Source organism: Sorex fumeus, unplaced genomic scaffold, assembly GCF_029834395.1.
Source record: "Sorex fumeus unplaced genomic scaffold, SorFum_2.1 ptg000021l, whole genome shotgun sequence".
NCBI lineage: Eukaryota > Metazoa > Chordata > Mammalia > Eulipotyphla > Soricidae > Sorex > Sorex fumeus.
In genome coordinates, this window is record NW_026606078.1 from 10,790,063 (window position 1) to 10,862,151 (window position 72,089).

The 72,089-nt window shown below is 40.2% G+C and overlaps 2 protein-coding genes across 3 annotated transcripts; both read left to right on the plus strand.

Moving 5' to 3' along the window:
* The first annotated feature begins 15,192 nt into the window (after window positions 1-15,192).
* On the plus strand, window positions 15,193-28,101 carry LOC130022929 (zinc finger protein 25-like). Its single transcript, XM_056113624.1, has 6 exons — window positions 15,193-15,247; window positions 18,842-18,958; window positions 21,785-21,911; window positions 22,407-22,502; window positions 26,214-26,277; window positions 27,051-28,101. Exons 2-6 carry the CDS (start codon window positions 18,944-18,946, stop codon window positions 28,099-28,101), a joined length of 1,353 nt encoding a protein of 450 aa, XP_055969599.1. The 5' UTR covers window positions 15,193-15,247; window positions 18,842-18,943.
* A 19,308-nt stretch (window positions 28,102-47,409) lies between these two features.
* Window positions 47,410-70,677, plus strand: ZNF248 (zinc finger protein 248). Of its 2 annotated transcripts, none has more exons than XM_056113585.1 (4): window positions 47,410-47,436; window positions 66,692-66,818; window positions 67,068-67,163; window positions 67,739-70,677. In XM_056113585.1, exons 1-4 carry the CDS (start codon window positions 47,422-47,424, stop codon window positions 69,232-69,234), a joined length of 1,734 nt encoding a protein of 577 aa, XP_055969560.1. In that variant the 5' UTR covers window positions 47,410-47,421; the 3' UTR covers window positions 69,235-70,677. The 2 variants fall into 2 exon arrangements, with proteins under 2 accessions (XP_055969560.1, XP_055969561.1); XM_056113586.1 differs by having other exon boundaries at window positions 67,742-70,677.
* The last annotated feature ends 1,412 nt before the right edge of the window (window positions 70,678-72,089 follow it).

Here is a 72,089-nt window from a genome sequence, read left to right on the forward strand (position 1 = left end):
GTAAAAGTAAGAATGATTTGGTAATTAATTTGGAGGTAGTTTTTCAGAAATCAGAAATATCTCACAGAACTAAGAAACTAAAAGGAAAAAATAATCAAAAACAGAAGCAAAAACGAGGAAAAATGTTTTTAACAAATGCCAATTGCAAAGAAACATTTATGGTTAAAGATACAAATTATAATAAAAGGGAGTGATTTTAGATACAAGACCAACTGAAATAAAATGAAACAGAATAAACAAACCAGTATGAGTCCATATACCATATGGACCCAGTTTAGACAGGTTTTGCTATTAATATAGAGGGCTAGAAAAACTGAAGGAATGAAGGAAAGAAAACTGGACCTCTGTTTTATGCCACTCACAAAATTAAGTCAAGAGGAATTTAAAACTTTAAGGTGGCATTCTATGAAATCAATGCACAGAAACCCAGGGCATTTTTATATGCAAAGAATGAAACAGAAGAGAAATTTAAATTAAAAACTTTAAATCCCATTTACAATCATGCCTCAAAAATATTTCGCTGCCAAAATTTTGTATTACACTTTAATTTGACAAAGAAGAATGCTGTTAATAAAGCTGCCACACGGTGAGAAACACAAACGGCATTGCTGGTGTCACTGTGTTAAATATTGGACACGAAGGTGCAAGACAAAGATATGTGATCCCACTGCTTTTGACACATTTCATGCATAATCATCACACATTTTTGTTTGTTTTGGGGGTCTCTCTGGTAGTGATCAGGACTTCCTCCTGACTCTATGCTTGAGGGGTCCAATATACGTGTTGGGGATCAAATGGGTATCAGGCAAATGCTTTAATCCATGAACGACCTCTCTGGCTGTCATCACAGATTTAACGGACTTTGTTTTGTTTTTGTTTTTATTTTCTTTTTGAAAAAAATGTGAGGTGTGGCCATTTTGTTCAGATTTTAAAATTGTGATGCTATTAAAAATATGGTGTGATGATTACACACTATGGTTACACTAGCACGCGACAGGGACAAATGGAGACGTTACTGGCGCCCACTCGAGCAAATCGCCGATTAACGTGAAGTCAAGTGATCAAGTGATGATTACACAGTGGAAATAATTATGTATAAAATATGGTATTCAACGTAGTATGGGAAGTTCTACACACATCTGATGGTAACAGATTAATTTAGTCTCATATTGAACTTTAATTTCACATTTTCTGTTAAGTTTTTAAAATCGATAACTAATTTTCCATATAAACATGTGGTCTTTTTCAAATCTTACAAAGACCATTAAAAATTAAAATAGGGAACAAACAACACCTGGCACTTGTTCATTTTGGGCATTCTTAGGAAAACGTAGGTAACACCGAAAATTTGCTGGATAAGAAGAGAAACAGAATGATGAAAGATTGGCTTGCCTGGCAGCTCCTGAATCCTCCAGCTCCATAAAGCTACACATACCCACCAAACAAGAATGACAATAATAGCTCTTTGACCTATGGATGGTGAATGACCATTAACCAACCAAACTCTAATATCATCATTAATTTCTTGGTATAAAAACTTTAACTAGGTAAATGTACGTATTCTTCCAAAGTATTTTTAAACATTTGATTATCTCAAGTGTTCAATTTTACTTTCAATAAAACAATCAGTAAAACAGAACTACTCAGGGCTATTATTAATTTTCCTACTGTTCCTTAACCTTTGGTTAATGAATCCACAGAAAACTATAAGAAGCAGTGCTTTAAGAGAAAGTCTATGTTTTACCCAAGAATAGCTGCGATTAGTACCAGGAGGTTCACTCCATGGCTTGAAGGCCAGCCACACATGCTGGGGGAGAAGGCAGCTCAGATAGAGAGGGGAACACCAAGTAAAGGGTGTTGGGCGGATCCTCCCAGGATGAGAGATGCATGCTGAAAGTAGACTATAGACTGAACATGATTGCCACTCAATGCCTCTTTTGCAAATCACAGCACCCAAAAGGAGGGAGAGAACAAAAAGGAATGCCCTGCCCACAGGGGTGTGGTGGAATTGGGGGTGGGTGGGTGGGAGGGATGCTGGGAGCACTGGAGGTGGGGAATGGACACTGGTGGAGGGATAGGTACTCAATCATTATATAACTGAAACCCAAGCACAAAAATTTATAAGTCTACAACTGTACCTCATGGTGTCTCACTAATAAAAATAAAAAACAAAAACAATAGCAAAATTTTTTAAATTGCAAACAAACAAAATAATAATAGTATAAACAAAATGATAATTAAAAAAGAGAAGGTCTATGTTTTAATTTCTTTCTTCATTGTCGTTTCTCACAAGGCTCTTTAAAACATGGTTTTGGGGAGGGAAGGGAAGAAGGAGGGGAAAGACTTTTTTCTTTTGAGGATAAGTAGACAGTACTGGCTTAGGAGTTTGAAGATTTTTACTTTACGCCGTTTACAAACTGCTCTTGAACAAGTCATTAATCTTTGGGGGTGGGAAATGTTTGTTATTTTTCCTAGCAAAAGTGACAAAAAAAAAAAAAGAGAAGAAAAAGAAGAAGAAAAAGATCATTCTTGATCCTTTCCTAAAGCCCTGGCAAGTCAAGCGTAGAGTAGCAGCATTTTCTCAGATGCAAAGGTGAGTATGACTGCAGGGAAGTTTAGATGTCAGAAAGAATGAAAGGCCCCCAAGAGCACTTGGTCCCCACAGCGCCACTTTCCTACGGGCTCCGGGTACCAGTCCGGCAAGCACGCACGCCCTCCCGTGGCGCCACGCTCCACCCAGCCCACACACGGTGGTACAGTAGGTGTAGCCGGCACCGCACAGGACCTGGGGATAAGGCGATTACGGCCTCAGGACAGCGGTGCCACGGTGCCACGGGTCGCAGAGCTTCACCCCATCTCCGGGTACCAACCACAACTCTCCACTCCCTCCTTTGGCCCTCCGAGGCTCCCCCTCTGCTCCCTCGCACAGTTGCACGAGCCCCAGAAAAATCGCTCAGACTCGCTGCAGCGGAACCGGCTCCCACTCTAGACGGTGGAAAACTGAGGCAAACGCCGGACGTGCAAAAGGAGAAACTACGCATGCGCAGGAGATCCGCACGCTGAGACGGGTACAACTGTGCAAAGTAGCTGGACTCCTTTGGGTTCAATTCCTGCGATCTGCCTTTTCGGATTGTCATAGAGGTGAAGGCTATTTTTAGCACCTGTTGGGCTTTTAGAGGGGGGCCTCGAGATGTTCCCCCAAGCAGTTTTGAGACGTGGCTGTGGCAGGGGCTTGCAAAAATTAGAGATTACGTGCAACAAATATGTAATTTCCACAGGTGTCAGTGAAGGAAACTTGCATATCAAATCCACATTTTGAAAATTTCTGTATTAGAAAATAGAGAACTCATCAATACAATAAATGAGTACTATTTCACGTGGTCAGCAATTTTCTTAAAATGAAACGTGAGGGCGGTATGGTAAGCACGGGGGAGGAGAAACTGAACAAAATTTTGAAAGCTATAAATTGTAGATACATTAGTAATGGGATATAATTCAAAAGATGAGATCGAGCAGACTTATTTAAACATATTTCCTTTAATTTAGTGAATAAATGCAGTCTTACTCTTTCCTGGATTTAATATTCTTGAAACAGAATTCCAAAAAGCTCAACAAAATTTTGTATAGACTTTTATTCTCTTTTTAAAAAATTTATTCTGTACTTTACACACACACATGCTTATCTTCATATGAAATGAAACCCTAAATTATTAGTCAGGAAGTAGTTCAAAAAGAAAAAAATGACTGTAAGAAGTTACCAACATGTCCAATATTGCTCCATTATTCAAAGCAGTTTGGCATCAGCTTCATGGAAACACAATGTCCACGGTCAGAAGTTTGGCTATAATTTTACCTTCAAAATCATACTGAATATTGAAAAAATATTCTGCAGATATAATGATTGCATCCGTGTTGAACATGTGCAAACTTAATTTTTTCTTTACGTTTTATAAACAATGCAATATAGCAGATATTTACATGGCATTTACATTGTCTTAAGTGTTGTGTATGTGATGTTGAGATGATGTGAAGTATGTGGGAGGGTATACGTAGGTTATCTGTAATTTTTTTTTTTTTTGCTTTTTGGGTCACACCCGGTGTTGCACAGGGGTTACTCCTGGCTCTACACTCAGAAATCACTCCTGGCGGTGCTCAGGGAACCATATGGGATACTGGGAATCGAACCCGGGTTGGCCGCGTGCATGGCAAACACCCTACCCGCTGTGATATTGCTCCAGCCCCGTTATCTGTATTTTTGATGCCATTTTACATGAGAGTTGTGCTTTTATGAGCATTGATATTTGAGTAGGTCCTTAAATCAGTTCTACAAAGTACCAGATAACAACCCTATTCTTTTCTTTATATTTTATTTATTTATTTATTTATTTTTTATTAGTGCAACATCATGAGGTACAGTTGTAGACTTACAAATTTTTCTTAAAATGTAGTTAAAAGGATGTAGCTCAGTGGTAGAGAGTGTGCTTCACGTATAAGTGATCCTGGGTTCAATTCCCAGCCTCTCCCCTCCCACCAAAAATGTGATAAATATGGTAACATTTCAAAATAAGGGAAAGAATTCCCTATAAGATAGTATACCAGATACATCCATAAGTCACATGTTACACAATTTGCATGGATTAAAAAATTGAAATGTTTAAAATAAACTACTAAATTAATAAAAATTTAAAAGTAAATATAGGGAATTTTTGACACCAAAGACATAAACCATAAATTTAATATCTGATACATTTTACTATAGAAATAACTGAGTTCTAACAAAAATGTTAAAGGAAATAAATAGAAAATTATTTTTATTATTTCAAGTAAATAAGTAATATTGAAACCACTAGAAAGAAAAAATTTAAAAGATTAAAGAAATTAGGCATAACAGTTTTTTAAAGATGCAAATGTAGGACTGGAAAGATATACAGATGGTAAGGTGCTTGCTTGGCACTCAACAGATTTGGGTTTGGCCCCTGGCATCCTGCCTGGTCTCCTGAGCTCTGCCAGGAGTGACTCCTGAGTGCAGAGCCAGAAATAAGCACTGAGCACAGTTGGATGTGGCCTGAAAGACAAAAAGAAAAAAAAGAGGAAAAGATGCAACTGAATAATAGAAAATCCTTTGTAGTAATAGAAAGAAATATAAATGCTTAAGTAAATACATGTAAGATATTACATTAAGATTTAATTTTTTAAATTTGTATGTACCCAGGTTCAATTTATTTGTTTCAGTTTTAGGAGTTGAGATAAATGCATGGGCTATTTAACTCCTCATAGTCAAAACAGAATTATCCATCATTTCAACACAATTCTTTCATGCTTTGCTTTTGAAAGGCCCTGAGAGTTGAATTGCTAGAATATCAGACTTTTAATTTGAAGGGCAAAAGAAAAAAAACAAGAAAGGGAGGGAGAGAGGGAAGGAGAAAAAAAAGAAAGAAGGACAGAAGAACAGAAAGACAGAAGGATGGAAGAACAGAAAGATGAAAGGACGGAGGGATGGAAGGATGGAAGTATGGAAGGATGCAAGAAAGGAAGGAAGGACTGCATTTTCTACTTTCAAAGGAGTGAATTCAATTTTTTTTGCTGTTTTTTTTCTATTTTTTTTTTTATTGAATCACTGGATTCTTTCTCTCATTTGAGTGAAATGTGATATTCCAAGAATAGCTCTTTCAATTCCTCTTTGGGAGACCGAATAACACTCTCATCCTATTTTTGTAGGGCCCAGGTCTCTGAGGCATATGTTAATGTAGGAAGAACAGTGGAATCAAAGAGATGTGCCTGGAGCCTGAGGTTCTTCGTCCTCTTAGCTATTTCTTCGACGTTCTTGAAGGCGTTCCAAGCCGCTCTCTTCCTCCTGCGCAGCTCGGGTGCCAGGTCATTTGTCATGTTGACTTCTCGACTTTGGTACACATAACTGTTGCATTCGGAGCTGGTCGTTCCGTTGAGAGCGAATGGGGCGTCAGGAACGAGGCTGTTTCTCATAAACATAGTCTTCGTAAGATTCAGCTGTAGTCCTACCTTTCCACACTCACGGTCAAAGTCAGCCAGCATTTGTGCCGCTTGGCTGATGTTTGGTTTTATTAAAACAATATCATCAGCAAAGCGGAGGTGGTGTAGTTGCATACCATCTATCTTCACTCCCATTCCTTCCCATTCCAGTCGTCGCATGATGTTCTCAAGGGTGGCACTGAAGAGTTTTGGTGAAATGGTATCACCCTGCCGCACCCCTCTCTTGACATCAATGATTACTTCTTTGTAGAATGGTGAGATCCTGGTAGTGAATCTGCAATACAGCTCACGGAGGATCTTGATGTATTGAGCTTGAATGCCCTGATTGGCTAGGGCTTCAATGACCGCTTCCGTCTCAACAGAATCAAAGGCCTTCTTTAAATCAATGAACGTTAGACAAAGCAGCACCTTGAACTCCCGAGAAATCTCAATGAGCTTGGTTATCATGTGGATATGGTCGATGGTGCTGAATCCTTTGTGGAACCTGGCTTGCTCTCATGGTTGTCCTTCATCTAGTGTTCTGCCAATCCTATTTAGGATGACTCGAGTGAACAACTTGTAGATGACAGACAATAGGCAGATCGGGCCATAGTTGCCAATGTCATGGATGTCTCCCTTCTTGTACAGTAGTATGGTCCTGCTGGTTTTCCATTGGGACGGAACCTTGCATGGCACATTACATGGTTTTCCATGGTTTTCCTTACATTGCATGGTTTTCCATTGGGATGGAACCTTGCACAGGTAGCCTGTGAAGTGCCGAGCCAGCGTATTGATGAGTACTGACAGCAGGTTCTTCAGGTGTTTGGGTCTGACCTTGTCTGGGCCGGGTGCTGTTCGTTTCTTTACTGACAAAATGGCATGTCGGATTTCAGAAGGGAGAATATTGGGAATGACATATCCATCCTGTGGAATTTGGTATGTTGGCAAGTGGACATGACTATCGAAGAGATCTGAATAGAAGTCATGGATAATCTTCTCCATTGCCCTTCTGGAAGATGTGATAGATCCATCAGGACGTCGGAGGGCAGTCATCTTGGTCTTGTAGTTGGCGAAGGACAGGCGGGCATTATGAATGCTCTTTCCCAGCTTCTGCCACATCTACCAGCACTTCTGCTCTTCTCTCTTTGAGGTCTTTCTTGATCGCATCTCTGCACTGCTTCGTGAGCTTGGACATTAGCTTGCAGTTGCCTAAGGCATGCGCCAAACCACGTTACCGAATAAGCTCAAGAGTTTTCGAAGACAGGCATTTTTTTTTGTGGCTATCTCTTTCTTGATGTTCCTCGCACAGTATTCTTTGTCAATGCTGTCAACAATGGCATCTTCCCGTGTTGCCACAATAGTGCCAAAGAGCTCCCAGTTGGTGGTTGTTCTGGGAGTTCTCTTTTTAAACTTTGCAGCCCTTTCTCCCTGCTCTGTGAAGTAGAATTTTGCATGAAGGAGACGGTGGTCCAATCCCATTTGGAATTTTGGGACAACAGCAACATTGGTTAGGCAAAATCATCGCTTGAATATGATGTGGTCAATTTCGTTGTGGAACCGTCCACTGGGAGACTCCCATGTCCAATGTTTAGCCTTCTGGAACTGTGAGTTACCATGGATGGTCTTGGTCGACATGATGAACTCAGACATTCTTGTTCATTTCATTCTAGGCCATCGTCCTGATGTGGAATTCTTTGGCTGATTTTCTCAGTCCTATCTTGGCATTAAAATCACCGACAATGATCTTGTAGAAGGCGTGGTCTTCTTTATAGAACTTCTCCAGCTCCATGTATAACTTCTCAATTTCTCCTTCATCATAATTGGATGTTGGTGCGTAGACAACAAAGATAGAAACTGCCGGCAGTGAGCCACATCTATTCAAGTGTAATCATCCAATTCGGGTTGTTAGGCATTCAAATGAATCAATGCCCATGGCCAAGTTTGTGATGACAAGGACACCAACACCACCGATGCCTCTTTTGTCACATGTTCCGAGGAACAGTTGTTCTCCAGTGTCAAAAACGGCATGATGTGATTGATGCCTTCTTGTCTCGGTCAGACCAGTGATGTCGTACTTGATCTTTTGCGCTTGTACCATCAGGTCCTCGATGAGATGCATCTGATGCCAGTGTACATGCATTGAAAGTACAGACAATCATTTTTGTCTTTGTTTTGGCAGCCTACTTCGGCCTTGAGATTTTATCGGCCTCTCCTTTCTCATCCTTCTCAATGCTGCCATATTGGTGATGCCTTCAGGGTCAGGGGAATAAGACCCATTGTAGTTACTGGTTTTGGCATATAGAATACACAATAGATAGCTTGCGAGGCTCTACTGTGCGGGGCAGAATACTCTTGGTAGCTTGCCAGGCTCTCCGAGAGGGATAGAGGCTTTTGGGGCGGCCTCTAATTGCCCTTGTAGGTGTTACCGTGGTTCAAACCCTATCAAATATGGTATGGCAATTCTGGAAGATGGGTATTTAGTGTCTTATAATGTGTCGCGCAGCCAACAGGTGGGTCTTCTGTGCCCAATCCAATCCCTGGGTCTCTGGTGGTTGGTGGAAGCAGACAGGGCAGGGTAGGGTGGGGCTCCTGATTTTAGGCCCTTTGTCACCTGTGGTTGGTGGGATCAAGTAGAGAATCTCTGTCCCCAGGTCCATTGAGCCTGGAATCCAAGGTCTCAGAGTTCCGCTTATCTTGTTCTGTGGGGCTTCAGTCGTGTGTGAGTCTCGGCCGGAGCGTCCGGAAAGCGTCCTGGAGCGTGGCGGTGGCTGGCTAGTGGAGGTAGTTCCGACCTCTGTCAACGATCAAGAATCAGGGATGCTGTCTCGTTTGCCAAGGAATCAAAATTCAGATGGGCTGGTCACGTAATGAGATTTTGAGATGACCGCTGGACTAGAGCCGTTACCAACTGGATTCCATGGGATGTCAAAAGACCGCATGGCTGCCCACCTACCAGATGGTCAGACTTCTTCATCAAGACCATAAACAATCGGTTTGAGGCTCTTCATGTTCCTAGAACGAACAGACGCCACTGGGCTGCACTAGCACACGACAGGGACAAATGGAGACGTTACTGGTGCCCACTTGAGCAAATCGACGATTAACAGGAAGTCAAGTGATCAAGTGATTGAATCACCATGAGATACAGTTACAAAGCTTTCATGTTTGAGTTTCAGTCATATAATGATCGAACACACATCCCTCCACCAGTACATATTTTCCACCACCAATGTTTTCAGCATCTCTTCCCTCCTTGCCCCCGCCCACTTCCCGACACTCCCCCTGCCTCTCTGCCAGACAATTTTCCCCATACTCTCTCTCTACTATTGGGCATTGTCACTGTCACTGTCCTCCCACAGTTCGATTTGCTTGAGTGGGCCCAGTAACATTGTGAGACTTGTTACTGTGTTTGGCATATCAAATATATCATGGGTAGCTTGCCAGGCTTTGCCGTGAGGGCAAGATACTCTTGGTAGCTTGCCGGGATCTCTGAGAGGGGCAGAGGAATCAAACTCGGGTCGGCTGGGTCGGCTTCGTGGGTTTCGTGCAAGGCAAATGCCCTACCCCTGTGCTATCGCTCCAGCCCTGTTGGGCATTATGGTTTTCAATACAGATACTGAGAGGCTATCACGTTTGGTCCTTTATCTACTTTCAGCACACATCTCCCATGCTGAATGATTGCTCCAACTATTATTGACCTAGTGATCCCTTCTCGATTCCAGCTGCCTTCTCCCCCAGCTCATGAGGCAGGCTTCCAATTATGGAGCAATATTCCTGGCCCTTGTGTCTACTGACTTTGGGTTTCAGTCTTAAATTATGTTACTTTATAAGGAGTGAATTCATTAGTGTTTACCAAAAAGCATCCTAAAAATAGGAAGGTGAAAATTCCTGTTCTCTAATCCTGCCTTTCAAACCTCCTATAACCTCACTGATGGGATATGGTATAAAGAGAAAATAGCTAAATATGCAGTATTCCTTACAATTTAATTTATGAAAATAAATATTGGAGACAAAATATATTTTAAGTATATACAAGTAAAATAACTTGGGGCAGTCCAGGAATTGGAATGCTAGAATGAAAGAATACATCTTTTCTTTCGTGTTGATGTAATCAATAAGAATGATGATGTATAGATGCACTGACTTACATAGATTTGAAATAAAGTATTTCAAATCTAAAAATTAGGCTTATTTATGAATAAGGCAAAGTAACATTTAAAATGCTTCAGGGAATGACATCAGCATCTTAGTGATCAAGATGTCACCCCTTCTTTCTGATATAGGCAGTAGATAGGAAAGGACTTCCATGACCATGGAATTCCTTCATTTTATTACATGAAGTAATAAAACCAATAGCCCAAGCCTGAAAAAAGCCCATCTTGCAGACATAAGAACTAAAGTCTGATAAGGTTGACACCAACAAACCCAGAGAATTCTGGACCCCACTCCGCTCCCAGAGAAACTTCAGCAGGAACAATGGCCAAGAAATTTCAAAGAAGACCATCAACCATTCCCAAGAATACCCCTTCGCAACCACTCCAACAATGGATTCTTCCTACCTGCGTAGAAAGCTTCATATGGGGCATCTTGGGAGAAACCCTATAAAAGCCACCTGAACAAAGGAAACGCAAGAACTTTGCCCAAGCCCATGTGCTGCTTGTATCCATGTGGTCCAAGCACATGTGTCACCCATATCTCCCCCTTTGTGTGTGTACGGGAGCTCTTTCTGTCTTCAGAGAAGACTGCCTTCTCTCTTGAGCTTGCTACTCTCTCTCCCTTTCTCTTCCTCCTTTCCTTTCTCAAAACCTCCAAATAAAATCTGTTTTAACTTCACTGCTTGTCTCTTCCTGAAATTCTGGGAAGGACAAGGATCTGTAAGGCCTGCGTAAGGCCTAGGACTGACTTTCCTTTCCTGCGAAGAGCAATTCCTCGCTCTACCCTGAGTCCACGGCTTCCTGAGAATACAGGTGGTGGGGGATTAACTCCCATGCTGAGAAGTCAAACGGGCATCAGGTGTGACTTGACGGCCACCTAAAGAGGCTGGCGAGGCTCTGTGCTGCACAGGATTTTATCAGTCCTTGCTTTCCCAGCCGGTCTTTGGATGACAGAGGTGGATCTGGAGAAAGTGGCTGTTTCTCTCCTTTTTGCCTCACCTAAGTAAGCTATCTGTGGGGGCCCACCGGTTTCATCTCTTAAAAAAATATATATTTAAACATTCATCCATGAGCAAAAATGCCTCAGTGGGAATTCTGGAATCCAAGATACCATACTGAGGGACACATAATGAGACTCACACAGCTGTTACTAATAGACAGAACTTGGGTATTTGCCAAGGAACCTTCCCCTAACCATCTGATCCAGAGTGCTTTAGAGAGTGTCTACTTGGGCAAATACCCACAGATGAGATCTAGAAGTTCAACTTTCCCACAGAAACATTAAGCATTCTGTTGAAGAAAAGGAAAAGAGCAGTTGAGATAATAAGAGGAAGTTGATCAATGCTTTTTTCCTAAGGCAACACACACATAACTAACAGCGACAGTGACCTCTCCTATGATAGCAGTGAATGCTGCATAACACAACTGGAAACAAACAAAAAACAAACAAACAAAAACCCTTTCATTCCATTAGTTCCCAGACTAGACAGGAATTCCACAAATTGAGATAAAGTAGGAGACCAAGAAAAAGACAGCATAGAGTATCAAAGAATATTAAAGAGAAGTTGTTTCAGTTCTGAGAACACTGGCAGAAAGTCTACCCATGATCCTCAATAAAGATCTCCACATGGGGTCCGGGGATAAGACCCCACTGCTCTGGCCAGTTCTTGTGCACAGTTCCAAGTGAAAAGGCAATGTCAAGTTTAGTAAAGGGAGTACTGTCACCGGAAAAGAAAAAAAGAGGAGAGAGAGAGAGAGAGACTAGAATCTGTGAATGAGAGAAACATATTACAAACTTTCAGAAAACAAGAAATTTCCAGTAGCCAGCATAGAGAACGGTTAACACAAAAATTTGATTGTGCCACACGAGGGAGTAAAAGGAATTTAGATTAAGGGAAACCTTGTGAAATTTTGGGAAATATAAATTCCCAAAATGAATCAGAAAAATAAATTGGTACAGCTGCTGTGGAAAAACACAGTGGAGGCTGCTCAAAACATTAGAAATAAAGCTACCTTATGATCCAGTGATACCACTTTTAAGTAAACATCCAAAGGAATTGAAAAGAGGATATTAAAGAGAATATCTGCACTTTCACGGTCATTGTAGCATTATTCAGAGTAACCTAATATGGAAATAGCTTAAGTGTTAATCAAAAAATAATTGGATAAAGAAGTTTTAGTGTGTAGTATTGTAAACCTCAGAGATGGAGGAAGAGAGAAAGGAGGGGAGGAGGAACAGGAAGAGGAGGAGGAGGAAGAGGAGAAGGGGGAGAAAGGAGGAGGAAGAGGAGGAGGAGGAAGAGGAGGAGGAGGAAGAGGAGGAGGAGGAGGAGGAGGAGAAGGAGGAGGAGGAGGAGAAGAGGGAGAAAGGAGGAGGAGGAGGAAGAGGAGGAGGAGGAGGAGGAGGAGGAGGAGGAGGAAGAGAAGGGGAGAAGGAGGAGGAGGAGGAAGAGGAGGAGGAGGAAGAGGAGGTTTAATTAACACCATTTTGGGGCTAGGGAGATAATATCTAGTGGGTAGGGCATTTATGTCGCACACTGCTTAATCCCTGAGTTCAATCCCTGATACTTGTATAGTCCCTAAGCAAACTTGGAAATTTGTTAGCCATATTAAAAATATTTTTCTCCGCTTCTTTCTGTCTCTCTTGCTGATGCTCCTATTGAGGCTATATTAAGGCTTCTGTTGATGTTCTTGATGTTGTCTGGTCTTTCACCAAAACAAAATTTTTCTTCATTCTTTTGATTTTTCACTCAGAGGATCTAGTGTCTGGAATTGTTTTACTAGTGCTGGACTGCAGAAATTTCCTGGAAGCCTGCCAAAAATTTCCCTCGATCAGCAGCTTCATGATCTGGGTATTACATTCTTTCTGGAGGAGCAGTTTGCTGCATATGCCACAGCTGAACGTTCAGGTCTACAAAAATGTCTCTTATTTTCCCAGTCTCAGGTGTAAAAATATTGAAGAAGGATGATCTAATCTATTTCAAACTACCTTCAAATTTTCTTCTTTTATTTTTTTTAATTTATTTCTTTATTGAATCACTGTGGGAAAAGTTACAGAGCTTTCCGGTTTAGGTCTCAGTCACGTAAATATCAAACACATTTCCCTTTACCAATACTTATTTTTAACCACGAACCCCAAGAGAACCCCACCTCCCACCCCTCCCAATTCCTGTGAGGCAGATGAGTTCTAGTTAATACTCTATCTACTTTGACTCGATACATTGTTTCGATAGAAGATGCACAATTATTGTTTAGAGTTTACCACCCCCCTCCCCCCCATCAGACATGCTGAAACAGCTTGTGAAATGATTTGCTTTCTACAACTTGGTTTAAGAATAAAACGATGTCGCGTGGCCGCTATAGCGGCCCTAACCCTAACCCCCCCCCTTCCCCCCCCCTTCCCCCCCCTTCCCCCCCCCCCCTCAAACCTGCTGTCCACAAGGCTCCCGTGCGGCTGCCATCTTTCTCTTCAAATTTTCTTGTTCTTTTAACAGGAAAAAAAAAATTACTATTGAGCTCTTCATTGGATTTTCTATTCCAAATAAACATAATTTATGGTTCATTTTTCACTAGCTTTCTCTTTATAGATATTCTATATTTTATGAGCATTGTAATTTCTTCCTTGATTTCATTATATGTATTCTCTTTTTAGTTGTTCATAAAACACATTTTTAAAAAGATGCTTTCCATTCTTACCTAAAGTGATATTTGGACGTTTTCTTGTGCTTGAAATTTGTGTGTGTGTGTGTGTGTGTGTGTGTGTTAGTTCAAATTGTCTTGGTGTTAATATTCTGCTCTCTGATTCTATTTAACCTGATACTAAATGTTGTGTATTTGTTGTGACAATGTTTTAATAGGAAATCTTAGGAAAGAATCTACATTCAATGAAAAACAAACAAAACATAACAAAATGCTGAAGAGATAAATGTTTATGACCATGTTCATGACATGGGCAGAAATAAACAAGGTCTACCTTTCTGTGACCATAACTCTCTCAAGCCTGTTTTCTTCCTGTGATTTCCCTGTTGACTCTCTAGTTTCTGGTGATGCCCCCTCACCCACTCATTTATGTATGCAGTTTAATTTGTGCCTGCTTTGGAACATCGTGAGAAATACTGCTCTAAAGCAATAAAGAACAGAAGTGGTGTGAGTGGACATTCTTGACACTTTCTGTTTTAGGAAGAAAGCTTTCAGTGCTTTACCAATAAGAAAGATACGAGAGCAAACAGTCAGAGGCAACAGAAGCTGAGAACCATGTACAGAATTGAGTTTACTAAAGCAGGGAGACTATGGGGGAGTCCACAGGGAGTTTTCCGAGAGGGAGGACCCTAGGACAATGACAGAGGGAAGCGATCACCCTGATGAAGGCTATGGGGGTGGGAACGCTGTATACAAGGAAAGTTATCACTAATAGCATTATAAATCGAGACTTCTGTTTAAATGATGCTGCAAAGTTGCTAACCAGAAAATCCGTAGCAAAATAGTCCTTAGTACAATGTTAGTCAGATATTCTATACCATTAGAATAAAGTTCGAATAAAACTTTCAGAAGAAATACACATTTGCTGAATCAACCTTTTCTATTTTTCTCATAGGAATTGCTAACGGTGGTACTCCATCGGTTTTAGTTTATTCATATTTCTCGTTACACGTTTCACGTATTACTTGCGTGCTTTCTGTCCGCGGTTACGGAAAACTCTAAGATTTTCAATGTACGACTGGATTGGGTTCCAAGCATTTTATTTAAATTGCTCATCGATATTCACGGCACCACCCTCGCCGTGGTTTTCAGTTTTCAAGCAACCAGATTGCAGCGATCATTTCTCAGCTCGAATCTCTGAGAGTCAGGGATAAAAAAACCTTGAGGCATTTGAGGACGCGTGCAGGACCACCTCAAAATAGAGTGGTGGCCGAGGCTTCTGGGAAGCGTAGTTCGGGTGGGACGCGGTGCCTTGTGCGCATGAGCACGCGCATCCGCTACAGTGTAGCCATTTTCAGTCTCACGCCTCAGGGGGTCCGCGGACTCGGTGCCCGCGGGTTCTATTGTGGGCGGAGGGCGGGGCCTGGGAGCGCCGCGGGCGAGGAGCGGCGGCCGGATCCCTGCGGGTAGGTCAAAGGCCTCGCTGCGGGCGGCGGCTCGCGGCTGCTGCGCTGAGTCTGGGAACTTGCAAAGCCGCTACCCGGGGCTGAAAGCGCCTCCAGCCCTCGAGAATTGAGAAGAGGGCTGGCCAGGGGCCTGAGCCCGGAGGCCGATTGTTACTACTTGGGCTCCGTCTCTCCAGAAAGTTGGGTCCTCGACCGGCCAGAGTTGGTCTGGGTCAAGGGAGGGACAAAGCTGCAGGGAACGGCTATGTGTGACTCGGACCCTAGAACTGTCAGGTACTGTACGTGTGCTGGCGGGGCGGACTTGCTGCTGCAGACGTGGCATTTAAAAAGCTGGAGGGACCTGAGTTCAGCAGCGCTAGACAATTATATGGGCCGATTAATATTAGCTGGAAGTCCTATTCATCTTTGAAATGATAATAAGCTTTAGGGTCGTTTTTGTACTGAATTGTTGAATACGTTATAAAGCATAAAGGCTAGAAAAGCAAAGTGCTTTTATTACTACAGAATATGTTGTTCTTTACTTAATGGCCCATTTAACCATTCGAATCATAATCCTTTGAATTGGTATTAACCACCTTCATTTTAATGAGAGCACTAAAGATGTGGAGGAGGGATTTAAATGTTCTCTTTATTCTGAAGTTCATTTAATTTCCCACACCCAAGCCATCATATGGGGTTGTCACGGTCACGGTCACGGTCATGGTTCTCCAGTTGTTCATCGATTTGCTCGAGCAGCCCAGTAACGTCTCCATCGTGAGACTTGTTACTGTGTTTGGCATATCAGATAGCATAGCGGTAGGGCGTTTGCCTTGCACGCAGCCAACATGGGGTTGTATTTAGTACATTAAAATCCATAATGAACTTGTATTTAGTACGTTAATTGTCCCTAAGCACTGCCTGAGCAAAACTGTGGGTTGGCCAGACCTAATCTTACTATGTGGTCTTCTATTTCCAAAATTTCTAGAGGCTTCCTCAAAATTTTCTGGTCAAAGGTTAATTAGGGTCCTTTCTAAATTCTTCAGCCCATTTTCCTAACAAGGAGATGTTAAACATGTAAACTGACACCTTATATTGAGCTCAGTATATTTTAAATTTTACTGGAGAAACTGGGAATGCTATCTAGATTATAAAATAGTTTCTAGAGAGAGAAAAAATTTAAGATGAAACCTGCAATTTCATCCATGATCTGTATTATGGAAGTAATATCACAATACTTCTGATTGACTTGTGTATGTGGGCTTACCAAGCATTTTTGTAAGCAGGAGGTCTGCATGAAGTTTTTTGTTACATATGAGAAGGACCTCCACCATAAGGCATCTGCTGAAGAGTCTGCTGGAGGATTATGGTGGCAGATTGTTATTTAGAAGCTAGATTTGTGTCACTGGTAGCAGATGAGACAGCTTTGTCAAAATGTGCTAAGTTTTGCCCTGGATACAGCCCATGATTGGAAGAAATGGTCAGTTGTTGGGTACTAGATTTGTGATGTTGAGTGAATCAGCGTGGTACATGAAAGGTTATTCAGAATTATCTAATGCTTTATTATGTTAAAGATAATAGCCTTGTTCGGGCCAGACAGTGCAGGTGCATGGAGCTTTGCATGAATCTGACCCAGGTTAGATCCCGGCAGGAGCACTGGCTAGGGGGAGCCTTGAGCACTACAGGGTGCTCCCCCTACATGCCCAACCTTCTTGCCTGCCTGGCCCCCAAATTAAAAGAAGATAATAGCATTGAAACTGAGCTAGTAGCTTAGATTGTTAATTGCAGGACCTAACATAGAACTAAAGTCTCCAGGTCTACTATGTTGTATTTGTTTCAAAAAATGATAAGTGATTCAAAAAATGATAACTGTAATTTAAGAAGAAATATTTTTAAAAATTTATGTTTGTTTGGGAGCAACACTTGGCTGTGCTCAGGGCATACACCTAGCTTTGAGTTCAGGGATCATTCCTAGGAGCCTGGGGGACCATATGGGGTGCCATGGATTGAACCTGGTTGGTCGTTTGCAAGGCAAGCATCTTACCCACTGTACTGTTTCTCTAGCCCCACAGATTTTTTTTTTGAGGGGGGTCACATCTAGTGGTGCTCAGGGCTTACTCTTGGCTCTCTGCTTAGGGATCACTTCTGGCTCAGGGAACCACACATGGTACTAGGGATGGAAGCCAGTTCAGCCACAGGTCAATTTGCTGTACTATTGCTCTTGCCCCAGAAACATCTTATCTTTGAGAGCTCTGAAGTCTTTTAAATCCTTATGATAATAATAGAAAAACTTGTTATACTTTTCCATATCAATAGATATCTTTTCAACATCATTTGAAAGGCTTCTATATTCATATATATACAGATATAAGTGTATATCTGTAGATATATATATATACTTGTGCATATATAATATATATATATATATACTTGCTTAACAAACCTGCTTTTTTAAAAATTTTTATTAGTGAGACACCATGAGGTACAGCTGTAGACTTACAAATTTTTGTGCTTGGGTTCCAATTATACAATGATCAAATACCCATCCCTCCTCCAGTGCCCATTTCCACCACCACAGATCCCAGTGTCCCTCCCACCCCCCATCCCCCCATCCCACCCTGCTTCTGTTCCAGAGATTTTGTTCTCTCTCTCCTATTGGGTGTTGTGGTTTGCAAAAGAGGCAATGGGTGGCAATCATGTTTGGTCTATAGTCTACTTTCAGCATGCTTCTTCCATCCTGGGAGGATCCTCTCAACACCTTTTATCTGGTGCTCCCTTCTCTATCTGAGCTCCCTTTTCCCCTAGCATGTGTGGCTGGCCTCCAAACCAGGGAGTAAAATTTCTGGTACTAATCTTGGCCATTCTTGGGTGTTAGTCTCCTATTTTGTTACTTTATGTTCCCCAGATGAATGCAATCTTTCTATGTCTATCCCTCTCTTTCTGACTCATTTCGCTTAACATGATACTTTCCATGTAGTACCACTTGTATATAAATTTCATGACTTCGTCTTTTCTAACAGCTACATAGTACTCCATTGTGTAAATGTACCAAAGTTTCTTTAACCAGTCATCTGTTCTCGGGCACTCCAAGCCTGCTTTTTGGATATTTACATTTTCATTTTTATACAGATAGATGGCACATAATTAAAAAACATACCCAATAGGAGATAAATCTTTTGAGTTACTAAAAAATGATCCATGTGTGAGACAGAGAGATAGTAGCATGATTAGGGCGCATGCCTTACATGCATCTGACCTTAGTTTGATTTCTGGCACCACATGCTCTGGGAGCATGGCCAGGTATAGGCCTAGGGGTTCTACCCAGTGTCCCATGTATCTCTAGGTTGATTAGCATCATATCCTTGGGCTCCTGCACTCATCTGCATCGTGGTTGGCAGAGAATTGCCTTTGGCTCTCCAAATTCCTTGAGCACTATTGGGAGTTATGTGCCCCCATGCTAAAAATATTCTTAATATTCTTAATAAGCTCATTAAGATTATATTAGAATCATAATGGACATTTGGGTATTCTTTTGTCATTTTTTCCCTATTTCTCTTCATGGGTCATATCCCTAGAGGTTTATCTTTTACTAAAATGTTATATGGAAATTTCTCATAGGTAGTTCCTGGAGCTGTAGGATAAATTCTCTGATGACATCTGTCTTCCAACATTCCCTATTCTGGTTCCAGAGATTCAATATTTTCCCAAGTGCAGCAAAAAATGAACAAATTCCCGGTGAGTCATTTACTTAGCCCTTTCTTTCTTTCACTGTGTGTGTGTTTCTAGTAAATTTTATGAAGGAGGGCCCATATTGTAAATGAGTTAAAAATAAATTTAGTGCTTAATCTGTAACAACATCTTAGTAATTTCTTACACAAGTGCTTGATGGGTCCATCATGAGATACAACAATCTTCAATAGCTTTATTCTAAGGAAACATTTTTTGTTCATCCTTTTAGCAAATCACTTATAACAAATAATATAAATTATTGAGGGCCTACTATGGGGGCCAGCTTAAGGGGTGGTTGGGAAAATTGAAAATAATGGTGTTGGGATGGTATGGTGGTGGGATTGGTGTTGGGATATTGAATGTCTGTAACTAAATCGATGACTTTAAAAAGTTACACAATAAAAATAAGTCACCTTTAGAGAACATATCTTAAAATTATAGCAGTTCACAAAGTGTGGTCTTCGGTTTCCTGAGACCCAAGACCTTTTCAAGGGATCTGAGGTAAAAGCATTAATACAGTGGTTGGCACAATAGTACAGTGGGTAGGACACTTTGCCTTGCATGCAGCTGATTCAGGTTCAATTGTTGGTACAAAATATGGTTGTTCAAGCCCACCAGGAGTTATTCCTGAGCACAGAGTCAGTAGTAAGCCCTGAGCACTGCCAAGTGTGGCCCCAAAACCAAAATCCAGAAAGCAAAACATTAATACTAAAATGAAGATTGTACTGTAGGTGCAATAAAGACAGTGGTGAATAGGCTGCTGCCAATCTGGTGTGAATAAAAAGGCACCTAGAACATTGTATTCCCTTTGTAAGTTATTTATAATAAGGAATTACAGAGGCCAGGGATATAAATCAAAGGGTTGGAGCATTCATGCATAACAGGGTGCCTTGCAAGCAGCTAACCCAGGTTCTGTCCCCAGCATCCCATAGTGTCTCCTGAGTACTGCCAAATTGATTCCTGAGGACAGAGCCAGGAATAAGCCCTGAGCACCTTCAGGTGTGGCCTGAAAACCTGTCACTGTCCTCCCGTTGTTCATTGATTTGCTCGAGCGGGCCCAGTAACATTGTGAGACTTGTTACTGTGTTTGGCATATCAAATATGCCAGGGGTAGTTTGCCAGGCTTTGCTGTGCGGGCGAGATACTCTCAGTAGCTTGTTGGGCTCTCTGAGAGGGGTGGAGGAATCGAACTCGGGTCGGCCATGTTGGCCGCAAATGCCCTACTGCTGTGCTATTGCTCCAGCCCGAAAACCTAAATAAATAAATATTGATCCTTGGATACATGTTTTTTATAGTATTCAGGGTGACAGAATGGGAAGTTTATGCTTTTGTTATAAACTTAAATATGACAGTTCTCAAGGAAAATTACTTATTATTGCCAATGTTAAAACTTGAGCTTTCATGTCATCACCTGGCCTTCTGCTTCCCTTGTTTTTTGTTGAGAGATCTTCTTTAATTTTCTTGAGAATTGTACTGCTATAAAGATCAAATATCTCTGGCTTTAGAAAATTTGACTATAAATGTTGGGTATAGACTTATTTTGAGTTTATTTTGTTTTGCGTTGCACCTGGTATTGGGACATTTCTTAGCCAAGTGCTCAGGGGTTACTCTTAATGGTGATTGTCTTTTGTTTTGGGGCCATACTCAGAGAGTTCAGGTCTTATTTCTGGCTCTGCACTCAGGGACTATTCCTGGTAGGTTCAGGGAACCATAGAGGGTGCCAGGAATTGAATCTGGGTCAGCCAGGTGCAAAGCAAATGTCCTTCCTGATCTGCTATCACTCCTCCCCCGTTCCCCCCACAGGAGGTGTTTGGGAACATCATGAGGCATAAGGGATAAAACATGGTGTACCCCACACACAAAGTATATAACCCTTAGAGCTATTTTTCTGGCTTCAGTGTATGGAACTCTTGAGTTTCTCTGATTGGAGTTTATTGTACTACCTGTTTGTATAGCTTAACATTTGCGACATTTCATTTTGGGATAAGTTGGGACATTTCAGTTTGGTAAATTCGGGTGGTTTTGCCATTGCTTTTGAACAGTTATATTTGTCCTTTTTCCTGTCCTGTCTCTTCTGGTTTGGAAATGACTGTTTTGCTTCTATTGGTATACATAATGGGGTATGCATAGTGGTCTCTCTTAGTCTCCCTAGATCTGTTATGCTCTATTCATCTTTCTAATTTTTTTCCTTCTCCTGCATCATTTCAATGATCTTATATTCAATCTTTCTGATTCTTTCTTTTGCCTGCTCAAATCTTCCCCTGATTCTTTGTAGTGAAATTTTGATTTCACTTGCTCTACCTTTGAGTACAGTACTCTATAATATCTTTATGGTTACTTTAAAAAATTACAGGTGACACCAGGTAGTATTTGGTGGGGAGCCCGGCAAGCTACCGAGAGTATTCGATATGCCAGACACAGTAACAACAAAGTCTCCAATGGAGACGTTACTGGGCCCGCTCGAGCAAATCGAAGATCAACGGGAGGGCCTTTACCTTTACCTTTACACTTGATGTAGTGCTTGGGGACAATGAAGTCTGTCATTCAAATCTGAGACTTCCACCTGCAAAGTGTGTGCCCAAGCCCTGTGAGTCACTTCACTGATGATCCCTTTTGGTTACTTTGTGAAACTTCTATATTTCTAACACTATTATCTGTTTAAACATTCTTCTAGCTGTCTTTACTTCTTTTTTTCCTTTAGATTTTGGGGGAACATAATGAAAATAATTGATTTATTTGTATAATATATTCAATGTTTGGACTATGTACACATTTTCAATGGTATTCTATTATTGTGACTTTGGTTTGAACTGAAATAAACATGCATTACAGGGACCAGTAACCTTCAAGGACATTATTGTGGAATTCACTCCAGAGGAGTGGAAGTTGCTAGATGCTTCTCAGAAGACCTTGTACAAAGAAGTGATGCAGGAGAACTATAGTCTTCTAGTCTCCGTGGGTGAGAAAACCTTTCCCATACATAACTACCAGAAGGTTGCATTTTTATTTCCCAGTTACTTGCATAGGTAATACATTTGTGGGGTTAGGTGATACTTGTTTTGTTTTAGGAATCAAAGTTGGTTAATCAGTTTTGGATAGTTCCAGAAACTATATTTGTGTCTCCACCCTTCCCATTGAAATAATGTAAATTTGCTAAGTTTAAGTGCGACCTTCATTGCCTTGCTCTTAAAATCAAAGCCCTCTTATCCCTAAGAAACTATGAATTCTAAACAATATGTATTATGGGGCTGGAGAGATAGCACAGCGGGTAAGGCGTTTGCCTTGCATGCTGCCGACCCGGGTTTGATTCCCAGCATCCCATATGGTCCCCTGAGCACCGCCAGGAGTAAGTCCTGGGTCCAGAGGCAGGAGTAACCCCTGTGCATCACCAGGTGTGACACAAAAAGAAAAAAAATAATATGTATTATTTTCATAATCTCATCTTCATTATTAGGTTGTCATGTGAATAATCCAAATGCAGTCTTCAAACTGAAGCAAGGAAAAAAGCCATGGATATTAGAAGTAGAATTTCCGCATCAGAACTACCCAGGTAAGTGAGAAATTATAATTCATGTTATTATGACATAATTGGTGACTTTTGAGATTTTTAAAAATATATTTCTGGAAATGATACAAGCATCCTTTATCTGCATATGAAAGCAACACAAATCCACACTTCCATATTCATCCTCTCCATTTCTCAGTATTTTGGGAGAGGGACCCTGGGACTAGAACCTAGGGTTTCATTTATGCAAAGATGAACTCACTCTGTCGTTGATCTATATCCCTGGCCACCTGTCCTGTGGACATTTTATTTTAGATTTACATCTCTTTTCTAAATCCAAACCTAATCCCTGTCTAACCTAATATTGAGACTATTATTTTGTCTTTTTTCTAGAATTCTAGAAAATTTAAGATTATATCTGCAAACTTCAGTAGCAAGTACTACTGAAGTTTGCAGATATAATCTTAAATTTTATAAATATGATATATTATGTTTTTCAAATGCCATTTTCCTTTTGGGGGGCCACATCTGGCAGTTCTTAGGGATTGCTTCTGGCTGGGTGCTCAGGGGTTGCTTATGACTTGATACGCAGGGGACCATGTGATGCTGGGGATCCAACCTGGGCCTGCAGTATACACAGCATGCATATACCCCTACTTTTTGATCTATCTCTCTGGCCTATTCTCCTTTTTACAATGAAAAGTCATAGCTATCTTTAGTGCAAGTGTTAATGTGCTATTCTCTCCATAAACTTTGAAATCACATTATAAATTATTGTGACTATAATCAATTCTATTATTCAGACTTGATACTTCTAAAAGATGCTTGTCATATAAATTACTAACTATCCTTTCTAAAATGTTCTGTACCTTATTGAGAATGTCATAGCACTAAGATTTAAAAAAAAATTAATGAGGCCAGAGAGATAAACAGCTGAATCCATTGGTATTTCAAGTACTGCCAAGAGCATTCCCAAACACAAAGATCCTCCCAGGATGGGAGATGCATGCTGAAAGTAGACTATAGACCAAACATGATTGCCGCCTAATGCCTCTTTTTCAAACCACAGCACCCAAAAGAAGAGAGAGAACAAAAGGGAGTGTCCCGCCACAATGGCAGTGTGGGATGGGGGGATGGGGGTGGGAGGGATACTGGGATTGGTGGGGGTGGAGAATGGGCACTGGTGGAGGGATGGGTACTTGATCATTGTATAACTAAGACCCAGGCACAAAAATTTGTAAGTCTACAACTGTACCTCATGGTGTTTCACTATTAAATTTTTTTTTTTTATAAAAGAGCATTCTCAAACACAGAGCCCAAAGTAGCCCCTCAGCTCTATGGGTAGGGCATCCCTGAGCACAGAGCCGGGAGAAAGCCTATTTCTGAGTGTAGCCCAGAAACAGAAATCAAAAACCAAACAGAACCAAAGTTTCCTGTTTGCCAAAACCTTGACTACAATTTTACTCCTTCTTCGAATACTTTTCAGTTATTGTTCTACTTATGGGCTATTTGGATCAACTGCACTGTAGCACTGCATTGTCCTCCCGTTGTTCATCGTTTTGCTCGAGTGGGCCCAGTAATGTCTCCATTGCGAGACTTGTTGTTACTGTGCTTGGCATATCAAATGCATCACAAGTAGCTTGCCAGGCTTTGCTGTGCGGGTGAGATACTCTCAGGATCAATAGCATATTTAAATATTTATAGAATTATTAAATTTCAACCAATATGGTTCAGATACTATTTTCTTTTCTGAGCCCTTAATAGTGACCTCCAGAGGGGTCTGAAAGCCAAGTTATTAATTAGCTTTTGGGTTGAGAACTCTTAAAATTGACATTTCTAGGATTTTTGTCTATTTGTATTCTGGTCCTGTATTTTCCCATTTTACAGAATAGTTCTACTAATCCAACTCCTTTTATCTTAAGAACAAAAGCTGATTCTTAATGAAAATTCTTAAAGTTACATTTGTATATTGATGCAAATTTATATTGCTAATAGTCCATCATGATAAACTGATATTAACTCACTATTACAAAATGCATTAACTTGCTTTCAATAACTAGTCAGGTCTTTTCTTGCCTGCTATATTTATTTTTCCTTGTGGCCCCTAAGCATATGCTAATCTTTATATTTGCACTACTAAATGTTTTATTATATATATTTTATAACTTTGTATCCAAGTTAGCCCTGCCTAAATTCCAATTAAATAACTTTTCTCATGTTTTCCCTTTAAGTAATATGAAATTATAGTCGTAAATATCTGCCAAAAATCTTTTCTGTCAAGCATTCACAGATGAATAAAGAAATCAGCCTAGCATGATTTCATTAGTCTTAACTTTTAAAGATCCTATAGTGAATTGAAGCATAAATGTGGTAACTAAGATATGAAAACAGAATTAGATTTAGTATTGGGGTATGAGTAAAACTGCTTTGAAGATGAAGTATTTGGTGGTCAGTATTGAAAACCTCTGGTAATATAACTGAAAATTCATCTTGTTATATGAATGGCTTGTACTCTGCTTTTTGTTTTGTTTTGTTGATGGGGCACACCTGGAAGTCCTCAGGGTTTAATCCTGGCTCTAAACTCAGGAATCACTTCTGGTGGTTTTGGGGAACCATATAGGGTGTTGGGGATCAGACCCAGACTGGCGATGTGTAAGGCAAATGCCCTACCCACTATACTATCACTCTGGCCCTCTATCTTCATTTTAATTTTAGACGTTCATCTTCTTGGTCTTCTGTCATGTGAATATTAAGATGGCTAGATGATGAATGAAAAGCCCAAATTATAGGACTATCCTTTTGATTAAGAGGAAATTGATGTTTAAAGACAGTCACTTTAGTGTTGACATTTAGATTGCATGTGGTAAAGAAGAAATTAAATGGAATATTTTAGTCTGGTAACCACTAGAAATCCTAACATAATAAACTAGTTTTGTGTATATAAAAACCTATACTTAAGCACTTTCAATAAATTCCCTCCTGATACTGTGGTTTACCAGTTTTTCTTATCACCTCACTTCATTGTCCTTAATGGATTCGTACCCTGTGTATAAATCCTGTATTCTTAATTCGTCACACTTCAAACATCTTTTGTTATTTGCAGAGTGTGTGTAAGTTTTCATTAAATTCCCCAGGCTTTCTTCCGCGGGGAGGAATCTTCCCTAGCAATACTTTGGGACCCAGGTGACACTCCTGGGAAGTTAACCCAATGTTACAGGCCTGAAGGTTCAGTGCTAGTGTATAGATAATGTGGTGCTGCTGAGGGATAGTAATTGTGGGAACAATAAGAGTCACCCTGATATTGCTCAGGGTTACACCAAGACGTACAGTTGAGGTCATGTGGTCCAGGGCTCAAACTTGGAGCCTGCACTTCGACCCTTTGAGCTATGTTCTACGATCTGTCTTCTCCAGTTTGTTTTTGTTTGAAGGTGACACTCAGTGAATCTCAGGGCTTACTCCTTGCTCTGCACTCAAGGATCATGCCTGGCAGGCTTGGAAGACCGTATGGGTGCCAGGGAATAAACATTGTTGACCACGTGCAAGGCAAATGCTCTGCCTGCTTATACTCTCTTTGGCCCCTCTTCTCCAATTTTTAGAGATAGTCTTTGTAAAGTATTAGAGGTACTTCTTTCCTTTCTGCAATTTTTATTTGAAAATTCTTTCATTTGGGGGAAATTTGCCTGGAACCTAAGAATGAACACTATGGCCCAAATGTGTTAAGATTAACATACTATTAAATTTTGGGTTTCTCTGTAGAAGTCCTATGGAATATTCATGACCAAGGAACAAGACATCAGAAAAATCATCCTGAAAAGTCAAGGCAAGTTTGATAATTTTGTTTAAGATTAGCATCTTTGTAAGAAATTATCTTGAAACTAGGTACTGAAAGGAGGTAAAATGATATGCATGACAACCCTTCAGTAACAGTATTGTGAAAGAGGGGGGAATTGATGGAGGTTGGGAAAGTAGATGGGAGGGAGGGAGGGAAAGAGAGAGAGCGAAGAAGAGAGAGAGAGAAGAAAAGTGTCTGCTATAGAGCTATAGAGGCAGATTGTGAGGGCAGGAGGGAAACTGAGGACATTGGTGGGAAAAGTACAATGGTGAAGGAGATGAGTATTGAAATATTGTATGACTGAAGCTCAATCATAAATACGTTTATAACTGTGTATCTCATGGTGATTCAAGTTTTAAAAAAGAAAGTATCTTGGTGGGGGTACTGGAATTAAGGGAGAAAAGGTTAATCCTAATATAGAATTAAGGAGAGAATTCCAAAGAACTAAGAAAGCCATTTCTCATAATATAAACTTTATTTAAGATCAAGAAATTTAAAATTTTAAGAGCCTCTTGACTCCTCTGAATTATACAACAAGAATTTATTTCATAATGTAGAGTTTTAGAGATTAGTATACAACAAATAAGTGTTTCTTTTTCTAAATGTTAAAATATAAGTCTCTCAGAGAATAGTTGCAGTGGAGAAACCTGGAATCTAATAAATATGGGAAAATAGAAATAGGTTCTCCAATTTATTTGGGAAATCACACTGTGGATTTGAAAAAATAACAGACATTAATGATTTTGGATCTTTATTTCTAGGAATGGAGAATTCACAAAACATCAGAAAACACATAATACAGAGAAAATCTATAAATGTGATGAATGTGGAAAGACCTTCTGCCAGAAGACTGCCCTCATAGTACATCGACACACGCATCCAAAGGAAAAGCCCAGTGAACATGGGAAATCTGTACCCAGGAATGGAGACGTTGCGGCACTTCAGAAAACTAACACTAGAGAGAAAAACTATGCGTGCAAAGAATGTCAGAAAACTTTCTACCACCTGTCATCTCTCAGTAGACATTTAAGAACTCACGCAGGAGAGAAACCCTATGAATGTAATCAGTGTGAAAAGTCCTTCTATCAGAAACCACACCTCATGGAACATCAAAAAACACACACGGGAGAGAAACCATTTGAATGTACTGAGTGTGGGAAGTTTTTCTATGTTAAGGCATACCTCATGGTGCATCAGAAAACACACACAGGAGAGAAACCATATCAGTGTAAAGAATGTGGGAAATTCTTTTCTCAGAAATCACATCTCACAGTACATCAGAGAACACATACAGGAGAAAAACCCTATAAATGCAAGGAATGTGGAAAATTCTTCTCTAGAAATTCACACCTCAAAACCCATCAGAGAACTCATACAGGAGAGAAACCTTATGAATGTAAAGAATGTGGGAAATGCTTCTACCAGAAGTCAGCCCTCACAGTACACCAGCGGACTCACACAGGGGAGAAACCCTTTGAATGTAACAAATGCGGAAAAAACTTTTACTATAAATCAGATCTCACCAAACACCAGAGAAAGCATACAGGGGAGAAGCCCTATGAGTGTAATGAATGTGGTAAATCTTTCTCTGTGAATTCAGTCTTGAAATTACATCAAAGGACTCACACAGGAGAAAAACCCTATGAATGTAAGGAATGTGGGAAATCCTTCTCACAAAAGTCTCATTTTATTATACATGAGAGAAAACACACAGGGGTAAAACCCTATGAATGTCAGGAGTGTAAAAAAACTTTTATTCAGAAATCTAAACTCACTGCACATCAGAAGACACATATAGAGGAAAAAAAATGATGAGCAGTATGCATTGGAAAATTCTCTCTGAATTCATACTTCAGAATATCATAATTTACAAAAGACAAAATATTTATGAATATTATTGATGAATATTATCAATATGGAAAAATTTCAGCCACAATCTCTCCTTATGGAGGGGAAGTAGAGAAAGATTTCATGAATCTATAAGAAATTTTAACCATATGTTGTACAGTAAAACCTACATGGTGGAAGCCCTTAAATTATATAACATGAGGGAAACCTTTCCAATTTCTATGTTTGATAACATAGAAATCAAATACGAGAGAAATCCCACAAAAAGTGATTGTTAGGAGATTTCTTTTTAGTAACTGTATCACTAAACACTCAAAAGCTTGCATTAGAGAGAAATTCTTAAGAACTCAGTATCCTGAAATTTTTTTCATTCAGAAATATTTTTACATCATTTGCTCTCATACTAGAAAAAAATCTTTACAAATGTTTTAAATATAAGGAAGCTTTATAAGAAAAATTCAAGATAATTTGTACTTGAGAAAACAGTTCTCCTAGAAATCATGTTGATTACACTAAGGATTTGTTTTTTCTTTTCTAAGGAAACCTGCAAATGTCTATATATTTAAATCTTTTTAAAAAACACAAATACATTGGAAAATAAGGCAACATGATAAAACACATGTAAAACATCCCTTAGGACCTAATGTGTGTATATATACATATATGTTAGTGTATTGCTACAAAGCACAGACTGTGAATGTTCAATGTGTATGTGGAACCAATCTACAATTGTACTTAGATATGTAACCTTAGTCCAATGCTCTATGAATACCATATGAATATATTTCACATTAAGTCTTAGTACTATTGTTTAAAAATGTATATTCTTTTAAAATTGAAATACTTTCTCCTATCTCCTGACATTTTCAAGTGGACATAAACACTGTTAAAGAAAGAGCCTTTCAGAAAGAAGCTAGAAATGTTTTGTAAAATTTCTGGTTTCTTGTATCCAAACTTTACACTAGGGACATGTTTGTTTATAGCAAAAGCCCAAGTTTATTTTTCAGAGCAGCTGAAAGTAGTGATTCGACATTCTAACTATAATGCTATATAAGTAACTAAATATGTATCTTACTGCTGAAGTTATAGCAGGTTGCAGAGCATTTGTATTTTGATTGGGAGCCCTGAATATTCTTCACCACCTTGTCTTCCTGGACAAAGAAACACTGTGAACTCCAGCTGTTAGATTCAAATTCCAGCTTAGGGCATGTCACTTAACTGACCTGAAATCTTTTCCCCTGGTAAATAAGGAGTGATAATATTTAGTATTGCTCTGAGGTATAAGTAAATAGTTTTAAAATACTTAAGTGTGTGATATAAGAAAACTGTGTTAGATGTTTGTATATTTTCACTCTATATTTTTTGAAATATGCTGCAAAAAGTGGATGAATACCAACATGCATTTCTCACTTTATTGATAGAGTGCCTTGATTTGTTTTGATAACTCATATTGCCACAAATGATTCATATCTATCTGGTCCACTGCACATTTTTTGTAGTCTAAGGAAGGGTTTACATTTGTCAATGATTGGGAAATAATTAAGAAATATTTATTCCATATTAATATGATAGCACTGTAGCACTGTCCTCCTGTTGTTCATCGATTTGCTCGAGTGGGCCCAGTAATGTCTCCATTAATATGATATTCAGTTTTTAATAATCATACATTTTTATTAGAACACCCCTATGAAAAAGAAATTCTGTTTTGCCTATCACTACTTTCATACTACAAGAGCAGCATGAAGTAATTCTGACAGAGGTCATATGATTCACAGAGATATTTACTATCTGGTGCTTTGCAAAATTAAGTTTTCTATTATTTTGAGTTGAAAACATCACAGCTAACATAGAGATATACTTTTATATGCTATATTTTCAGAAATGATGCATACAGTAATTTGTGGACAGGTGTATATTTTGTAATTTATATCTTAAAAACCTAGGGTTGTAATCTTTTCAAAGAAAAATGGTTTTTAGTTGATTAATTGTTCCAATACTGAAAATAGAAATATGCTTATGGAATGTAGCAGTTTATATATAAAATAAACATTTTTAATTAAGATGAATTTATAATTTTCTTACTATGATAAAATAATATCTTCAGAGCCATGGAGTTCAGGCATTAGGAATGCATATTTTGCATGCACAAAGCCCCTAGTTTTGTTTTTTTGGGATGAGGCTTTTGGGCCATACCTGGCTGTGCTTAGACCTTATTCCTGGATCTCCGCTCAGGAATCATTTCTTGTGGGGCTCAGAGGACCATATGATCTGCTGGGGCTCCAACTTGAATTGACCTTGTGAGAAAAGTTCCTTACTTGCTGTATTCTCACTGGCCTAAGTCACCAAGTTTGATCCTTGGCTCTGTACTATTCCTGGAGCACTGCTGGATATGGCTCTAGAAGCCCCTGAGCATCACTTGGTCCCCAGCCCTGCTAGGCGTGAGTAGTGCTCCATCATTGGATTTTAACATTAAACCATCTTGGGGTTGGAGTAATAGGACGGGTAGGGCACTTTCCTTGCATGCTCTGATCCAGGTTTGATCTCTGGCATTCCATATGGTCTCCTGACCACTGCCAGTAGTAATTCCTGAGTTCAGTAGTAAGCCCTGAGTATCGCAGGGTGTGACCCCAAAAAGCAAAAAACAAAAAACAAAAAAAAACCCCAAGAAACCATTAAACCATCTGGCACAGTTGTCTGAGTATTCCTCAGTATCACTGGACCTTCTGAACAGTATGTTGGGTCTTCTCAAAAAATTAAATACTGTGACTAGAACACTGGAACATACAGCGGGTAAAGCATTGCACATGGCTGACCCGGTCTATTGCCTGGCATCCCATATGGTCCCTTAAGCACTGTCAGGAGCAATTCCCAAATGCAGAGCCAGGAGTAACACCTGAGTATTGCCAGGTGTGACCCCAAAACAAACAACAACAACAAAAGATTAATATTAAAAATACAAAATTTTTTTACAATACCTAGCTCTGCCTGCTATATTGTAACATTACTAGTAGCCCCTCTCGGAGAGCCCGGCAAGCTTCCGAGAGTTTTCGATATGCCAGACACAGTAACAACAAAGCACATTTATAATGCTAGTTAATTTATTTTACTTCCTGCACTTAATATAATTGTAAAATGCTACTCCAATCTAAATTCTACAACCTTAGTTCTTATGAAGAGATGTTCGTGATTTTCAATTTCTTAAGCATACTCACTCTAATTTGTCTGATACTTAACAGTTACAATTATCTCATACGACATATTGATTGACTATCTTCAAAATATAATTTGAAATATTGTAATTTATGTTTATTCTATGAAAAAATATTGAAAATTGTTAATACCTTAGCAATAAATAGTGTTAACATTTTATCAATAAATATTTAGCAATAAATAATTAGCAATAAAATATTCCTAATATTTACTAAGCTCTTATGTGAATGTGCCATTTTGATGGAGATTTAAGAAATATTGATCTGTAGATGCACCTTTAGAGTGCTATTTTTTTAATTTCAATTTCTGCAGCCGCAAATATAATCTCTAACTTCCTTAAGGTTCTCCATAAACAAAATTGGTGTTTGGAATGTAGTTCAGTGGTAGAGCACATTCCTCACAGATATGAGGTCCTGGGTTTGATCCTCAGCATTGATAAATTCTGGGTCATATCCAGTGTCTGGCAAATCTGTTTCTAGGAATAAACCTGCACAAATGAAAATGTAGTACTGTAGCACTGTCCTCCCATTGTTCATCGATTTGCTCGAGTTTGCACCAGTAACGTCTCCATTGTGAGACTTGTTACTGTGTTTGGCATATCAAATATGCCATGGGAGCTTGCCAGGCTCTGCCATGTGGGCAAGATACTATCTGTAGATTGCTGGGCTCTCAGAGAGGGGTGGAGGAATCGAACGCGGGTCAGCCGCGTGCAAGGCAAACGCCCTACCTGCTGTGCCATCGCTCCAGCACAAATGAAAACAAAAACAAAAACAAAACCCTTTTATTACAATAAAATTGTTACAGTCTCCAAATTTAGGAAAACTTAAGAATGACAGTTTATTGGCACTAGCCTCAAACCATAAATTAATTCACTCCCAGAATTGATAGCTAAAGTGATTAGGCATTGACAGCCATTATGTGAGAACAAATCTCAGAGCATATGCTTATGAAGCCAGTCAATCTGTGATTATTCCACAGTTCTGAAAGCCACTGAACAACAGTTTTCACTATGAACATGTTCTGGAAATTCAATAAGTAAACCACAGCCTCATTCCAGTCACTATAGTTTTATGGCCAAAAGTCATGCAATCAAGCCTTCAATGTTTCTCTTTTCAAGAGTTCACCAATACCTGAAATCCTGAATCCTTCCTTTCTGAAAATTTTGTATCATTTATTAATTTCTTTGCTTTTAAGATATGACTTGTGGGGCTGGAGCAATAGCACAGCGAGTAGGGCATTTGCCTTGCATGCAGTCGACCCGGGTTCGATTCCCAGCATTCCATATGGTCCCCCAAGCACCACCAGGAGTGATCCCTGAGTGCAGAGCCAGGAGTAACCCCTGAGCAACAGCTGGGTGTGACCCAAAAAGCAAAAAAAAAAAAATTCATGACTTGTTTGAGTTAGAAAATAGTCAGACTGACATTATCAGATCCTTCGCTAATATTATTCTATTCATAAGACATAGATTATTTCCTCATCATCCTGGAAGGAGACAGGTCAGATGACTTGTGTTGGCCTGGTAGAATGTGGCAGAAGTTTTAGACCACTCTTAAGGAAGCGTGGCAGCTTCTGTTATTGGGGAAATGTTAATAATTGGTGGGTTATTGTGTTGATGCAAGAAGAATACATGCCAAAAAAAAATGCAAGAGTTGAGCTTATAAAAAACCAGTTCAGTTCTATAAACCAAAAAGAATACAAATGCCTCAGTGGGAGATAACCGAGGCTGTCTGAGAAGGCAGTGAAGTGTCTCAGAATGGTGCTTCTACAGTGGACTTTTATAACATTTTGTCTCTTAGCAGATCCAGGACGAGACCTTGGGTCGGGGTTTGGTGACATGGCTTCTAAGGTAATCCTGGGAGCTTTCAGTTTTCCACCATTCTAACAGAGAAAGGCCAGGGTTTGAAGAGCCAAGACTTGAAAAGCTGCTTGTTGGGCGTCCAATCTGATTAACGCAACCCAGAAGCTGGGGACAGCAGAAACCACACCCATGCCGGAAAAGGAGCTTTAGTCCAGATTATTGACAGATGACAAGGGGCAACAAAAGATAGTAGCAGTTATAATAATAAAACAAATAACACTTCCTCTTTTTTCTTTATCATAATTTAGGTAGTTATAATAAGTGTTAAAGCTTATGGCTTTGATGTACAAAATGACTCTACCCCTCTTTACTATAAGCAAAGTTCTCATGACCTTCTGTCACCTCCCATCTGATTCCCTCCCCACCCCACCCCACCCCTTTGCAAGGTAATAGCTTTAATAAGATTTGTATTCCAAGGTCAAAGCTATGTCATTGTTGAGTACTGACTATTTCCTTGTTTTGTTTCTCTAATCCACAGATGAGTGAGATCATGTGTATGCCACTCCTCTGTGTTAATTTGCTTAATGATAACTTTCAATTCCATTCATATTGCAGTGAACTGCATTTCATCTTATCAGTATTATACAGTTGCAAAATATTCCATTATATGTATATTTATGATACATGTGAATATATATCACAATTTTTTATCCATCCATCTCTAACTAGACAGTTACCTCATCTCTACATCTTCAGTTTCCAAGGTCTCTGAATAACCCTATATTACCACCTCTTTGCTTCCTCCTTTGCTCCCATTCCCTTATCAACTATTTCCCTGCATTCTGTGGCATTTTTATTTCTGTAATCCAGGGCCAAGGGTTCGCCCACATTGACACTTCCCCTTTCCTTGTCATACTACTCTATATACCACATATAAATGAGAATACCTGGCATTTTTTTCTCTGACTTAATTTGCTTAACATGACATCCTCAGTCTAAGGGTTCGAACATGCATTATGCTAAAAATAAGTTGTCAAAATATTCCAATTAAAAAGTAGATGTTTTCATGTTAGATTAAAAAAATGATACATAACCATGCGCTATAAGAAACACAGCAAGATACTTTCCACCTAATCCCAGAGCACAAATCTACTCCAACAAGTCACCTCATGGCACGGTCCCTGCTCCTTTTTCTCAGGCTTCTGACTTTCCACCTAGCAGGTACTGAGACATAACTTGAACAGGGTAAAAGAAGGGGAGGGGAAATGTGAGGACTGAGATCCATAACCAACTTCTCAGATTGCCACAATTCAGTGCTTCTGTGTGGGGAGAAGCTGTATCTGGACCCCACGTCTGCCTAGAGATGGATAAAAATCCAGGAACAGAGGAAAATGTAAAAGCAAAGAACAAAGTAATGATTACACTTTCTCTGAAAGTCACCTAGTGCTTTCCCCTGAGTTCTCTGCTACTCCAATTGCTTGACCAAGTTCTAGGGTCCAGGTTGGATTTGCTCTAGCAGGGGGAGCTGCTGCTCTGGGAGTTTGGAGAATTCTACTCCCCACCCCTGAAAATTCAATAGAGTTTCTAGGCAGTAGCAAAGGAAATTATCAGAAAAAAAAATTTTTAATTCCATTTCCTATGGCAAAAAGGAGAAAAAAATGCCTCGGACTACTTCTAGGAAGATGAAGAACTTGCACATTGAAATCTGTATAACACCACTGAAATAAATTAAAATGAACTAAAATAAATAAAAAACATTTCACACTGGTGATATAAGACAATTAAGATAGCAATATTACCTAAAGTCATTTACAAAGTTAATGCAATCCCTATCAAAATTTCAATAGTCACTTTTCTAAAATAAAAATGCTAAACCTTAAATTCATAAGAAAACACAAGGTGTCTCAATAGACAAAGCAATGTTGACACAGAAGATAAAAGTCACGTGACTCACTTTATGATTGCTTCACTTCACTTATCACTTAACTTCCCGTTAGTCGTCGATTTGCTCGAGCAGGCGCCAGTAATGTCTCCATTTGTCCCTGTCGCGTGCTAGTGTAGCCCAATGGCATCTGTTCGCTCCGGGAACATGAAGGGCCTCAAACCGATCGTTCATGATCTTGACGAAGAAGTCTGACCATCTGGTAGGTGGGCGGCCACGCGGTCTTTTGACATCCCGTGGAATCCAGTCAGTAACAGCTCTAGTCCAGCGGTCATCTTTAAATCTCATTATGTGACCAGTCCATCTGATTTTTGACACCTTGGCAAACGAGACAGCATCCCTGATTCTTGATGTCGACGGATGTCGGAACTCCGGATTCTTTCTCTCATTTGAGTGAAACATGATATTCCAAACATAGCTCTTTCTATTCTTCTTTGGGAGACCTGAATAGCGTTCTCATCTTGTTTGCGTAGGGCCCAGGTCTCTGAGGCATATGTTAATGCAGGAAGAACAGTGGAATCGAAGAGATGTGCCCAGAGCCGGAGGTTCTTCGTCCTCTTAGCTATTTCTTTGACGTTCTTGAAGGCGTTCCAAGCCACTCTACTTATTTAACAGGTACGTTAATGAGATTAATGTGATGTTGTTGATAAGGAATGATATGTAGAATAAAAAATAGAATAGAATCTAGAAATAAAATCATCCATTCATGGTGAATTGATTTTTGATAACATAAACTAACAATTAAACACACATAGACACATAGGTCAGGCTCATAAAAATGCAGTTTATTCATCAGACCAGAAACCATAATGTACATTGAAGATAAAGTTGGCAAAACCCTCCATGACATTGAAGCTAATGGTATCTTCAAAGATGCCACGCCACTGGCCGAGCAAGTGAAAACAGAGATAGATAAATGGGACTATCTTAAACTAAGAAGCTTCTGCACCTCCAAAGAAACAGTGACCAAAATACAAAGACAGTCTACAGAATGGGAAAGGATATTCACCGAATACACATCTGACAAGGGGTTGATATCCAGGATATACAAAATACTGGTTAAACTCCACAAGAAGAAAACATCCAACCCCATCCAAAAATGGGGCCATGAAATGAACAGAAACTTTCTCAAAGAAGAAATCCGAATGGCAAAAAAGCACATGAGAAAATGCTCTACATCATTAATCATCAGGGAGATGCAGATCAAAACCACAATGAGATACCATCTCACACCTCAGAGACTGGCCCACATTCAAAAGAGCAAAAGCAACCGATGCTGGCGTGGATGTGGCGAGAAAGGGACACTCCTTCACTGCTGGTGGGAATGTCGACTGGTTCAGCCCTTCTGGAAAACAGTATGGACGATTCTCAAAAAATTAGAAATTGAGCTCCCATTTGACCCAGCAATACCACTCCTGGGAATATATCCCAGAGAGGCAAAAATGTATAGTCGAAGTGACATCTGCACTTGTTTGTTCATTGCAGCACTCTTTACAATAGCCAGAAATTGGAAGAAACCTGAATGCCCAAGAACAGATGACTGGTTAAAGAAACTTTGGTACATCTACACAATGGAGTACTATGTAGCTGTTAGAAAAGATGAAGCCATGAAATTTACATACAAGTGGTACAATATGGAAAGTATCATGCTAAGCAAAATAAGTCAGAAAGAGAGGGATAGACATAGAAAGATTGCATTCATCTGGGGGATATAAAGTAACAAAGTATGAGATTAATACCCAAGAATAGCTGAGATCAGCACCAGAAGGATTACTCCATAACTTAGAGGCCAGCCGGGTATCCTAGAGGAAAGGGCAGTTCAGATAGAGAAGGGAACACCAAATAAAGGGTGTTTGCAGGATCCTACCAGGAGGGGAGATGCATGTCGAAAGTAGACTATGGACTGAACATGTTTGCCACTCAATGCCTCTTTTGCAGACCACAACACCCAAAAGGAGAGAGAGAACACAGGGGATTGCCCTGCCACAGAGGCAGGGGGGGATGGGGGGATGGGGGTGGGGGGATATTATCCATGGTGGTGGAAAATAGGCACTGGTGGAGGGATGGGTATCTGATCATTGTATAATCGAAACCCAAGCACAAAAGATTGTAAATCTACAACTGTAAAAAAAAAAAAAAGAAAGAAACAAAAAAAATAAAAAAATAAAAAAATTTTTAAAATTTTTAAAAAAACTGAAAAAAATGTAGTTTATTACTTTTAGACAACAGGGTAAAAACATTTTAGTTGAAATTTTTTTCCCAAAATAATGCTGATACAACAGAACAAATATATTAAAAATGAGTTGTTCTTGCACAAAACTTACATACATTTTACAAAAACTAATTAAAAGTGGATCATAAACCTAAATCTAAAAACCCAAATAAAAAACTTCTATAAAATTTAATAGGGGAAAATAAACATGAACTTAGCTTTGGCGATGGATTTTTAGATATAAAACCAAAGTATAATGCATAAGAAAAATTATAAGTTGGTTTTTACTAATGTTCAAAACAACCACCTTATGGAAGAAAACACTAAGAGAATAAAAAGATAAACCAAGGATGAGGAGATTATATTTGTGATACAGATATTTGATAAAGAGCTTGTATCCAAAACAACAAAAACTTCTAAACGCCTAAAACTCAACAAAAATATAACAACACAGTTGAAAGATACTGTGAAGAATAGATAAATATTTAAAATATTTAATATCTAATAATTATAGGTAAAATAGGAAAAGTTTTAAAAGGTAATATACATAGTTTTATTACATTACTAGGTGATATTTATAGTTGATAACTTGGATTTTGGTAAATATTCACTTCCACTAACTTTATTTTGGGCCACACCCAGCGATGTTCAGGGCTACTCCTGGCTCTGCACTCAGGACTTACTCTTGGCAATATGTGTGTGTGTGTTGGGGGGGGGGGGGATGGACCAAATGGGATGCCAGAGATGGAATTGGGGTTGGCTGTGTGCAAGGGAAACACACTAGCTACTGTACTATTGCTCCGGCCCCTCCACTAACTTTTTTGTTTTGTTTTGTTTTTTGCTTTTGGGTCACACCTGGTGATGCTCAGGGGTTACTCCTGGCTCTACACTCAGGAATTACTCCTGGCAGTGCTCAGGGTACCATATGGGATGCTGGGAATCGAATCTGGGTTGGTCACGTGCAAGGCAAATGCCCTACTCATTGTGCTATAAAAATTATAGTTCACACAAGAATGCTGGAAAAGGAGCTTTAACTTTTTTTTTAAACTTTGGTGTTATGCTGCCCTGGGGAGGGGAGGGTGTCTGTATCTCTTCCTATCCCCCCCTGCCCCCCCTTGCAGCAGCGGCATGGTGGCCTCCATCTTTTAGAGCCTAATGAACAGCCAGGTCTGGAGACTGTATTGACGAGGCACTTGGGGTCTTGTGAGATGGTGGGGGTGGAATAGGCTCTGCTCCCTGCCACTACAATTCCCCGGGTTGCCACCCTCAAACGCCTCCTACGGCTCCTGAACAACCGTGATCCCAGAGGCATGCAAACCAATCTCAGGACCCAGGGGCTTTGGGCTGTAATCCCTCTAGGCTTATTACTAAAATGTCAGAAATCCAAATTCGCATGGCTGCTATTGCAGCCACATGACTTCATATGTTCTTCATAATCAGCAATAGAAAACAAATTATCTAATGTCATTTTGGCAAGTCTGAATGTTGGGGAAAATTCCAAATAATAATGTTGGGTCTTTTGTCGTAATATTGAATGTGATCAACGGAGAGAGAGAGAGAGAGAGAGAGAGAGAGAGAGAGGGGGGGGGTAGGTGTGAGGAGGGTATATTGGGGTTCTTGGTGGTGGAAAATGTGCACTGGTGAAGGGACGGGTGTTTGATCATTGTATGACCAACCAAGACTTAACTGAAAGGCTTTGTGACTGTTCTCACGGTGATTCAATAAATAAAAAAAAAAGAAAAGTATATAAAAAATAATGAACAAAATGGTACTAGCAACTATTTGTCTGTTTCTACTGGTAACATGTCAATGGATCAAACTTCCCAATCAAAAGACATATATTGGCTGGACAAATTAAAAACAGGATCCAGTTATGTGCTTAGAAAAGATCAACTTAAGTTCTAAGACTTCACATAGCCTGTCAATCAAAGAGAAAAGATTTTGTTATAATGGCAACCCAAAGTGAGCAGGGGTAGCTCTAATATCAGTCAAAATAAGCTTTATGGGAGCCGGAGCAATAGCACAGCGGGTAGGGCGTTTGCCTTGCACATGACCAACCCAGGTTTGAATCCCAGCATCTCATATGGTCTGAGCATCACCAGGAGTAATTCCTGAGTGCAGAGCCAGGAGTAACCCCTGAGCATAGCTGGGTGTGACCCAAAAAGCAAAAAAAAAAAAAAAGCTTTACACAGAAGGTGTCATAAGGAATATAAAAAGACTTTATATAAAGGTTATAGTTGGAAACGATTCTCAAAAAATTAGAATTTGATCTCCCAATTGACCCAGAGGCAAAAAAGTATAGTCAAAAGTATAGACCAAACAGGATTGCCACTCAGTGGCTTTCTTGCAAAACACAGGACCCAAAAGAAGAGAGAGAGAACAAGGGGGAATGCCCTGCCACAGAGGCAGGGTGGGGTGGGGGGATGGGGGGTGGGAGGGATGCTGGGACCCATGGTGGTGGAGGATGGGCGCCGATGGAGGGATGGGTACTTGATCATTGTATAACTGAAACCCAAGCACAAAAGTTTGTAAGTCTATAACTGTACTTCATGGTGTTTCACTAATAAAAAAATTAAAAAATAAAAAGATTTAAAAAAAGGTTATAGTTGGAAACACCTCATCTCTAACACAGAATTGAGAATATCAAGGAGGGCGGGGAAGTGAGCTAAAAAGATCAAATGAATACTCTCATGCACTTTTGTTTTATGGAAGTCATGTGAACAGACAAAATACAATAAAAACCAATTCTTAAATTTTCACCTCAGAACTGAGGTTATAAAAGGAATGGGCAAGTGTATTAAAAGGGTGGAGGGGATCCAATGAATGGTGATAGAGAATATTCTCAGGTTAGTGATGGGCATGGTATGGTAACATTGCTCTTCTAAATAATATTATTATATAGTCTTTAAGCAAGCAGTTGACAAATGTATTAAAACAATGATCTCATGTCAATATAAGCATAACAATATCCTACAGTACAATAGAAATCTGAATCTTCCAACAGAAAAATAATCACAAACTTACCCCTACAAACTATAACACTGATTAAAGAAACTAAAAATTGAATTAAATGAAATGGTTCATTGTTTAAGAACAAAGTACTTAAAATTGTTAAGATGGCAATAATCCTACAAAGTGATGCTTAGAATAGATGTAACCCCTATCACAATATCTAATTGCTTCTTCATAGTAATTGATAAACTGGTTCTAAATTATCAGGGGACTCAGAATGGTCAAAATATTATTGAAAAAAATGTAGGACCCATACTTATCAATTTAAAATGCATTATTAAGCAACATATCTAGACAGTGTAGTGTGGACATAAAGATTGATAGAGGTAAATAGAATGCTTGTGAATGCAGAAATACATAAACACTGACATCTAGTCAGTAAATTCACATAGGAGCTAGCAATTCTAAAACTACGTATATTCAAGGGATAACATAGTAAGTTAATTTATTGAAGGTTGTCAGGATTTCAGTATCTAAGTATGAAAGTGAAAATAAGTAAGGGATGGGTGGAAGGTTAGAATGAACTTGAGTTAGAGTAGGAGATATCAGTGTCATATCCTGCCATTTTTTGTTGTAATGTGCATACGTGTATGTGTGTGTGTGTGTGTGTGTGTAGGAGTGTGTGTGTGTTCACAGGTAGATAGAGAAATATAGACTCTAACATTGAGTAGGCATACATTTACTTCTTAGCTCTGAGAGAGTCCAGAAAGTTACATAAGATTTCAATAAGCATCTAGAGCTCAGATCTTTATTTCTCTGCCCCAAATAACCATGTTTTTTTTTTTTAAGTGTCTGGATTTTAGAGTGATTAAAAGGGAAAATAGAGGAGGAGGCCAATGCCTTTTGTAGTGTTTAAAGGAAAGGAAGTGCTTTAAGTGATATGGTTGAGAGGATCCAAAAGCTGACCTATCAGTGCTCAGAGCTGGAACAATATGAACAACATGGTAACTTAATAGTACTGGATGAAATGCAGAGTGGGCTGGAGTGATAGCACAGTGGGTAGGGCATTTGCCTTGCACGCAGCCAACATGGCCAACCCGAGTTCAATTCCTCCGCCCCTCTTGGAGAGCCTGGCACAGCCTGGCAAGCTACCTGTGATGTATTCGATATGCCAAACACAGTAACAAGTGTCACAATGGAGACGTTACTGGGCCCACTCGAGCAAATTGATGAACAATGGAAGGACAGTGACAATGAAATGCAGAGTGGTATAAAAATAGCTGACCTTTCACTTCACTTAATCACTTAACTTCCCGTTAGTCGTCGATTTGCTCGAGCGGGCGCCAGTAACGTCTCCATTTGTCCCTGTCGCGTGCTAGTGTAGCCCAATGGCATCTCTTCGCTCCGGGAACATGGAGGGCCTCAAACCGATCGTTCATGATCTTGACAAAGAAGTCTGACCATCTGGTAGGTGGGCGGCCACGCGGTCTCTTGACATCCCGTGGAATCCAATCAGTAACAGCTCTAGTCCAACGGTCGTCTTTAAATCTTATTACGTGACCAGCCCATCTGATTTTCGACACCTTGGCATATGAGACAGCGTCCCTGATCCTTGATCGTCGACGGATGTCAGAACTCCGGATTCGTTCTCTCATTTGAGTGAAACGTGTTATTCCAAGCATAGCTCTTTCTATTCTTCTTTGGGAGACCTGAATGGTGTTCCCATCTTGTTTGCGTAGGGCCCAGGTCTCTGAGGCATATGTTAATGCAGGAAGAACAGTGGAATCAAAGAGATGTGCCCGGAGCCGGAGGTTCTTCGTCCTCTTAGCTATTTCTTCGACGTTCTTGAAGGCGTTCCAAGACGCTCTCTTCCTCCTGCGCAGCTCGGGTGCCAGGTCATTTCTCATGTTGACCTCTCGACCTAGGTACACATAGCTGTTGCATTCGGAGATGGTCGTTCCATTGAGAGCGAATGGGGCGTCAGGAACAAGGCTGTTTCTCATAAACATTGTCTTCGTAAGATTCAGCTGTAGTCCTACCTTTCCACACTCACGGTCAAAGTCGGCCAGCATTTGTGCCGCTTGGCTGATGTTTGGTGTTATTAAAACAATGTCATCAGCAAAGCGGAGGTGGTGTAGTTGCCGACCATCTATCTTCACTCCCATTCCTTCCCATTCCAGTCGTCGCATGATGTTCTCGAGGGTGGCACTGAAGAGTTTCAGTGAAATGGTATCACCCTGCTGCACCCCTCTCTTGACATCAACGATCACTTCTTTGTGATTCTACAAAGAAGCTGACCTTTAAAAAGGTATAAAGAGGGGGCTAGAACGATAGCACTGCGGTTAGGGCATTTGCCTTGCACGCGGCTGACCCGGGTTCGATTGTCAGCATCCCATATGGTCCCCTGAGCACTGCCGGGAGTAATTCCTGAGTGCAGAGCCAGAGTAACCCCTGTGCATTGCCGGGTGTGACCCAAAAAGCAAAAAAAAATTAATAATAATAAAATAAAATAAAAATAAAAAGGTATAAAGGAAGAGAAGACAGTTTGGCTGAGGTTCCCTGAGCACAGGGCCTTATCTCAAAGCACCTCGATCCCTCCGCAGGTGTCTGCCAATGCAGACAGCATGGCAGAGGCTCTGTACTAATCTAAGCAAATATGTGGATGGGCCGGCATCACAGTACACTGCATAAGGCGTTTGCCTAGCACTAGACAGACCTGGGTTTGATCCCTGGCACACCATATGCATATGGTCCCCTGAGCCTACCAAGAGTGATTTTCTGGTGCAGAGGGAGTAAACCCTGAGCACTTCTGGGTGTGGCCCCCAAACAAAAAAGAAGTAAATGGGAGGTAATGAAATTTTTTCCTTTTGGAAGAATCACAGCTAATGCATATAGAAGGAATTAGTGAAATAGAAACCCACCATTTAGAATAGCAGCTAATCATTTTAGCAGGCAAATCCACCAGTGGAAATTTAAACTGGAGGCAAAACCAAATATTTGTATACCCTTAAAGGGTCTTTTCTCATCATTACTATTAAATGTGGTAGTTTTAAAATATCGCAAATATGATAAAGGGAATTTATTACATCTTTCCCTGAGTGTGCATTGGACTTAGTAAACATACTTCTAAGTGTAGATTAAAAAGGGGAAAATTCATAAATAGAGAAAACTGCTAGACACAAAATTATACAAGTAACCAAATTAATATAAGGTTATGATGATATTTGGGTTTGGCATAATCTCTCTGAAGGATTTTCCAATCAGGAGAAAACATCAGGTATCATAAAATTTAAGGGAAAAACTTAAAAAATAATTGACTATAAATTGATAAGCATCTGAAGGTCATGAAAGACAAAGAAACTGTTAAGAGATTGGAGAAGACTAAAAACAATATGAGTAAATGTACCGTGGTATTCTGGATTGAATTTTGAACTAGTAAAGGTATATTAGTGAAAAAAATTGATCTGTAGTTTAGTTATTCAGAATGTATGCCATATTTCTTAGTGTTAAGACACATAAAGTATAGCTATGTAAAATGTCAGTGATAAGGGAAATGGTTATGTGAGAAATGCCTTTGCAACTCTTTCGTAAATCTGAATTTTTAAAAGAATTATTAAGATGTTTAGTAAATAGTGCACTGTTATTTTATGAAATTAGTAAAAATATTGTGCTATGGGGCTGGAGCCATAGTACAGCGGGTAGGCCGTTTGCCTTGCACAAGGCTGCCCTAGGTTCTATTCCTCCGGCCCTCTGGGAGAGCCTGGCAAGCTACTGAGAGTACCCCACCCACATGGCAGAGCCTGGCAAGCTCCCTCTGGCGTATCTGATATGCCAAAAGCAGGAGCAACAAGTCTCACAATGAAACCATTACTGGTGCTCGCTGGAGGAAATTAATGAACAACGGGAGGACAGTGCTACAGTGCTATGATCATGTTCTAAAAATGTCTAAATGTGAAAACAAAAGAATGTATATTTGCTCAGGGATCACTAGTGGCAGGCTCTGGGGTCTATATGGGGTGCCTGGGATGACCAAGATCAGCCATGTACAAGGCAGATGCACTATCCACAGTACTATTATTCCGGGCCCAAGTTTACATATGTACAGGTTTAATTATTAATATCTAACTGCTAGTTTGCTTTTTACCCTTTCTTCCAGAGAATAACCATGCTTGTTATGTATTAGCACTGTTCTCCCATTGTTCATCGATTTGCTCAAGTGGGCACCAGTCAGTCATGTCTCCACTGTGAGACTGGTTACTGTTTTTGGCATATCAAATAAGCCACCGAGAGCTTGCCATGCTCTGCCGTGTGGGCAGGATACTCTCGGTAGCTTGCCGGGCTCTCTGAGAGGGACAGAGGAATAGAACCTGGTCAGCCATGTGGAAGGCAAACACCCAACCCTCTGTGCTATTGCTCCAGCCATAGAAAATAAATTTGTGTAAGCTAAAAAAATATATCCCATTTCAAATATGAAATTTATACAGGTCTATCATTTTCTTGGTTTGCCTGAAAGTCACACTGCGTTAATATACATCTCAGGCACAAGAACAGACTTTTGGCTTGAGTAGCTCAGTATCTTGCAACTAAGTCAACAGGGCAGAATTTCTCCAACTGGTTTATTTTTATTTAGGAATTCTGCTTTACCATACTATCAGTGATGGGGTTTCATGAGAACAACGTTCCAACACCACACCCTTCAACAGGGTCCCCCCCATCTAAGTGCCCTCTCGCACCACTACGTGGTAAGCTTAGTTCTGCAGGCCAGTCCTTTGGGTCTGTCTTATTCAGAAATCGAGGCCTTTAGAAATTTCTTTCGAAATCAGGGTCTGATTTCTAAATGAGTGGACACTGTCCATAGGGAAAGGAGAACTTGAAAGCTACACTGAACAATTTTGCGCAAGTTATCCTAAGCGCTTGAACAATGCAAACGCTTTCCATCTTCATGGAAACGTTGCTAGCTGGGTGCCGCTAGCAGCTTCGTTTTCCTATCATAGGAGAGAAACTCTGCTTCTAGGGGTTGACCGCTTAGCCCAACTTCAGAGGCTTGGAGCCCCACGGCCCCAGCTCTCCAGCGCCGCGCCGCGCCGCGCCCTCTGCGCATGTGCATCCCCGCCTTCTCAGCCCAGCTCGTCCTTACGCTGTCCCCCGCCCCTCGTGGGAAACGGCCCGTGGCCTGGGGATCCACGCGGCGAGGAAGCGGCGAGTGAGCCCGGGAGGGGAGGAGCGGGGGTCCAGGGGCTCCCCGTGGCTGGGCGATCTGGAGGAGGTGATGGTGCTTCCCGGGGCGCAGTGGACTCCGTGCGTCCGCGATGCAGACGGAGCTGTAGGTACGGGGGATGCAAGCATCGGTTTGCAAAAAGAGGTGTTTTTTTTTTTTAATTTTTAAAAAAAATTATTATTCTGCTTGGGAATGCGGGCGTCCGGGCTCCCCGGGCCCGCAGGTACCCGCCCGAGCTGAGCCGAGGGCGCCGTCGTGTGGTCGCTGTGCAGCGTGCGTGAGCCTGGACGGCTCGGCCAGGCCGGCGGGGCGGGGCGCGGGGCCGTGGGGTCGAGCGAGCGCGCGCGCGTGTGACGTGGACGCGTGCGTGGCTGCAGCGCTAGGCTTGCTGGGGCGGCTGCGGGGTGGTGGGATGTAAATGAATTACTCGGACGGAATAACCGACCTGAGGCTTGGGTTTGCCATCTCGGTCACCAGCAGAGACCAAAACAAACAAACAAACAAAAAAAAAGTAAAATAAATCCCAGCCTCCCGAAGCTGTTTCGAGCGCACCGTTTGCTTTGCTGTATTTGCCTCTTGCTTTTGTGGCTGTGATGTTTGCGGCTGGAGCTTCCATTCCTCACTGAACTCATATGGGAAATGCAAGAGGAAAGCGGCTGGTCTAAGCTAACCACCAGAACCCTGTGCCCCAGATCCCAAACTATGATGTTTGGTTTTTAAAATTATTTATTATGTCTCATCATAACAGTATCTTGAAGCCATCGAAGTCTGTGTGTGACGGTGGAAGACCTGGGACAAATTTAAGAAGAGCGAGGTGAGCGGGAGACGAGGAGGGTGGAACATGCAGGTTACCTCGTCGGAGAAAATGCCACCTCTTTGGAGAGTTTGTGCGGCTTTTTTTTTTTTTTTTTTTTTTTTAAGAATACAAGGCTCACCAGCCTTAGCTAAATTGTTAGAAATTGTTACTCTCCCTGCCTGCCTAAATACCCCTCTCCTTATTCTCTTTTATCTACAACGTAATCCATTGTTGATGGAGATGCAAAGTCCTGGTTTAATAGACTCACAGATTGGTACCGCAGGCATAGATCTTTTTTTTGGGTTCTCTGTTTTGCCCCCTTCTTAAAACTGAAAAAGAAATTGAGAAGGTGACTGGCTGAGATGACACAAATTGTTAGTGACAGGACCCAAAAGTCAGGTCTCCAGATTTCTGAACCACTCTGATTTTTGCTATTGTTTGGTTAAAGTTAGTTTCTTAGAAAAAGATCCTTTTGGATATTATAAGAAGGCTAGAACAAACTTTTTTTTTTTTTGCTTTTTGGGTCACACCCGGCAATGCACAGGGGTTACTCCTGGCTCTGTGCTCAGGAATTACCCCTGGCGGTGCTCAGGGGACCATATGGGATGCTGGGAATCGAACCCGGGTCGGCCGGGTGCAAGGCAAATGCCCTACCCGCTGTGCTATTGCTCCAGCCCCGAACAAACATTTTTGATCTTTTTTCCTTTTTGATCAACATTTTTGGTCATTTTGATTCTTTTTCCCGGAGGTTTCTTGGACTTACAGACCTCAAGGAATAAATGGTGTTGCCCGGTAAATAGATGAACAATAGCTTGATGTCTCTAGATCCACACACATACCAATTTCGACAAGTCCATAATACTTCTTCCTTTAGGGTACTGTTATATGTTAAACTCACCTTTTCATGTTTTTAATTTTTCTGTGTCACAGAACCTAAATTGATAATAAATCTATAAGAAACAAATGTTTTACATTCATTCAGTGAAAAGTGTCATGTCTAAAACCAACATATATTGGAGCCACAGATCGACACGTAAGTATCTTGTGTGTGGATCTGTGTAGGCAGGTGGATCCGGTAACTGCAAAACAGACCAAGAGTAATCTGACTGGCTTCTTCTTTTTCCCTCAGCTCTTCCTTCTTCACTCAGAGTGAAAAATGAATGAATTACAGGTGAGATTTTTGTTCATTTCCACTTTCTTTTAAACTGGGGTTCCTAAAGTCTATATGGATTGACTTTTTTTTTAAATGCAAAAGTAGAAATAGGACCTTTACAGTAAATTAACAAAGTTTTGCATTAAGGAAAATAACAGTGAGAGCAGCATATCCAAAATAGAGTAGTTGGCCAAATTAGATGTGGGATTTAAAAATTCAGTTAACCATATGATGGTGATGTTTCTAATAACATTCCTAAAGTAAATACATTGCCTATCATTTCTTAATGGAAACAGAGTGTACCAGAGCAGAACTTAATGGTATAATTTCCCTGGGGTCAAACTTAGTGGTATAATTTCCCTGCTTTTCTGGTATACGAATAAAACTTCAAGCTTCAAGCTTCAAGGAATGCAAAATAATCTTCAAAAGTATTAGTGTCAGGTCGTTTATTTTTCCACCTTGAAAGCACACACTTCTTCTATTTCTCGTTTTATGTTTCAATCAATAAGGATATTCCTCTTTCACCCTCCTCATCTGAAGCAGGTGGTGGTAGAAAACCATCAAATGGGAGGCAAATTTGGTTTTTGTCTTTGTCTTACTCTTGTGCTACATTTGATAGTTTTATCTAGGCTCTCTTTTGAAAATCTGCTCTGTTGCTATCTGTGCTCCACTGCCCTAACTCCTTTCCTGTGACAGATTTTATTTTTATTCCTCTTTTCCTCTTATTTCATGATTGCTTCTCCCTTGACATTATTCCTTTTCTTTCTGTAGTCCTTCTTGGTACATTTTTTTCGGTCTAGTTTGATTTTTTAAAAAAAATAAAATAAACATGGTTTTTAAAATGGTACAAAAGATATCAAAATTCCCATTCCCAGCTTGCTTTTCAAGCCACTGTTCACCTTTGAACACATATTTTGCTTGTCTCTGTATGTCTGCTTGCTCGCTTTCACTCTGGAGAAGCCTGTGATCTCTCTTGAACACTTCTTTCTCTTTCTTTCTTTCTTTCTTTCTTTCTTTCTTTCTTTCTTTCTCTCCCCTCACATCTTTCTAAATACTTTTCAGTAAAAACTGTCTTATTGCACACACACGCACACACACGCACACATCCCAGTTCCTGTTACTTTTATTTGGTGCTTACTCTAGATAGCATGGCATTTATTATTTCAGCTGAGACACTTTGACAGAGAGTGAAAGCAGATCTGTAAACAATTATGCTGGGATAGCTGGCATGTACTGGTAGAGTCCCAGACAATTGGAAGTGTATTTTTAGTTATTTTTGCTCCTGCTATTTCTCTGTTCTGTTAAAAGCAAAAACTTTTTTGTTTTGTTTTTGCTTTTGAATTTTGGGAGACACCTGGCTATGATCAGGGTCTACTCCTGGCTTTGCACTCAGCAGTCATTCCTGGCAGGATTCAGGGGACCCACGTGGGGTGCTGGGGATTGAACTTGGGCCGGATATGTGCAAAGCAAGAAGCAAGTGCCCTACCTGCTATACTCTCTGCCCCTATATGGAAATATGTTAATGGATTATTACTCTTTTGTTGTACGTTACAGAAAAATCTATTATCCTTAGGGCTTTTTAAATTTTGGTGCACCTATACATTACTAAGTTAAAATGTAGATTTTATACTAAGTTAATATCTCCATTTTAACTTAGATTTAATTTAGGAGATTTTGCAGGATTTTGAGTTCTGCATTTCTAAACTCTGATGTTGATTCTCATGCTTGGAAAAACACTTTAAATAGGAAGTCTGTGTTCTCCCCGCCCCCCTCCCCCATGCCCCCTTGTTTCTTTTTCCCAGCCTGTCCTTGAACATGGATTGCTTCTTTGTTGCAACTGTTTAGTGGGTCAAGTGTGTCTATGGTTTATTAAACTGATTATTTGCTATTTTCAATTTTTTGATTCTACATTGTTTCAGTGACTAACCTCAAAATACAGGTCTGTGTATGAGATAGATTCCTGGAAGTAGGATAAAGGGTAACTACAATCGATAACTTTAATCAGTTTAGTGAGATTATAGTGTCATTTTGTATTCCCACTAGCCTGGCATGAGATTTCTTGCTTAGAAAGCTTTTGTCCACCTTTCTTTGTGTCTCAGCCTATTGAAAACTAGAAGGTACAGGCTTTTAAGATTCTTAGGATAGCAAGAAGATGCCTTTCAAAAATAACCTTTTGGAAACTTAAAAAAAAAAATAAAATCTTGAAAGTGGTCTGACAGTTACATAGCACATGTGGGCCAGAGTGAAATAGGTGGGAGACTGCCAGGAGTGGAAGTTTTAGGGTTTCCTTTTTCTGTATAGATGCATTTAAATCATTAGAGCAGGGAATTTGGAAAGCGACAAGAGGAGAGAGGGAAGATACAAAGTTACACCCAGTTGACCAGATATCTAAATCAACCAGGATCTGTACAAATAAATAAATAAATAAATAAATAAATAAATAAATAAATAAATAAGGAGTCTCCTGTGTTGTGGGGGTGGAAGGGAGGAAGGTGTTTGATTGACTCCTGTCTTTGAAGTAGATGTCTTTTTCTTGTGGATCATCTAGGCACCAAGCTTAAGCACCCCCATTTACTAAAAGAAAAATCACCTCTGGAATTTCGTTTGGACATTGTTTTTCATCCTGAGACATCATATTTTTTGCTATTTAAAAGTGTCTTGTTGGGTGTGAGAGATTGCATAACAGATTGGAGTGGATGCTTTGCACGGAGGAGAACTTGGTTTGATTCCTGGCACCCGTTAGTTTCCCATCAACTCCAGGGGTGATCCTAAACATTGAACCCCAGAAATAGCCCCTGAGTACTGCTGGGTATGGCTCCCTAAAATAACAGAAGATTCTTTTCTTTGTCTCTCTCTTTCTCTTTAGCTCCTGTTCTTGAGTTATTTAGAGTACTTACCCAGTTACTATTTTTAATATCTCACATTCATTGTTACTTTTACAGAGAGCCTCCTGTTTTTTTTTTTTTTTTATAATTTATTTCTTTATTGAATCACTGTGGGAAAAGTTACAGAGCTTTCGGGTTTAGGTCTCAGTCATGTAAATATCAAACACATTTCCCTTTACCAATACTTATTTTTAACCCCGAACCCCAATAGACCCCCACCTCCCACCCCTCCCAATTCTTGTGAGGCAGATGAGTTCTAGTTAATACTCTATCTACTTTGACTAGATAGATTGTTTCGATAGAAGATGCACAATTATTGTTTAGAGTTTACGACCCACCCCCCACAATCAGATATGCTGAAACAGCGTTGTGAAATGATTTGCTTTCTACAACTTGGTTTAAGGATAAAATGATGTCGCGCGGCCGCTATCGCGGCCGCGCGGTTTTGAATTTCTGCTATTTTACTTATTGACCCTGGAAGAATTTCTATTAAAAGTTAGATAGTTAAGAGACTGGCTTCTGTGCCCTGGAGTCGTGGCCGTGCCGGAGAGCCGCTCGTTGGGGGGCAGCTGGTGACCTCGGTGGGGCGTGGGGGACGGCCCACAAAGCCCCCCTTCCCATGAGGTCCCCGCCGCTCCCGCCAAGCCCGGCTCAAACCTGCTGTCCACAAGGCTCCCATGCGGCCGCCATCTTTCTTTCCAGAGAGGAGCAGGCGGGCCGGTCAACACCCTTTCCCCTCCGGGCAGGCTTGGTGGCGCGGTTTAACACATAGTCCATTTGCTTTTCTGCTCCAAGCGGCTGGTTCTCTGTGCTAAGTCCTTGTGCCTCCGGGGCCGTGGCCGTGCCGGAGAGCCGCTCGTGGGGGGCAGCTGGCGACCTCGGTGGGGTGTGGGGGACGGCCCACAAAGCCCCCCTTCCCATGAGGTCCCCACCGCTCCCGCCGAGCCCGGCTCAAACCTGCTGTCCACAAGGCTCCCGTGCGGCCGCCATCTTTCTTTCCCGAGCCTCCTGTTTATGTGATATATATAGCTTGGTCTTTTATATTAAACAATATTAGGAAAGGACATTAATTACTAATATTTAAATCTCTTAATTAACCTAAGACTCTTGTGAAAACTTCTTGACCAGATGCATTATTCTCTTACCTAGATTTAGATTCCTTCCTTTAAAGATTTTCTGGATACTAACTTATTTCTAGGAGTTGAGTGACAGTTAATTTTGTGTACTTGGTGAGCAAGGGACTCTGTCCTCAGTTTCAGGTGTCACAGGAATGCCTCAAGATACTTGTAGAGAGCCACATATTCTTTTGAGGGGGTGTGGAGTTCTGTCTCACTATGGCAGCATTGCTTTAGAGTATTCCTTGTATGATTAATTCTTATCCACTTATTTCATATATAGTCTTGGCATCCTTGGTAGAGCTCTGTCCCTCAAATCTTTTCTCTGTGTGTTACATGAACCTCCTAGTGGTGCTCAGGGGTATCTTTAAGATATATTGACTTGGGATTGGGCTGGAGCGATAGCACAGTGGTAGGGTGTTTGCCTTGCATGCAGCCAACATGGCCGACCCAAATTCGATTCCTCCACCCCTCTCGGAGAGCCCGGCAAGCAACCGAGGGTATCTTGGTCGCACGCAGAGCCTGGCAAGCTACCCGTGATGTATTCGATATGCCAAACACAGTAACAAGAAGTCTCATGATGGAGACGTTACTGGGCCCGCTCGAGCAAATCGATGAACAACGGGAGGACCATGACCGTGACTTGGGATTATGGGGAGGGGGAGGGCAGTTGGATCACTCCTGGCTGTTCTCAGGAGCTAATTATTATTTATTTATTTATTTTAATTTTTTTAGATTTTTATTAGTGAAACACAGGAGTTAATTATTATTATTTAAAAATTTTTTTTTGTTGTTGAATCACCATGAGCTACAGTTAAAAATCTTTCATGTTTGAGTTTCAGATATACAATGATCAAACACCCTCCCTCCACCAGTGTACATTTTCCACCAATGTCCCCAGTACCTGTCTCACCTGCCTTGTTCCACCCCGCTCCCTGCGCCCGCCTGTGGCAGACAATTTCCCTTTTGTTCTCTCTCTACTTATGGGTATTATGGTCTGCAATACGGATAGTGGGAGACCATCACGTTTGCTCCTTTATCTACTTTCAGTACACATCTCCCGTCCTGAGGATTCCCTCCAGCTGCCGTTGACTTAGTGATTCAGGAGCTAATTCTTATTTATGACCATACGTTGTGTCAGGGGTTGAACTCAAGTCAGCTGCATGCAAAGGAAGTGCCTTACCCATTTCCCTTGGCACCAAATGTCTTGATTTTTATTCCCTCTTATTTATAGAAAATTCTAAGTTGCCAGGTTCTTAAAGTAAGTAAAGGCCCTCCCGTTGATCGTCGATTTGCTCGAGCGGGGCCCAGTAACATCTCCATTGGAGACTTTGTTGTTACTGTGTCTGGCATATCAAATACTCTCGGTAGCTTGCCGGGCTCTCCAAGAGGGGCGGAGGAATCGAACTCGGGTCGGCCATGTTGGCTGCGTGCAAGGTAGACGCCCTACCCACTGTGCTATCGCTCCAGCCAGGTTCTTAGAAACTCTCACTTTAAGCAAAATTAAGTACATTGAAATAAATACAAGTAATCAAATTTTACTATATATTGCCCTGGCGAGATATAATATTAATATATTAATATTACATATTTAATCGCTAGATTCCATTGCTCTATTACTGGTTAGAAAGAACACCAAATTTCTAAACAGATGCTGAAAATCCTCTAAAATTGAGCAGTAATTTGTAATCATTCTTCATTTATTTTCCAATCTGCATATTTTGGTTGGGGGAACTTATTAGCTTTTCAGGACAGAAGGTGGGACGAATCTTGGACAGCCTTATTTTCTTTGCAAATTTGCCCTCACACTCACACCATATTCACTGAGATAGGAGCAACTCACTTATGTCTGTTAACCAAACATCTTTCTGAGGTGGGAGGAATTGGGAGTATCTGGAGAAAACACAGAGATTGTGGCCCGGGCTAGAAATCATATTATTTTCTTCTCAGTGTTACAACAAAATAAAGTTATTTGAGACTGCTTATCTATTGGATCTGAACTGTGAGACCATGCTCCCATTTTATCTAACCTCAGTTTATTTCTGAACTCAATTTTTATTTCAGAAAGCCTTCCTGTGTTAAACAGTGATCGCTTTTGAATGTCATCATTAATTTTTCTTTTAATTGAGTCACTGTGAGATATACAGTTACAAAGTTGTTCATGATTGAGTTTCAGTCATACTGAATATTCCAACACCCATCCCTTAACCAGTGCACTTTTCCTGCCACCAATGTCTCCAGTTTCCCTCCACCCCCATGCCTCGACCACCCTTCCTTCTCCCACCCATTCTACACCTGCATCCTGCTTCTGTGACAGATACTTTCTCTCTCTCTCTCTCTCTCTCTCTCTCCCTCTCTCTCTCATTTTCCTTTTAGGCACTGTGGTTTCCAGTACTCTTACTAAAAGGGTATCATGCATATCATTTTACCTCCTTTCAGCATTCAGTTCTTGTCCAGAGTGATCATTTCCAATTATCATTATCATAGTGGCCCCTTCTCTGTCCTAACTGCCCTTGCCCGTCTGCATGGACCAGTCCTCTGGCCTTTGTTTCTGTGTCTTTGGATATTATTCAAATACTATGTTTTGTTTTGTTTTATATCCCTAGAATATTATCATTTCTTGTCCCAGTAAAAGCAACTAGGCTAGGCTTTTATAAGCTCCTGAGCAAAGGCTAACCAGGAGGTAATAGGAAGTGAGTCACTTTCAATTTTCTTTGAAGGGTGGTAATGACTAAGAAATTAATAACTCATATTTCTGATGCAGAAAGGAATTCCAATTCCTTGTAGAAGGAGTTCATAATTTTAATTAGGAATCCTTTTCCATATACTGGTATTGAAAATAATTTAAAATATGCCTATCTTATCAAATATTTTCGTGGGGTGTGTGTGTGTGTGTGTGTGTGTGTGTGTGTGTGTGTGTGTATGTGTGTGTATGTGTGTGTTTGTAGGAGGTGATGCTCAGGGAACAGTGTTATTCTGGGGATTGAACCTAGGACTTCTGCATGTAATACATGTGCTCTATCCTTTTAAACCATTTCCCTAATCCTTACTAAATATTTTTCGTATTAAGTGTTTCCAGGTTTATTTCTTTGCCAGTGGTATCAGGAAGTTCTTGAAAGATTTAGCAAACAGGCAAAACCTGCCATAAGCAGTGGGCACGTTAACACCTACATGGTGGCCAAACTTCCCCAGGAAACTCAAGAAAATCTTGTTCGATGCCATAAAGAAAGGCAGGCCCTTTTCATTTTCTTCCATTAAGTTTTGGGTTGTGTTAAGAATGGACTTTTTAAAAAAAATTTTTAATAGTGAGACATCATGAGGTACAGTTGCAGACTTACACATTTTTGTGCTTGGGTTTCAATTATACAATGATCAAATACCCATCCCTCCACCAGTGCCCATTTCCCACCACCACGTATCCCAGTATCCGTCCCCCCCTCCCATCCCCCCCATCCCATCCCTTTTGTTCTCTCTCTCTTATTGGGTGTTGTGGTTTGCAAAAGAGGCAATGGGGGAATGGACTTTTATGCTTGTTTTTTCTGCAGGTCTTGGCAGGTCAGGGAAAAATATAATATTCAGATATAAATGTAGTTCCAGATGCTCCCTCTGTTTGGACTGCTTAGCAAAGTATATGAGCCAGATTTCCATAAATTATTTTCTCATTTTAGAGATTCATTTTCCTTCTCAATATACCCTACATTGTTGTCATAACATGGACTCTGATCTGAACATCTAACATTTTTCATGATGTATTTTTATTTAAAAATTGGAGATTTTGGTCTGGAGATAGAGTACAGAAGTTAAGGTACTTGCGTTACATGTAGTGGACTTGAGTTTGATCCCCAGCACATCATACATTTCCCTTAGCTCTGCCAGGAGTGACCTCTGAGCATAAGCTTCAGTATGGCTGGGTGTAACCACAAAACAATTAAAAATATGTGATATTTTAACTGTTGTGATAGGAAAATGGCTTGTTCATATTGGCTTTGTGTCCTATAAAATTGCTATATTTGCTTATTAGTTCCAGCAATTTTTTTCACATTGGACTGGGGGCTTGGGGCACACTTGGCTGTGCTCAGGGCCTACTCCTGGCTCTGCACTCAGGAATCACTCCTGGCAGGGCTTGGGGGACCATTTGGGATGGCGAGGAACAAATCTGGGTGGGTCGTGTGTAAGGCAAGCACCCTACCCCCTACCCACTGTACTATTGCTCTCGCCCCATTAGGGGTATGTGTGTGTGTGTGTGTGTGTGTGTGTGTGTGTGTGTGTGTGTGTGTGTTGCAATTTTCTATGCAGATAATCATGTTGACTTTTAATAAAGTTCCAGGGGCCATCAGGGAAACCAAGACTGATGGTCCTAGGGATCAAATTCAGGGCCTCACATAAGGAATGTGCTGAACCATTTGAGCCATATAAGTGGCTCTGATCAGATTTTTTTTTAATCATTAATGACTTACGATTGTCTCTTTAGACCTGTTTTATTCATTTCTCTTGTTACTTCACCTGGATAGAAACAGAGGTTCTTTATTGTTCCTTTCCAGTTGTATTCCTTCTATTTCTTTTAATTTTGTTATGGTCTTTTGCACAGGCAAGTTAAAATAGAATTAGAGTTGAGACAGGACACCCTTACTTCCTTCTTGCTTTTAAGGGTGAGTTCACTTAACAGTAAATACGATGTTAGCTGTAGGCTGTCTGTAGATATTACGAAGTTGAGAAAGATACCTCTATTACTAGTTTGCTGAGAGATGTTAGATTTGGTCAAGTGCTTTTTATTTATTTATTTTTATTTTTTTATTTTTATTCGATATGCCAGACACAGTAACAACAAAGTCTCCAATGGAGACGTTACTGGGCCCGCTCGAGCAAATCGACGATCAACGGGAGGGCCTTTACCTTTACCTTTACCTATTTTTATGTAGGAGTACTGCTATTTATTCAGCCACTGATTAGCTGATTGAATTGTGCATGAACTCCACCTTACTTTTTTTTTTTCATTTTTTATAATTTTATTTGTTGAATCACCATGAGAGCAGTTACAAAGCTTTCGGGTCTAAGTCTTGGTCATACAATGAAACAACCGTACCTTCACCAGTGCCCATACTCCACCACCAAAAACCCCAGTATACCCCCATCCCACCCCCTCCCCCTACCTGTGGGGCACATGATTTCTACATTACTCTCTCTCTACTTTGATCACATTCAATATTTCGACACCAGACCCACCATTATTATTTGAGATTTTACCCCAACACTCAGATCTGCTGAAAAGGTACCAGTAGATAATTTGTGTTCTACTGCTGGTTATGAATAACATATGATGTTGCGTGGCTGCAGTAGGGCCATGTGATTTTGAAATTTCAAAATTTTAACACTTAAATCTGGAGGGATTTCTGCCAAAAGCCACTGGGTTTCTAGATTTGCTCCTGAGTCTCTGAGATCATGGCCGTTGAGCATCTTGATCAGGAGCCAGAAAACCGTTCGTCGGCGATGACTTGGGGGTCTCGTTGGGACAGGGAGACCAGGACCAGCTCCACCCCCATCCTGTGAGACCCAACAAGTTTTGTCACTGCGGGCCCAGACCTGAATGTCCAATGTCCTCTGGAGGATGACGGCCACCGAGCCGCCAAGGGGGAGCAGGTGGAGTGACAACACCCTTTCCTCCCTGGGATGGCCCGGCGACAGTAATGTACTGTGGGGTCCGAACGCATTTCTGCCAAAAGCCACTGGGTTTCGAGATTTGTTTCTGAGTCTCTGGGATCATGGCCATTAAGCAGCTTGATCAGGAGCCAGAGAGGCCATTTATGGGCGATGACTTGGGGTCTCATTGGGATGTGGAGGACAGGCCCGGCTCCACCCCCATCCTGTGAGGCCGAACAAGTTTCGTCACTGTGGGCCCAAGCCTGACTGTCCAATGGCCTCTGAAGGATGACTACCACCGAGCTGCCAGGGGGAAGCAGGCGGAGGAACAGCACCCGTTCCCCCCCTGGGGTGGCCTGGCTACAGTAACCTACTGCGTGGTCCAGATGCATTTCTGCCAAAAGCCGCTGGGTTTTGAGATTTGTTTCTGAATCTCTGGGATCATGGCCATTAAGCAGCTTAATCAGGAGCCAGAGAGGCCATTCGAGGGCGATAACTTAGGGTCTCGTTGGGGTGGGGAGGACAGGCCTGGCTCCACCCCCATCCCTTGAGGCCCAAAATGTCTTGTCACTGGGGGCCCAGACCTGACTGTCCAATGGCCTTTGGAGGATGATGGCCACTGAGCCGCCAAGGGGGAACAGGCGGAGAGACAACACCCTTTCCCCCCTGGGGTGGCCCAGTGACAGTAACCTACTGCAGGGTCCAGACACATTTCTGCCAAAAGCTTCTGGGTTTCGAGATTTGTTTCTGAGTCTCTGGGATCAAGGCCGTTAAGCAGCTTGGTCAGGAGCCAGAGGTGCTGTTCGTGGGTGATGACTTGGGGTCTCGTTGGGGTGGGGAGGACAGGCCTGACTCTCCCCCCATCCCGTGAGGCCCAACAAGTTTCGTCACTGCGGGCCCAAGCCTGACTGTCCAATGGCCTCTGGAGGAGGACGGTCACTGAGTCGCCAAGGGGGAGCAGGCAGAGTGACAACACCCTTTCCTCCCTGGGGTGGCCCGGCTACAGTACTATGGTACAGTACTATGGTAAAGTACTATGGCTACAGTAAATGGTCCAGACGCATTTCTGCCAAAAGCCTGGGGTTTCGAGATTTGTTTCTGAGTCTCTGGGATCAGGGCCGTTAAGCAGCTTGATCAGGAGCCAGAGAGGCTGTTTGTGGCCGATGACTTGGAATCTCGTTGGCTTGTGGAGGACAGGACCGGCTCCACCCCCATCCTGTGAGGCCCTGCATGTCTCATCACTGGGGGCCCAAACCTGACTGTCCAGTGGCCTCTGAAGGATGGCAGCCACTGGGCCACCAGGGAGAACAGGCCAAGGCACGAAACCCTATTCCCACCTGGGTTGGCCCAGCACAAGTAACCTACTGCTGGGACTGGACGCATTTCTGCCAAAAGCCGCTGAGTTTCGAGATTTGTTTCTGAGTCTCTGGGATCATGGCCATTAAGCAGTTCAATCAGGATCCAGAGAGGCCATGCCTCCAATTATATAGCTGAGCCGGAGGTGGTTTGTGGGTGTGTTTCCCACATACCTAACTTTTGGTCGTTTACTTTCTTGGTAAACTTTGCCCCAAGTTTTTGGGATCTGGCCAAAGGCACAGCAGCAATTTTGGGGTATCTGGAAGTCTGAAGGTGCCATCAGGCTGCTGATGCACTCGCCTCACAGGTACAGATTGACCTGCTGGCGGCACCATACCCCCCTCAAGTGCTTTTTAAAAATCAATTGGTATGCTATGTGATTTTTTTTATTAAAGATTATTATTGACTATAGATATGTCAACCTAACCTCATATAGATGGAATAAGCCCCACTTGCTTGTGGTTTATAATTTTTAATATATGGTTAGATTAAATTTTCTAGTATTTTCATCTATGTTAATAAGAAATATTGGTCTTTTATTTTCTCATCTATATTTGATGTTGGCATTTGGGTAACTATGGCCGCAAATAGTGTTGGAAGTGTAATTTATTGGAGCCAATTGCATGGAATTGGTATTACTTTATTTTAAATGTTTAGTACAATTCCTCAGTTAGGATAACCCATCTGGACTTGGTACTATTTTAGTTTTAGTTTTTACTTTTAGGTTTTTGGGGCCACACCCAGCTGTACTAAGGACTTACTCCTGTTGTATGCGCAGAAATCAATACTTGCTATTCTTCGGCGATCATGTGTTGTGCTGATAATTAAAACTGGTGGTATTTTAGAAATATTTTAAGTATTGGTTCAATTTTTTAAAAAATATGGATCTGTTTCCCTTATTTACTTCTCCCTTGTGTACATTTGGTAGTTGTATCTTTTAAGCTACTTCACATAAGCTATCACTTTTTCAAATATATAATTGTAATATTTTCTTATTCTTTTAATGTCATTGAAATCAGTAGAGTTGCTTTCATTTCTGAGATCTACAATTTATTTCTTCTCATATTTAGAATATTTGGAGGTTTATTTTTACTGATCTTTCCAAAGGAGTACCCTTTGCTTCTGTTGATTATGTTTTCGAATTTATAAACTTATTCTCATTTGAGGACTGGAGAGATAGCACGGCGAGTAGGGCATTTGTCTTGCACATGGCCGACCTGGGTTCGATTCCTCTGTCCCTCTCGGAGAGCCCGGCAAGCTGCCAAGAGTACCCCGCCCTCACGGCAGAGCCTGGCAAGCTCCTAGTGATGTATTTCATATGCCAAAAATAGTAACAAGTTTCACAATGGAGATGTTAGTGGTGCCTGCTCGAGCAACGGGATGAACAATGGGAGGGCAGTGCCACATTCTCATTTGTATTATGTTTATTTTACTTTTTTAGACTTAATTTGCCTTCTTTAGTTTACTACTAGAAACTTAGGGCTTTTATTAAAAATCTTACATATACATTTCTGTAAAGTTTTTCTATTCTCTCTTTACTGTATTGCACAAATTTTGGTAAGTAATATTTTAATTTAAAATATTTAAAATGTATTTGAAACAGTAATGGTTATTTATATGGTGTTGTTTCATTTTCATTTCCCTGGAGGATTATGAGCAATCTCTTGCCTATTGATTTCTATTTCATTCCACAGAGTATGAAAAAGTATTTTATATGGTGGCTTTTGCTTTAATTTTGTTTTGTTGTGTTTCATGGTCAAGGTCATGGTCTACCTTGATGAATGTTCTCTGTGAGTTTGACTAGAATGATAAAATTTGTATTTTATTATTTTGGATGAAGGATTCTATTGATGTCAGTTAGATTTCATTACTTTTCACATCATCTGATTATGAGCTGTATTGGTTTCTGTCAGCTTGGTCTCAGTAATAACAAAGGGGAGTTGAAATCTCTAGCTAAGATTATAGATTTGCATGTTTTGCCTTTCAGTTGTGACAGTTTCTCAATTACTTTGATATTCTTTTGTTAGGTGCATCCATTATTGTATCTTTCTAATAGGAGTTTTAGTCTATCTATTGAGTTCTTAATTTCAGATAGTCTGTTTTTCAGTTCTAGGAAAACATCTGTGTACGTGTGTGTGTGTGTGTGTGTGTGTGTGTGTGTTTGTATGCATTATATAAGAAGATCTGTAGACCATCCTGAGGTTCAGTGATTCACTACAATGACTTACTGTGTAATCATACTTACAGTCTGCTTGATTCGAGTGAAAGGATACAAAAATGAAACCAGCTAACAGACATACTTGAAGAAACAGGTACACATGTCTAAGAGTATTCTGTTAGTGAAATTTCAGAACACACTTCAATTCTCTAGCAATGAGATGTGCCAAGAAAGCATGAAATGTCTGCCAGAGAAGTTCAGGAAATACTCAGTGTTCAGGTCTTTTTTTTTCTTTTTTGTCACACCCAGTGACCTCAAGGCTTATTTCTGGCTCTGTGCTCAGGCTCCTGATAGGCTGAAGGGACCATAAAAGGTGCTGAGGCTTGAACCTGGGTTGGCCTTGTGCAAGGCAAATGCCATACCTGATATATTGTGATCCTCAGTGTTCAGAATTTTTCCAAGAATTCAGTCACACAGGTATTCTCTGCTTAATATGTAACAAAATTCTATACCCCAAAAGAAACATCTGCTACATAGCCATATTGTTTGCACAAAGAGTTTGTACTTGGGGCTGGAGCTATAGTACACTGGGTACGGCACTTGCTTTGCATGCAGCCAACCTGGGTTTGATCTCCGGCATCCCATATGGTCGCTTGAGCACTTCCAGGAGTAATTCCTGAGTGCAGGGCCAGGAGTAATCCCTGAGCATTGCCAGGTGTGGCCCCAAGACAAAAGAAAACAAAAACAAACTAAAATATCCCAGAGTGTAGACTTAGCCATTTAAAAAATTAATTTAATTCTTTGGGTAATAGGGTTATAATAATGCTTATGTTTATCATATTGATGTGCGAGGTTATCACACAGCACTGCAACCTAAGTGTCTATGACCCTACACCTTGTCTCTGTGTCACCTCTGGTCTGACCTTCCTTCCCTCCCACTCTACCTCCATTTTTTGTTGATTAACATTTGTGTTTGGTGCATTGTGTTACCTCCTTAGCATTACCCATGTGGTCCAGAACATTCAGGAAGTAACTCAGGAAGTTCCCTAGTTACTTCCAGACAATGCATTTGTTTTCCTCTCTCCACACCGAACCTGGTACTCTCAAGTCTGTATTCTAATATCCAAAGTTTATGATGAATTATTACTGCTCATACCCTATGTTTCTTTATCTGTATACCACAGGTGAGTGAGGTCATTCTCCGTTCATCCATCTGCTGCTGGCTTATTTAGCTCAGCATTATACTTTCCACCCAAGTTGCTGCTAACTGCATGACTCTGCTTTTTCTTGTGAATGCATAGTATTCCATCATGTATATCTATCACAACGTTTTTTTATCCATTTATTTATTGTGGGCATTTGGGTTACTTCCATACCTTGGCTATTGTTCTGAGATCCGCAGTGAACAGAAGTGTTCATATATCTTCTCAAATTAGTGTTTTTGTGTTTTAGGGTAGATACCTAGAAGTGGGATAGCTACTTTGAATAGGAACTCCGTTCTTACTTTTTTGAGAAACATTTGTTTTGTTTTGTTTTCCATATAGGCTGCACCAAGTGATATTCCCACCAACAGTGAATGAGGGTTACTTCTTTGACATACTCCTGCCAACACTTGTTTTCAGTTTATATATAAAACTGAAATATATATATATATGTATATGTATATATCTTATTTGTGAAGGTGATACCTCATCGTTTGTTCTGATTTGAACTTTTTTGATACTCAGAATAATGAGCATTATTAAAAACATGCTTCCTGGCCATCTATGGAAGTGTCATTTTGTCCCTTCTCCCCATTTTTTGATGATATTGTTCCTTCTACCCATTATTGCCTTGCACGCAGCCAACATGGCCGACCCGAGTTCGATTCCTCCGCCCCTCTCGGAGAGCCCTGCAAGCTACCGAGAGTATCTCGCCCGCACGGCAGAGCCTGGCAAGCTCCCCGTGACGTATTCGATATGCCAGACACAGTAACAACAAAGTCTCCAATGGAGACGTTACTGGGCCCGCTCGAGCAAATCGATGATCAACGGGAGGGCCTTTACTTTACTTTACCCATTGTTTTGTTGTTGTGGAAATTTATGATTGCTTTATAGATTTTGGATGTTAGTCTTTTATCTGAAGTATCAGTTGTGAATATCTTCTTCCAGTCAGATCAGATGCATGACATTTTATTTTAGCCTCAGTTTCTTTTGATATGCAGAAAGATTTCAACTTAATTAGTGCACTTGCTTTTTTGGTTTTCATTTGTTTTTATCTTTGCCAATAGAATCAGATAATTGGAGAACCTTTTTTGTGTTCAGGTCCTGGAGATTCAGCCTGTCTTTTTTCTTAATGTATTTTATGGTTTCTGTTATAGTCTCTAGGTCTTTTATCAACTTTTAATTAACTACTTAAGTATTATGTGATATATAGGGACAGTTTCATATTTTTTGCAGTTTTAATATTTGTTGAAGAGGCTTTCTTTGCTTCACTTTTTGCATCTAACGTCTTTATCGTCATAGTTTAACTGTCCACATATCTGAGAATTTACTGCGGGGATCTCATTTCTGACTCTCTGAGCCTACCCTTATTTGATAATTGAAGCTCTATAATATAGTTTTAAGTTTGGACCTGTGATACCTCCTAACTTCTTTTTTGATGTTGGAGGTGTGGCTTTGGCTATTTATGTGGTTTTTGCTTCATACAAATTTTAGTGGCGTTATAATTTCTTGAAGAATGTTACTGGGATTTTGATGGGAATTGCATTAAATCTGTATAGTTAGCAGGTACTGTCGCGATAGCACAGTGGGTAGGGCGTTTGCCTTGCACACAGTGGACCCGTATTTGATTCTTCCGTCCCTCTCGGAGAGCCCGGCAAGCTACCGAGAGTATCCTGCCCGCATGGCAGAGCCTGGCAAGCTCCCCATGGCGTATTCAATATGCCAAAAACAGTAATAAGTCTCACAGTGGAGACATTACTGGTGCCTGCTTGAGCAAATAAATGAACAATGGGAGGACAGTGCTACAGGGCAGTTAGCAGAAAATTTGTATCAGAGAGAATTCATAAGGTAAGCTCACTCCTGAAGTACAACTTTCCAGATATCATCTCAGCCTTGAAAACTTTTATAGAAAACTTTTTCAAATAGGTTTGTCTCTGGTCTGTTCTCTTAATTCTTTTCTGTAGAACACATAAACACACATACACACACACATAAATTTTCTCCCATTATTTATTTTGTTTATGCATTTTTGACTGGAGTGATAGCACAGCTGTTAGGGTGTTTGCCTTGCGTGCTGCCGACCCAGGTTTGATTCCTCTGTCTGTCTCGGAGAGCCAGGCAAGCTACCGAGGATATGCCGCCTGCATGGCAGAGCCTGGCAAGCTCCCCGTGACGTATTCGTTATGCCAAAAACAGTAACAAGAAGTCTCACAATGGAGACGTTAGTGGTGCCCACTCAGAAAATCAGTGAATAATGGGAGGACAGTGCTACAGTGCTACAGACAATGCTATGCATTAATTTTTTTTGTGTTGGACATAAAACTCTCATCCATGTCTGGTGGTAATGTTATCTAGTTATCTAGATCGTAAAATAGGGAGGACATGTTAAAAAACTGAGGGATCAGGGGAGTAAGAAGAGGCAGATGGGAGGTAACAGGGGCAGGACCCTCAGACACATCTGTGGTGTAGATGTGTGTATGGCTATATATCTGAGTCATAGAGCTAAGAAAACTGAAAACACAAGATTCAACTACAACAGCCAAACTTAAAAATGTGCTTGTCGTAGTTTAATGCATGGACCATTCACTTTTCTGCCACAAACTGCCAGGCTCTGGACTAAGTTCAGAGCCTCTGGAGCCATGGCCATGCTGGAGAGCCACTCATGGGGGGCAACTCGTGACCTCAGTAGGGCATGAAGGGCGAGCTGTTACCGTCCCCCTTCCCATGAGACTGCAGTTGCCCCGTCACCACTGCCTCATACCAGGCTTTCCAATAAGCTCTGAGGTGGCGGCCACCTTGCTGCCGGGAGGGGGAAAAATGGTGAAAGGGAGCAACACCCTTTCCCTCCCGGGGAGGCATGGTGCCGTAGTTTAATGCATGGTCCATTCACTTTTCTGCCGCAAGCTGCTGGGCTCTGGATTAAGTCCTTTTGCCTCAGGAACCATGGCCGTGCCAGAGAGCCTATTGTGGACTGCAACATTATATGATTCTCATAATCAGCTATAGAAAACAAAGTGTTTCACAATGCCTTTTCAGCAGTTCTGATTGTTGGGGGTGGGGTGGGAATTCTAAGCAATAATGGTGCATCTTTTGTCAAAATAATGAATGTAATCAATGTAGAGAAGAGTTAAGTGGAAATCATCTGCTTCACAGACATTGGGAGGAGTAGGAGGGGTGTATATTGGGGTTCTTGGTGGTGAAAAATGAGTACTGGTGAAGGGAGAGGTGTTTGATCATGGTATGACCGAGAATTAAAACTGAAAGCTTTGTAACTTTTCCCACAGTGATTCAATAAATAAATATAAGAAGAAAAAAAATAAAATTATGAAAAAAAAGTAAGGTGGAGTTCATGCCCAATTCAATCAGCTAATCAGTGGCTGAATAAATAGCAGTACTCCAGCATAAAAAAAATTGTGCTTGTCAAGGAAGATGTATTGGTGGATGGGAGGAAAACTGAAGAAATTGGTAGAGGAAAGTGGACAATCATGGTGGGATTGTGTTGGAAATTGTAAACTTGGCTTTGGGGAATAATAACCAACTTACTATTTTTTATTTTAATTTTTTTATTTTTGTAGATATTGTTATTTATTGTATGAAAGTCATTTTAGTTACTGTAAAGAAAGCCAATCAAGGACAAACAGAAGAACACTCATTGGTGGAATGTACAGTAGCATAATATGAGACTAACACCTCAGGACAGTAGTGGTAAGGGCCAGGAGGATCAGTCCGTGGTTTGGAAGCCTCATGTGCTGGGGGAAAAGGCAGTTGGGAGGGAGAAGGGGCCGCTAAGTAAATAATTACTCGGGATGAGAGATGTGTGGTGAAAGTAGACTAAGGACCTCTTAGTATCTGTATTGCAAATCATAATGCCCAAAATTAGGAGTAGAAAGAAATGTACCTGCCATAGAGGCAGGGAGTGGTATGGGGTGGGGGTGGCAGGAGGCACACTTGGAACAGTGGTGGTGGAAAATGTGCACTGGTGGAGGGATGGGTGCTCGATTATTGTATGACTGAAATGTAATCATGAAAATTTGTAACTATCTCATGGTGATCGAATAAAAAAATACACAAAATGTTTGCTGAAAAAACCCCAGAAGAATAAAAAATATAGTAGCATAAAGTTGCTGTAATTTGGATCCTTAATGATAATAATAGGATGTGCAATTAAAACTCTAGACACTGTGAATAAATATTATGTAGATGTTATGGAGTTTATTGTGTAAAGTTGTGAATTCATATTTTTCTTTTGTGGTATAAAGTTTCCTGTTTCTCTCTAGTAGTCATCATTAATATGGTTGAAGTCATACAAAAAGTGAAAATATTGGACCAAGTTATTATTGATTTATGGTTTTGTGAAATTTGGGGAGTTGAGGTTTATTCTTCTCTGTGGTGTAACAATAAAAAATTGATCTCTCATTTGGGATATAGAGAAACAGAGAGTAATAAATGCCAAAGGCATCAGAACTGGAGATTTTTGTCTACAGAACTGAGCTTACCTGGGAGTTGAGGTGACATGGTGGAGGGAAGCAGGCACTCTGGTGGTGGGTGTGGCGTGGAACAATGTATGCATAAAAATATAATTAGACAGGATAAGGACCTATTCTATATTAATTTCATTCCCTGTTGTTCTTCTGTTTTGTTTCTGAGGAATTTTCCCAGGGCCTCATATATGTGATGTATGTGCTTGGATTGGGCCACATCTCTGCCCACACTAGATATTTATTTGATTCTTTGATTTCATCAGCAGTATTTACAGTGACTAGCACAATCTTTAATACATTATTATAATCTCATCCCAAATTGTAATTTTATTTATCCTGCATGGTACAGCACCAAGGGAAGAATAGAGATTAATTTTCTTTAACTTTTTTGACATTGTCTAGTTCTTACTGGTCCATACTGAAAAATCTATTGTTGTAGGACCAAGTGTCTTTCAAAGATGTATGTGTGCAGTTCACTCAAGAAGAGTGGTATCTACTGGATCCTGCTCAGAAGATACTTTACAGAGATGTGGTCCTGGAAAATTACAGCCATCTTGTTTCAATAGGTAAGCATTTTTGCCACGTGAGCACCAGTCATACTCATTTCTCAGGTGGTGAACCATACAAGCTCCCTGTGAAATTCTGATTTGAAGCTTGAGACTCAAGAGAGGTTACATGTCCTGTCGAGAATGTTACGTTCTTATCACCTTGGGCAGTGGTCCATTTGGGGAGCTCTTAAATGTGTCCCTTGATGTTTTCAGAGTCCCAGAAACCAGACTGATTAGTCATAATCCTTTATTATTTTCTCTCAACAGGTTATTGCATTACTAAGCCAGAATTGATCTTCAAGATTGAGCAAGGAGAAGAGCCCTGGATATTTGAGGATGGATTCCCAGGCCAGTGCCAGCCAGGTGAGTTAGTGAGTTTATAGGCAAACAGAAGGCAAAGAAAATGAGATTTTAGACATTGGATTGGGTTTTATCATTTTTGAGCTATTGCTTAGAATCTTATTATTTTGTCTCAGAACTTTGAAAGTGATCAAACACAGTTGACCCACATCCCTTTATTAACTTAATAATACTTCTTTGTGTTTCATCTATTAATATATTCCTTTGTTCTTTGACATCTTAGATTTACCTAACCCCATAATCCAGATCAGCTTGTATGATCTTAGATCATGGTCTAGTTTATTTTTCTTGGTGAATTTATCTGTAAAATTGTTCACTTTCCTTCTGCTATCTTTGGGCACCTTTTTTTTTAGCCACTCTCTAGTTTATAAAGTATTAAATGTCATTGCTAGTTTTCCCTACAGCATGTTTTTATTTTGTACTCAGAAAGGATTAAGGAGCTGAATACTTGGATTTAATTTACATCAGGGAATTGAGCTAAAAAGAGATTATTGTATAATAAGGCATTTGTGTAAAAGTCCAGTTCCATTAGAAATGTACAAGGATTTATATGATGTGGTTGTTTTTCTCATTTCCAGAAGATTGGAAAGTTGATGACCTGATAAAGAAGAGCCAGGAAAATCAAGATGAACATTTTTGGCAACTTCCCTTTACCACAAATAAAACATTAAGTGTAGATAGTGGTAATAGAGTAAAGAAAACTTTCAGTCTGGGCAAAGACTATATTACTTCAAGAAGTTTTCCATACAAGATATGTGACTCATGTGAAATTAGTCTGAAAAATATTTCAGGATTAGTTACTAGTAGAAAAAACTATTCCAGAAAGAAACCTGGTGGACTTAATGTGTATGAGAAATTGCTTCTTGATATTAGGCATGAGAAAGCGAATGGAGGGAAATCTTATAAGTATACTCAAAAAAGGAATTTTCTCAGCCATAGCCAGCATTTCATCCAGCCCATTTTTGACCAGCCTTTTGACTATAATGAAAATGAACAAGACTTCCATGATGAAACAACCTTTTTCACAAATAAGGGTGCTCAGATAGGAGAGATACCCTGTAAGTATAATGAATGTGGAAGAACCTTCGTCCAAAGTTTAAAACTCAATTTATCTCAGAGAGCCAGTTTGGAATTGGAGCCATATGAATGCAGCATTTGTGGGAAGTCATTGTATTTGAATTTAAAATTGGGACATCATAGAGTTCTCACAGGGGACAGTCCTTATGAATATAATGAATATGGTCAAATGTTCTGTGACAGTTCAACTTTTGTGGTCCGTCAGGGAGCTTATACAAGAAAGAATCCCCGTGAATATAAAGTAAGTCACAAAACTTGGGAAAAATCAGCCCTCTTTAAACACGAAATAGTACACATGGGGGAAAAGCCTTATGAGTATAGTGAAACTGGAAATTCTTTCAACAAGAAATCACATCTCACCCAACTTCGGAGAGTTCACTCAGGTGAAAAAACGTTTGAATGTGGTGAATGTGGGAAAACATTCTGGGAAAAGTCAAACCTCACTCAGCATCAGAGAACACACACAGGAGAGAAACCCTATGAATGTTCTGAATGTGGAAAATCCTTTTGTCAGAAACCACACCTTACCAACCATCAGCGTACACACACAGGAGAAAAACCTTATGAATGTAAACAATGCGGAAAAACGTTCTGTGTGAAATCAAACCTCACCGAACACCAGAGAACACACACAGGGGAGAAGCCCTATGAATGCAAAGCATGTGGAAAATCCTTCTGTCACAGGTCAGCCTTAACTGTACATCAGCGAACACACACAGGAGAGAAACCTTTTATTTGTAATGAATGTGGGAAGTCCTTCTGTGTAAAATCAAACCTTATTGTACATCAAAGAACTCACACAGGGGAGAAACCATACAAATGTAATGAGTGTGGGAAAACCTTCTGTGAGAAATCAGCTCTTACTAAGCATCAGCGAACTCACACAGGGGAGAAACCCTACGAGTGTAATGGATGTGGGAAAACCTTTAGTCAGAGGTCAGTTCTCACTAAACATCAGAGAATTCATACGAGGGTGAAAGTTCTTTCAAACTCCTGAATGTTCAGAGGCCTTCATCTACCTTTCATATTACTCATAGAGTTTTAAAAATAAGGTGAATGAAACGGAAAGAATGCCACAACTCACTAGAAACTGCTCTCATTGTGTTTTATTAATAGTATATAAAATAATGTTAATGTTTTGAATATATGAAAGCTTTCAAGAAAAAACATTTAACCAAAACTATGTAATAAGGGGAATGTATTCATCAAAATAATATGGTAAAGATCTTTGTTTGGAACTTATGTTAAATGGTATCATATTCCAGAATGATAGTGAATTTTTACCCTAAGTATAATAGATGATATGCGTTTATACCTATATTCACAGTGAGGTCTGCAGCTTTAAAAGTGTTTGAATGACAACAGTATTAGACATACATGATGTTTACAGGCCTATGTGAGTATGCTAATATAACAAAAATTGGGGGATGCTTGAATTGTGTATTGTAACCCAATGTGTTAGTAAAGAGAAAATGTAGTCCTTAGTTATATACTGATTAAGTTTTATATTAAAGTTTCCCACACTAAATACCACCAGTATCTCTCTTGGTTGATATACATGTATATATGTTTGTGTAAATATATTTACATATACCTTATAGATATATACCTATACACCTAGTGGTGTACTTTATTAAGCTAAAATTGACTTGTAAGTACTACTGACAGTTAAATTTTCAAGATATTTGTGAGTCAGTTGTTAAATATAGTCATAAAAATGTTAGATAACTTAAACTTACTATTAAAATGTATAACAAAAATGTAATAAATATTCACTTTCAAAATATTTTACATTTTATTGTTATGAATTATTGTATTCCTTTGGATATTTTACTTCTCTTTGGCTTACTTACATTATTGAATATGCATGGTGAAAGTACATCTTCCAACTCTGCATTCAGAACCATCATTTTGGGAGCTTGGCTTTAGTGGGAATATTTATATCATGGAAATTAGAAAACTCTAGAAATTGAAGTTTTTAATTTTCTCACCTGGAATATTGACAATTGTCTAATTATACTACTGTGCATATTTAAAACTTTTGGAATTTTAAAGCATGAAACATTGTAGGCCTTCTATTTTCTGACATGCATAAATGTCTATGGTGATTATTTCTTGACTGCCTCTCAATAAAAAAGCCAGAGTAAGTTTTACGAGGTTTTTAACTACCTCTGCATAAATTCCATTCTGAATGCTACCACAGTCTCCTTATAGTTTAGCCATGTTATGTTATTTTATGTACTCTTAACTTTGCTGGAATAAATGAATAAATATGGTCTTTATTACTGAGCTACCACTTTAACTGAAAGGGCAAACTTTTTCTGAATTTTTTTAAAGCTGCTTCTGAGTCATTCAGGAATATGAATGCTGTTAATAGCAATGGTCTTTACAAAAATTTTGCGAAGGTTTAATGTTTATTATATTGTGCTAGTTATAGTGCTCTATACTGCACTCAAGTAAAAGGTGGCAGTATGTAAAAGAATACCTCTTTAATACTCTTGTCATTTTGTTGCTGTTTTTATTTAGCTGTGATGTATAACCTGAGTTGTGTGAAACCCCGGAACTATGTATTTGTATTTAATATAATAGAAAGTCATACGTCTCTTTTGTGCTACTCTTTCCTATGCTTTTTTTGAAAAACCTAGACTCAGGTCATGTAATTGAGCTGCATAACTCTGTTTGGCCTGGTTCTCTACTGTACTTTACTACTTAGGTATTAGCGGTTTGTTTCTTCTCGGGGCTTTTACTTAGAACTGAAGGTATTCTCCACTCAATACAGACAAGTGCTTTTCCAAATTCTAATGCCTATAGAGCAATTTTGGGAGAAGAATGAATTCTTTTGGTAAGTTAATATTAGAAATAGCTGTTGTATCAGCCATGTGGTTATTGTGAAAATATGTAGGCTCCCAGTAAGAGCATTCTAATGACAGACTTAGTGCAGTGATGTGGGCCAGAAACAAGGGATCTGAAGTACCCAGATCTAGTATCAGATGCTTTCAAAGTCTTAAAGGGGGTAAAGGATGGAAATAAGCACTACAGAACCCAAGGAGACTGTGCTAAGGAAGGAGGGGACACCGTGTAGGAGATACTGTGTCTTCCCTGAATCATGGCAGGAAGTTGCTGGTGCTTCTCTTTGGAAAACCCAACCAAATGCCATCGCTGGCAAGCCTGAGCAGTCACAGAAAATGGAAAGATCTGGGTGGGGGCAATGGAGAATCAGTGGCACAGTTTTTGTTTTTTAAATTTCTGTAAATTCCTCTGTGAAAGCTCAATATTAGAAATAAAGTTATTCTACCAGTCAAAAAGATGTTTCTGCTTTGTTGTACTTCGTATTATTAGTTAGTTCCTTTTAGAACCGAGTGTTGGTGTATTTCTCCATTAGCATGGGGGTGAAACAGACATATTAAATTGCATTATTCACTCTCACTGTGGTGTGCTTGCTTATGTGAGGTATAAAACGAACAGCTCTACTCTTCCAAATAGTCAGGTGTCTCCATAACTATTAAAAGGTGACTAATCCAACTTTCTTTAAATGCTCATTCCATATGGTATTTTTATTCAACACTTAAATAGTATGTAGTAGCTATTGCTTTTGTTGGCTCAGTGCAGCTTATGTTCTAGTAATATAATCTGTCCTCTTGAGCATGGATTTAATACTATCTCCTGGGAAAAAAATCTCTCACTCCAGGTATATATTTATCCATGAAGATAATTTGTTAGAAGACAACCAGCGAGGAGCTATGCTAGAATAGTGTTAGTGTGAAATTACCATGGCTTGGTAGTGTGTGTTCTTGTTGTCACTCGCAGTCATATCAAGGAAATTCATCTATAAAAGGAGATGATTGTAATAAG

What these genes read in the sequence shown, in the direction of transcription:
- ZNF248 (XM_056113585.1), top strand. An exon ending in CAGCCATCTTGTTTCAATAG is followed by an intron (nt 66,819 to 67,067) that starts GTAAGCATTTTT and finishes TTCTCTCAACAG; the next exon opens with GTTATTGCATTACTAAGCCA. An exon ending in CCCAGGCCAGTGCCAGCCAG is followed by an intron (nt 67,164 to 67,738) that starts GTGAGTTAGTGA and finishes TCTCATTTCCAG; the next exon opens with AAGATTGGAAAGTTGATGAC.
- LOC130022929 (XM_056113624.1), top strand. An exon ending in TAGTCTTCTAGTCTCCGTGG is followed by an intron (nt 21,912 to 22,406) that starts GTGAGAAAACCT and finishes CTTCATTATTAG; the next exon opens with GTTGTCATGTGAATAATCCA. An exon ending in TCCGCATCAGAACTACCCAG is followed by an intron (nt 22,503 to 26,213) that starts GTAAGTGAGAAA and finishes GTTTCTCTGTAG; the next exon opens with AAGTCCTATGGAATATTCAT.